The sequence below is a fragment of the Callorhinchus milii genome, unplaced genomic scaffold (genome assembly GCF_018977255.1).
Source record: "Callorhinchus milii isolate IMCB2004 unplaced genomic scaffold, IMCB_Cmil_1.0 Scaffold9, whole genome shotgun sequence".
Classification (NCBI taxonomy): Eukaryota; Metazoa; Chordata; class Chondrichthyes; order Chimaeriformes; family Callorhinchidae; genus Callorhinchus; species Callorhinchus milii.
The window spans coordinates 12,135,281-12,192,608 of NW_024704750.1; the positions used below are offsets into that span (position 1 = coordinate 12,135,281).

Consider the following 57,328-nt stretch of genomic DNA (forward strand, 5'->3'; position numbering starts at 1 on the left):
CCGATTTCAGTTGTCAGTAAAGGTCCATCAACTTCCAACAGCGAGAAAGGTCAAAATAGAAGCAAGAGTTACCCACAACCATTGTCTTGAAGCTTCAAGCACAGAATGCCTCCAGTTACCCTGCCAGCAGTGCACGTGTTTGCTCTCCTGAGTGCAGGCAAGTATGGGTGAAGGTCCATTTTAGGGAAATACTTCCTTTACTCTCTTTACACAGAAAATAATCATCTGCTAGAATGGGTGATTGGGAAAGGTTCTGGAAGCCAGGAGACTGGACTGGAAATAGTTTGATCCTGTCATGGAAAGGTAACAAGATTTATATTCTGGAAGAATTAGATCAAATGGGCAAAAGGGTCTTCTTCATCAAAAACCTCTTTTGTGATTATCCAGATTGTTTAGAACATAGGATTTGGTGCAATCAAAAAAAGTACACTTAGCAAATCAGCAGAAGTATAGAACAAGATCAAGCCAATGTGTTTACAATTGTTGCAAACCCTCTGAAATATTACACCAGTCATCTCACTTGCTAAAGGGCATTATGGGTTTTACTTTGAAGATGATTCACAAATGTTTTGACTGCATTTGAAGGAATTCCAGTTTGATCACATTACTACTTTCTTTACTCAAATGTCCTTCAATTGCTTTCGGTGGATGAATTATTTGCATCTTTGCACCACTCATTAACATTCAATTTTCTTAGTTGCAAAGCTAAAACTGCGTATCATGGGCTTAATGAAATGTGCAAATGAATATCAAAAGTGTCGTTGCTATAGTTGTAAAGCAGGGTAAATTTTAAACGCTTTGATCCATCTTATGCAGGTTAAATTTTGTAATGCTTTAATGCATCTTCTCATTAAAATTAGACTTGTAGGATGGAGACTTCAAACGTGGCCCATCAGTTAGGATTTGTCAAACAGGTCCTCTCAGTTTCAATAAACTACATTTAATTGTTGAACAACCTTTTTTTATCTCAATCTTGCTCTTAAAAAATTTAATTTTTTCCCCCTTTCACCTGATTCATGCTTGCGTACGTGGGCAGCAGTAGTCATATGATCAATCACTTAATTCTCAATAAGTTATTCAACCTTGTAACCATCATAGCCAAATCCTATCTGTTGCTCACCCAACAAATTCTCCCTGCAAGGGACAGCAGTGAGGAATGAACAGGAACACTGGCCTCTTCTTCCCTAACCCAAAGTCACTGAGGTTTTCAGCACAGACCACTGATGGAAACTGGGACTGGCGTGGTCTGTTTGTGGCTCAGTTTCATGTCACTTGATACATTAAACAACAGAGCTAACAACTCTCTGCCTCTTCCATTGATATTGATTAATTTTATTCCATCTTCAATAAGATGGCCGAAGCAGAGCAAACTGAAGTTTATTAAATTCGCATCAGCCACACACAGATTAATAAACAATACAAAATCAATAAACAGTTAAAACAAAAACAAGTTCGCCGGCATTTAAATGTGCATTTTAATGTATAAACACGACTTCATAACTTCAATGAAAGACTAGAATAGAATGAAATCCTAAGTGCCCTTTATTCAATTAATTGACAGCATGAGGATAGTTGCTGTAATTCAATTTTAATATATTGGTTTAACACAAGATTTGAATAAAGTGTCTTATCGGGTCCATACATTTTAAATTGCTTCGTACAATGAAGCTTGTTGCGTAGGCAAACAAATCTAAATATATAAAAACAGATAAAGGACCATTCAGCTTCCCAGACGATAATGGCTTGCTCACAACTGTAACTCTGAGGAACAAATGTCAAAAGGCTTGGTGAATGTGCCTCAACCTGGAATCAGCTTGTAACCCTGTCCACAACTCTGTCCCAAAATAGCTATCGTTCAAAGAACAGGAAAATGAACTGCAGTATCTTTGTCTGTAAGGACATGTTCCTGTTTGATCAATTCAGACCAGTGCACACGAAAACACTATTCTGAGCGCCATGATTAATTTCAATCATTGTGTTTTACAGGTATACAACAGGCTCTCTGTTTAACTCATCTGTCTTTATACAAAACACACCAACTCCAATAACAGGACCATTCATATAAGTGCACAAAATGATTTTTCAAATAAAACTTGAAATAAAAATAAAACACCAGCTGCGTTCCTTCAGACCAATGCACATAGGAAAAATAGTTAATTTAAATTTTTGAAAACTGAAACATTAAATGACCACACCACTCAACCAATCTTGGGATCCAATTTTTTTCCCCCTCTCTTATTAGGGTCCTTCCCAACACATCATTCTTCAGCTGAGATGGCAAGTAGGGATTGTTCTAAACCAACCAATGTTGATCTCCATGTAAAGTGACAGACAGACCCATTAGTCTGGGCTGATTTTAAACCAATACAGGAGGGGAAGAATCATCTTCTAATCCTTTGGGTTTACACCTACCCAGGTCTCAACAGAAAAACATTTGCCTAATATTCTGCATGTTCGGGAGGAGTGAAAATACAACGTGAAATAAGAAATCTGCAGATTTACCAGTAACTTATCTGCAACACATTAGGCACTGTTCTAGCACATGACATTTTCAAAAAAGTTTATGGTGTGGTTACAGACTTAAATATTCATCCTAATAGACCAGGCGTCATCAAACCTACAATGTCTGGAACTATTAAAAAAACAGAACTACCTATGCTTCAGAAAGTTATTGAACTTAAAGTAAATTGTGGCTCCCTGTAAATGAAACCATATATAGCCAGAGGAAATACAATAACTGACAGACTGTGCTGGACTGCTGGCATTATTTAGTTAATTGAGTCATGTTTGATCTAGGAAATATACTGAAAATTGAAATTCTCCTGAGATTGCATTTTAAACTCAGTTATCATTAAATATAACATTTTGGGGTCACAGATTTAAATTTAAAATTTAAAAATCTGTCTTTTCAAGTCTATCAATTGCAACATTTTCTAGTTGAGGTGCAAAATAAAAATATTCCCTCTACCGGTCTCTGCTCAACGCTCCACTGTGCTCTGCCATTCTCTGCACTGTGTTCTGCCAAGTGGAAAGGGGGAAACGAGAGGTGAAAATAGGAAAATAATTCCATTCCCAATTATGGTGATCTTTTGAAAAACATAGGAGTTCCTCTTCTGACTGGAGGATAAATGATTGTAAGTGGGTAGCTCTATGTGCTAATACCTTCAACCTTGGCTTAATCACATTGTGAACGTTCACAAAGGAAAGCAGTTAGTTATTCCTATCAATCAACTTCTGCAATGATGTTATTGATGACATCATCTTGAACAATGGCCATTTGGATGAGATATTCGTGTCCATAAAACCCCATCTCATGAATACAAATAAATCAAATGCCTTCAGGAGGGATGAGAAACAGATTAAAAATAGTGTAGGAAAAGGTACAGTGCACCAACGTGAGGAATCCTAATCCTATCAACCTGCAAAATGCAGCATTCCAAACTTGTTAATATAGTAAAAAAGCATAGGGTTAAGGGCAGACATCCCCTGGATCTGCCCACTTTGGTGTTTCAATAACTCCCAGGTGTGTGCGCGTGTATGAGAGACTCACACACATAGTAAGTGCATGGGGACAACAATCAAAATAGGAGGAAAACAAAATAGGAAAAGTGAAAGAATAAAATGAGCAAATTAGCTTTATTTCTCAGTAAAATTACAAAAAAAAATGTTAGCAATTATGCATATTTGGTTATTCTGTACAATTTACAATTGTGTTATATACACAACATGTAATTCATCTATGAGTAATTCAGTATTTCTGACCGCCATAAAGCTAAAGCACTGGAATCAATCATTTGGCAGCTAGCAGATAGTTTTTTGTAACAACATTTTTTGGATTTAGATTTTCAGTATTAAGAATACTGAGCTGTGAACACTATACACACACAATACTTGTACTGCAGTTAACACTGGCATATTAGGGTTTGGCTGGCACTAACAGCCAGACCCATTATGCAGTTAAATTCTTTGTTATTTTACGATTCATGGTTACAAATGCATTCTGCTGAAGGTTTTACTTTTATGTACAGACCACAGTTTTAATATTGCATCACCTAAGTAATCCTTTTCATTTAAAAAAATAGTACTGTAGTGCAATTGTCTTTATAAGAAGTTAGTATCTGCTGGTTGCATTTTATGGTATGGAATATTCAACCCTACCCATCATAGTAGACATTCTATGAATTCCAGCATTAAGATAGCAATATTTTAAGTTAAAAAATCATATAAAATTCCCTTTAGCATTATTAATCATATTTGTTTACTTGAAGGTTAAGCACTGTATAACAAGCCATACCAAATCTATAAGATCTAATGTCTGAACATGTTTTTCCAAGTGTTATTTGGGCAGGTCACCAAATAAAGAGCGAACAGTGCAACAAATGGTAAAAAATTTATGACTTAAAAACAATGCTAGTTGTAAACAAGTGGAATATTGAACACTTTTTAAAATGTTTCCCTGTAACATACACACAAGTTTACAGTTTTAATCTAAGTAAACAAACGAGGTTAATGTCTGTTATGAATGGCTGGATTATGCTTGGTAAGGTTTCGTAGATAAGTTCCTGTAATTTTAATGAAATAAACTCTGCATGCTTTTACGTGATTTCGTTTGGTATGACTTATTTTCTTTTATTAATTGATTCATAGCTCCTGTTAGAAATTTGAGAAATTAGTCTTGAGTTGAATGCTGGGAGAACTTTTTCCAGGGCACTTCGGCTGGCCAGCGGCTGTCTTGGCTTTCAGACTCTCCTGGTTACCTTTAACAGCTGCTTCAAGCCTGGCTTTCATAGCTGGTGAAGTGCCCATCATCTTTTGAAAGACGGATGGATACTGAGGGCCTATTCGCATCAGCTTCTGCAGAGCAAATTCATGCAAACTCTTGGCTGGGTTTAGTGCCGACATCAGAGCATTCTCATCCAAAAGGAAGGATATAAGGATTGGTAGGAGCAAAGCTACCAAATGGACTCCTGAATATTCAGAAAATTCATTAAAACATTCGCACTACAACAGAATCCGTACAAAGGCATTTAACAACAGTCAAGCTTACTAACAAAATGTGAAAATGTACTAAAATCCAATCTCCAATAGGAAGGGAAGATAGCTTTGGAATTTATTTAACAGAAGGGAGTTTCTCCTGGACAACAACCCCAACCCTTCCATACAACTGGTCATTTACTTTAAGGCCATTTATAGGACATTACTGTGTGCAAGTTCTCTGCCGCATTATTGTAACATTGCATTCTAAATCAAAGAACAAATATTATGTTGTTACACTTGAATTTAGAATTTAAATGATAAGTTATAACATAGATGTAAATCAACATTATCCTACTTTTCAAGACATAGAAGCTCCTGTCGCCAATACCTTTAAAAGAGATGTAAAATGCTTATTGTGGTCAATTTAACATTCGGTGGGATTTTTTGAAAATTAAAATGGGCATCCTGAGGACTGGGGGGCAGAGTGCTGGAGAAGTTAGAATCCAACAGTGGGAGTCACCATGAGTAGAGCAGGTCATTAATCCAAAAATCCTCCAGATTAAAATTGGTCATTCAGCTCATGCAATTTATAGGAATTGCCATGTGGAAAATGACTGCCAAAGTAGTCTACATAATCAGTCACTATCCTTGACAATTACTACAAAGTGCTTTGAGATATTTAGATGGAATAAGGAGAGCCACAAAAATACAAGTTCTTTCTTTCCAATCTGGCTACTGCAGTTGGTACACGATCATTTCACTTTAACCATACTGCAGTGGCCCTAATAAGGTAATATAACACCGTATATATATTGGGACGTCCTCCTGATGTGAAAGGCACTATACAAATGTAATTTTGTGTTATAACAATAATAATCCTTGCATCTTATATAGTGCCATATCACATTATTGAGATGTCTCAAAGAGCATGACAAAATATACTGTAAAAAATATACTATGTATTGTGTGGGTGACACGCAGCAGCCAATTGCATACAGCAGTATCCCACAAACAGTTGTGAGTGACAAAATTATTTTATTTATTTATTTTTGGGGGGGAGAATGGTGCTCCACCTTCCTACAGAGGGAGGAAATTAGATCCTACCCAGCAACTAGCCAGAAGGGAGCACTGCAGAGGTCTGAGAACTTTTTTTTCCACTCAGCAGATTTAAAAGTCCGAGCAGCGTGAAGGAAATCGAAAGGTGGCTAAATAACAAATGGAACAGGTTGTAATATTACAACATCAAATAGGATAGACTGAATTTGAATATTGATGTATATATCAAGGGCAAATGGAGTTAGTCAGGTTTGAAGAGAGACTTACGGTTTTGCTCATCTGCCATGCTGACCAGAGTCTCCAGAGTTCTCATGCCTTCCTGCACCGCTTGCAGCTCTGGGTATGAGCTTGGCTTTCTTTTCTCCACTTCTTGAAGTCTACGTAAAATTAAAGCAGCCAGGGAATGGATATATGGTACAGATACAGCCCTGTTAGGATGCTGGAATATTGAAAGCAGCAACTTGTAGCACTTCATTTGTACCTTAAAAGGAAATAGAGCCAGATATTAAGACATTAAACTGGGGTGTTGTATGCCTGTTCAGGTGGATGGATGTTAAAGATCCCATTGAACTTCTTGAGAAAAAAANGTGTCCTTCCGGTGTCCTGGCCACCAATCTCCTAGATACAATTGGTTATTCACTCGGTGCGTTTCCCTCTCCTTTTTTTGCAACTAGAACAAGTTGCATTTATATAGCATTCCTCACCTAGGCAGAGTCCCAGAGCACTTCACTTTTGTCCTGAAGGTAGGTACTGATTCACAGGCAACAATCTGCATTTTGCCCATGTGTTCATTGCTTATTCCAGAGTGAAAGCCAGCAGGCGATGCAAACAATGGCACATCAGAACCAAGCCTGATCCTATCCTCACCAATGTCTACTCATGTGCTTATACCAAGATCCAGCAAACATGGCTAGCATCAACAGTAGGAAATCAGTTTGAATATGATCATTTTTTTTTCTCTCTTGCTCAGAGGATTGAGTCCAATTGAAGTGCCTTATTGCTGACTAAGCATAGAACACGTATTGAGGCTGGAACCTATTGACTGACTCAGTTAACAAATCAGGCAGAAGCTTTAGCATAGAGTCCCATGAGGGAGAGCCACTGGTCATATTTCACCATCTTGAAGCATTTAATTCTCAAAATAAGCTTTAGTTCATGCAAGTGGCAATGCTGAGGCTGACTCTGAAAATAACACCTTTCAAATTGGAAATCATAGATTGATTTTCATTTGCATTGCTATGTAGATAAAGAAACAAGTGATTTGATAATGCAACTTAAATGACAGCAGTTATAACAAAGTCAGCTGGAGTCCTGTAGCTCAGTGGATAGAGCACTCGCTTTGCAAGCGAGAGACCCGAGTTCAATTCCAGGCAGGGCGAAACCTTGGGCAAGTTTCCTTACTCCACACACCTAATAATAATCCCTCCAAAACCAAAAAAACAATAATAAATTGGTCATTTTCAATCCACGACTGTTTGTGGGACATTGCTGTGTGCAATTAGTTGCCGTGTTCGCCCACAAATATACAGTCAATTCACTTTACAGTGTGTTCTGTGAAGCGCTTTGGGACGTCCTTCCGACGTGAAAAGCGCTATATCAAATGCAAGGATTATTATTATTATAAGTTCAGCTATGGCAGACATTGAGGCATTTACTCCTCAACTAAGTTTGAAATAAATGTGGAAGGATACTTACTGCTGGATCTTTAGAACAGAGGATTACTTTAAACCTCTCAATACATGGTTTCTCAAGGCACTGGACGCAAACGACTTCTGGATTTGCTGACATCAAGAAAACACTAATTGCGATGAGCATGGTCACTTCATCCAGTTCTGACCGCATCTCTTCTGCTTAAAGACAAAAATCACATACGGAAGGTGAGGAATTTCATAACTAAAGATGCTTTTTTTGGTGGAGGAGAAATATTTTACACATTGGCACAATCTTTCATCTCAATAAACACGTGATTTCAGAGTTGGAGTACTAGTGATTCTAAAGGAGGACTACAATGGAAGTGGGTAGAGACTCATGTGGTGCATAATAAATTGGTCACTCAACCCACGACTATTTGTGGGAGACTGCTGTGTGCAATTGGCTGCTGCATTTCGCCCACAAAATATACAGTCAATTCGTTTTACAGTATATTTTGTGAAGCATTTTGAGACGTATCGAAGACGTGATAAGGCGCTATATCAATTGCAACGATTATTAATCTTATGATCAACTCAACTGCAACAAATTGACATTTATATAGTGCGTTTCACGTCAGGAGGTCGTCCCAAAGTGCTGGACTCGGATGGAGAAGTCAAACAGTTGCTCTGCCTAGAAAGATGCATCTATCTCACTGTTGCAACAATATAGTGATTAGGGGAAAGCAGAAAATACAGGATATTATAACATGATATTAATGTATTTTGTAAACAACAACAAGATTACATTTGTATAACGCCTTTCACGTCCGGAGGACAACCCAACGTCCCAACAGAATGGAAAGTGTTTCAATATCTCAACACCCTGTTCTGAGAACAGTTTGTGTGGGTAAAGAGGACAATAAATAGGTGGTGGAAATGAAAAAGTGCGATCTGTAGGAAACAACTGCTCAGTATACAACAAGATTACATTTGTATAGCGCCTTTTGCATCGGGAGGACGTCCCAAGGCGCTGGACAGAGTACAGCATTTCAGACATTACAGGAGAGACATGAAAAACTTCCCAGCCAGTGCCCAACAACAGCATCAGCACTCACTGTTTTAATATTCCAATAAATATCCCGGGAATTTCCATGTATAGGATGGAATGCATGGAACTCTGTTTGGTTTGGCTGACCAAAGAAACTAGCAGCTGCATTTTTTGTTAAGAGTAAGTGGTGATATTTCCTTGTACAGCTGTATTTTAAATCACAGTGAGTTAGACGTCCTGTTACCTGGATTCCAAAACTCCAGAACTGTTGCCAAAGCGCTGCGGAGGAGTTTGGTCCACGCGGCACGGCTCTTCTCTGCTTGGGCCATGGGAGACAATACAACGGCCCTCAACGCCTGCAGAGCTGCACCAACTGTTAAAGACATGTGACCATCGGACATCTTCACCGCAGTCTCTGTGAGGACTCCTATGATAAGATAAAGGAGTGTGGGAAGAATCGATACGCTTCCTGTAAAACAAAGAAAATATTAAAAACCATAATATATCAAATGACAAATTATATGTCTAATGTTGAAAGGTATTTTGTACCACTTTATACATTTGGAGGGAGTTAGTTTGGAGCCCCACCATCCCAACACGCTTTTCATATTTATGCTCCTTCTTAGCTCTCTTTGTAATTCCAAAACAAGGGGGCATAAACAACAACAACTTGCAGTTATCCAGAGGCCTTCACGCAGGGTAGCGTCCCGGAGCGCTGGACAGTGGCGGAGTCTGATACCAAGCCAGGGGGAGACGGATATGGGAGGTGACCATAAGCACGATCAAACAGGAAGATCTTAAGGCTGGATTTGAAAGTGGGGAGAGGGGGCAAGGTGGAGGGAGAGAGTAAATCTAAAATATCTAGGTGCAGATCTAAAAGGGATGAATGAAGCGCAGACCTTCTTCACACAGAGGGTTATGAGAATATGGAACTCACTGCCAGAAGATGTGTTGAACAAAGAGCATCAACATACTTAAGAGGAAATCTAATGCATACTTGAGGGAGAAGGGAATACAGAGGGGTAAATGAGAAGGAAATAGGAGAGGGGTGGACACTTGTGTTGAGTATAACACACACAAACACAAACTGGATGGGCCAAGTAGCATATCATTCTATTTAATTCTATGTAAAAAATTTGCACACAAAATATAATCTTATCAAAATTGAAATGCGTAAACTTGGTTTGATCGACGCATAAATTTACCTGCGGGTGAGCACACTGAAGGGAGGTCAGCGAGAATTCCCAGGGCAGCTGCCACTAACTTAGTGCCATCCTTAGTCAACTGCTGGGTTTTCCCAGCATTACCAACAGGAGCTCCCACCAGTTTTGGGTTTAGCTGTGGGAGCTGGCGAACAAGGACAGAGAGGGACAACTCCAAAGCTGCAAAGACTAGGGATTTCCCTGGTACCAGCCCGCCAGTATCTCGGCCCTCTCCAAATTCTGGCAATGTCTCTTTCTCAGCAGCACCATCATCCACTGCACACAGACAGGTAAGGTAAATTAGAAACAAAATAAGGCTGTTATCAAGCCCAGTTTTCTCATCACAATTTTTTCACATAATACTAGGAAGAACACAGAGTTTACTAGCTCAGCAGTTAACCAATTAGTAGGACAATGAGCCATTGAGACCAAGAAAATTCCTAGTTCAATCCCTATGTCAACTGATCTATTCGGAAAAAAAAGTTTCTCCTGGTGTCCTGGTCAACAATTTCTCAACTAAAATTAGCCATTCAGTTCATGGCTGTTCATGGAGCATTGAAGTGTGCAAATTGGCTGCTGCATTCCCTCTCCACAAAAAAAGTTACTCCATTTTGTAGTGTATCCTGTGAGGTGCTTTGAGATGTCTCCTAGACATGAAAGGTGCAACATAAAGAAATATTATTATTATCTCAGTTAGAGTAGATCTAATTGTCCGCAAACTCAGGAGGAGGGACCCCAAGCCAAGGAGAGCAAAGTAAAAAAACAGAGTTGCTGCTCCTTGTTGCTATCCCTTGATCCATGCTAGAAACTCATAAGAATAGGAGTGACCTCTGCCTAGTCTAGACTTCCACTGCTAGTCACTGCTTATAAACAGCTATTCAGAACAAAATGAATTGCTGCAGCAGTTCATAGTTTCTAACACCCACCTTCTGCACTCCTCCGTTTCTCTTTCACGTGCTCCTGGGCTGCATGTATTATCTGTCCAACAACATCAATTACAGCCAGCTGGATGAAGGGAGACTCTCGTGTGAGGATCAATCTGTGCAACACATTCAGTAATTCCACTCCAAGCTCCTGCATTTGGGAGAAAGAGTATATGCAATACAGGTTAAATCGATCAACACAAAAACCATATCTCTTGTTCTTACGAAAGAATGGCTGGGATATGGAAATGATTCAAAAAGTGGGGAACATCAGATGCACAGCAATTATTTAAGCTTTTGACTTTTAGAAAACATAGCAAAATGTAAATCAACCCAAGGATTTTTTTTTCTCAATGAGAACCAAATGCAGAGTTGAAGCGTCACTGCTAAAAGGTCTCAGGAAAGTGCTTTCTCTTCCAAAGAAAAGCAAAGCAAGCTGAAGTCATTCAAATTTTAATTATGAATAAAATCATTTTCATTCAATAAAGACAATGTTTTTTGTTCTCCAGTTCACGGTCTTCTCCTGGTAGTTGATGGGAAAACATTATAAACTGTATTTCCAGCAGAATATCAATATTTAAGGCACTTCCCACTCCTATTGCCCTGTGTTGCATGAAACAATACTGTGCTAAATTAGCAGGGCAATCTCAAACAATAATTGAGACCATCAAACCTCAATTATTTATTTAAATCGGTTACAAATCTTTATCTGACTTGAATTTCCCATTTTAGCAAACAGCACACGATTGGCTTAAACGTCTTTCTGATGGTAAATTGTCCACACCCATATTCACATATTTAGCTGCAAAACCAAAGTAAAAAATGACAGTCTTGCGAGAATCCAGTTAATCTTTATCTAGAATAACCCGATATACCTTCCTCAAATATACCCTCCCTTCTTAATGTCATTGCAGAAATTTAATACGTTCTACACAAGTAGCATTTAGATCACTATCTGTGCCAAACAAGGGAAAATGTAAGAGAAGAAAGATGAAAGAAAAGGACTTTATCCCAGGAGAGATGAACAATTCTCTGTTGCAATGCCATGTTAATGGCCCAACTGAGCTACTAGATAGGCATTTGGGACGTTTCTGCTCAGTACTACTAAGCCATTGAACTGTCGGGATTGCGAGAGAGGTGATTTCATTTATTGACCTAATGACCAAAATATTCAACAAACTGTGTTACCTGCCTGGGTAACAAGGATGAGGAGAAATGACCAGAAAATGAGTTGTTATGCAATACCTGATCACTTCCCATTCTGCAACGTGGCCAAGGAACGTCCAGCAATGCCTGCAGAGCACGTAAACAAGCTGTGATGCTCTCCATTGGTGCATCTGGTCGTGGCGAGCAGAGAAACTCTATACTGATTCCTGTAATAGATGCAGCACAACAGCATGTAACATTTCTTCTAAACTCCATTTTATTTATCTTTCTTTCAGGCAAATTAATTTAAGAGCGATCTGTCTATTTTAAAATGTAATCGCCTTTGACTTATCTGGATGATTAAGTCAAGATGTGATTTTTTTTGTTTTCATAATGTGCAATTGGATACACTGGACACAAGCTCAAATTTAGAAACACACATTCCTTTTGTGTAAGTTTCATTATCCAAGAAATTAAGAAGAAAGAGATTTTATTTTATGGTAACAAAATGTTGAATTTTATAAGGTGAGTTGGCTTATACAGTAATCACTTTCTCCTTGTTCTTTTCTGACTCCTAATCAGACCATTTTATGCTGGTCTCAAATTACAACATGAAGTGAAATGGAGAGCTATATTTAATTCAGACCACTGGAGAAAAGCTCCACAGCACCATTTGCTGCACATTAGAAAAGAAGACATAGAGCTACTTTCCCCCCACAATAATTCTCCACTTTTATTACTAAGTCATACATGCCAAGGAGGTCCCAGGTTCAACCTCTGGTCTGTTCATTTGGTTGATTTTAGCCAAAGTCATTATAATTTGTTGGTGATGTGAATTTGTTTTGGCTAAACAGACTGTTGAGATAAGCATTACTCGTGTGTATTATTCAATTCAGTCCCAAAGCCACCCACAGCTCACTATTTGGGAATCACATAACAGTAAAAACCTAAGAGAGACCATTTGCAGGAACATAACATTTGGCTGATATCTGAATGGAATTCAGTGTCCTTTTGCGTAGCAAGATTATGGCACTCACCACTGAAAAATTAAAAAATGTACCACTGAAAAATGGAATCTTGCTACAGTTCTGTGAATTTCGTAGTAACATTGCAGATTATTTAGTTGTACAACATGGAAGGATTCCCAAATGTTAGTACAAATCCTGTTACTGACAAGGCAGGCTTTTTCCTAATGAAACCACTCACTTATTGTGTGTTATTCAACAAGAATGCAACACAATGTAGTATAATTACATCTTGTTCAATTCCACAACATATTGTCAATGCAGAAGGATGGTTCAAAGTTTTCACAGAGTTGCAGTATTCCTGTCTATCTACAATGACGCAGATGTTTCAATTGTATTTGATTATTATTTAAATTTCACATCTGGTATATTTACATTTCCACACTGTGAATTCAAAACACAGGAAATTAAGTCTCAATGAGGGGTTGACTAAAGTGTTGTTTCGGGTTTGTGTTGGATTACAAATGGATCAATTTAAAATAACCCTGTAAATTGTATACATTTATTTAATTCCTGAATTACTACATAAATCAGAATATGTATTAAGAGGCATTAAATAAACCTGTGATGTGGAGATTTTTGCCATATGGATATTTTTTAAAAAATGTTGCACACCCACACATGAAATTAAAGAACTATTCAAGTTCTTCAGATCTATTTAAACATTCCTTTACTGACCCAGAATGAGGTGGAATCGATCAGTGTTGATATCCTCTGGCGACTTTACTGCATTTGCAGAAGTGGATTCATGGCCCAACATTGTTGGCGTTACAGGTCTGGATAGATGTGAGGAGTCCTCATCTGTGTCAACCACTACAAAACCTGTGCTGTTCAGCCACAATGCCGTGGCGTGGAGGATAGGAGCCCATGCATTGTAATAATGAAGCCTTGCACCCTCTATCGTTTCTGATGTATAGAATGCACCCCCTGTTCAGACAAAACAAACCTGCTACAAATATATTCTACAACAATAAGGTTTTTATGTACACTTTATAAAGAATACAGCTTCCTAGCATTACTGGTTAGTTATTAATTTATTACAATAAAAACCTTATTAATCTAATATATCCATAGTAAAAAGCACTCCAAATTAGGAATAAAATTGTATGATGTGAGAAAAAAGTCATTTTTAAGCTTCCCCGAATGGCTCAGTTGATAAATGCATCATCTGGTGTGACACTCAGCCATATAAGCCAAGGGGGTCACAGGTTTGATTCTGAGTGAGCTCTGCTGAAGGCTGATATTAGACTGAACATCTCTAGATTAAGGTGAGAAACGAACAGATTTCCTACTTTCAAATATTTTCGAACAACATTTTTAATGGATAAACAAAATAACAAGAAACTCCTGAAAAATAAAATGAAAAATAATAAAAAGATAAAAAGATTTTCACAGGGCTCTACCATAAGTATTCCAAACTCACGGTATTAAGCCTGGAAGTTAAATGGGCAGCAATACACTTTTACTGATAACCAGATTGCCAAGAAACCCCATTGGATTAGAATTCAATTTTCCTTTCTTCTGTCAAAGAAACCATTCAAGAAGTATATTCAGATTTTAATGTGCTATACAGATACTTGAAACAACAATTTGCTGTATTCAAAAGACATGTGTTCGTTTATTTGGAAGAAAAGAGTTGAGAGGGAACACATCATATTGTCTCAGTTTAACTCTATTTGGCTACTTGCTCTAATGTTTTTCGACTTTGGTTTTATTAGAATATCTGTTGGGATAGGAAACCGTATCATTGTTCATTGTCTCAGACAACAACTCAATTTATTGTGTGACAGGAAACAAAGTACTGAGACGCTCATTATCACGAGCAAAGTGAGTCAGAACAGCTTCAAATGAATGACAATGGGAGTGGAGTAAGACACTTGCAAAACAAGTTCATGACAGACCCAAATTGATTCTTACACATTTAAACACAATATAAACCAAGCATTCAATATCGCTAACACTCAATTAAACGTGATTTGAAAGGAAGTGACGGGCGCTGGCAATCAAACATAGTACACTAAATTAGTAGTTAGTGAGCGAATAATGTCCTTTGCTACTGTTTTTAAAAAATTAGCATTCATTCAATTCCCATTTAAAAAATCATACAAATTCTAATAACTTAATTGGTAAGCCCAGTCTAAAACAGCCATAAAGACCAGGAAGGGCTCCATAAATTCTGTGTTGAGTTTTCTGATCTCAGCACCTACGCTGTAAGGGATAATAGAAGGCCTCATTGAGGGGAGGGGGAGGGGGGAGAGAGGAATAAGACTAGTTTCTTGGTCCCATGTCGTATCCACTGACTCTTTAGCCAAAGTGCAAGAATGTGTACGTCTTGGTGAGCGAGTCAGGTGTGGCGTGACTTTGTGTCTGGATTCTCTCCTTGCCTAGAGATTCTGGTCTGAGCCACACAGCTTTTGCACTGAGCAGCCAACAGGCAATTCACAGTAATGTACTGTGAAATGAGGAAACATGTATGGCACATTAAAATTTGAATACACTTCTTGAATCTCTCAGCTGGAGCTCATGCATCGAAAAAAATATTCAAATACTAGACTTCCTCATCCAAATGTAATTTGCCCAGCTCAAAATGTTTACCTGCATCAGGAAGTTGACTAGCATATTCCGAAGATAATGTGAGAAGTGCATAGTCCTGCAGCACTGCCAGCCAGAGTTTACTCAGGACTCCCAGTTCAGACTGAACCAGATTAAGAAGACTGTCCCCTGAAGGATTCGAATCGCCCGAGGAATCGGCAGCGGAGACGATAGCCTTGCACTTCTCCTTCTGTCTTACTTCACACATTGTTTGCCTTTCAACCGTTACTATGTAAACCTGACAGGAAAGAGCAAAACATTCAGCAAATGGAGATATTTTATGAATTTCACAAGTAAGCCTGCCTGTGGTTCACTCAATACATTTTAAGATTTAATGATGTTGACCATAGAGACACACGGTTCCACATAAATTTCAACATCATATAATATTTAGCTCTATTACTGAAAAGGATACATGCAGTGCGGGTTCTCATTTTAAGGATAGTAACCCTCACTCTGTATGTTACCTCTCTTACACTTTAACCTACTCCCCTTCCTCGTGCCCACATAACTACAACAAACTGTTAGGATATTGTGCTTATGCACTGCGCTAGTGAAACCAAGTTAATATCCAGCCAGGACCAAGTTAATATCCACAACCAGCAAAAACACCCAGCTCTATTAAAGTAAATGGAACTGAGGTTCCCCCAATGGCTCAGCGAATTTATGCAGCAAGTAACTGAGCTATTATCTGGGAAAGTGCCAAGTTTAATGCACAGTCTGTAAACTTGTTTACAGAGGACAGGGTTGCTACACCTCAGCATTCTGAGTTAGGAAAGAAAAATATCAGGATGCAAGCAGCTTCTCTTTTCAGTGGAGCAGCTTTGCAAAGCAGAGCAAAGTCTTCCTGAAGATTTCTCATAAAAATCTAAAATATTTTTATTTCATTTTCCAATGTAATTAAAGGAAGATTGTTCTTAGATTAGCTTTCCCCTTTAACAGAATAAAGAAAATGTACGCGAGTCTACACGTTTAAAAAATAGTGCCCCAATGCATTTTATCCAACATGTTCAAATCCCTTCACTCTCTAGCCCTCCCTACCTCTCCGACCTCCTCATTCCCCAACCCACCACCCGGTACCTCCGCTCAACTGGCACTGGCCTCCTGCTCATCCCTCTGCCCCACCATCAGAGGTTGTGCTTTTAGCCACTATGCCATGAAACTCTGGAACACTCTCCCTCAACCCCTCTGCGTTGCCCCCTCTCTCCCACTTTTCAAGTCCTGCCCGAAAACCTTCCTCTTCGACGGTGCTTATGACCACCAACACTCCCCAGCTCGGAGTCAGGCTCTGCCACTGTTAAGCACTCTGAGACGCTACCCTGTGTGGAGCGTACTATAAGTGCAAGTTATTGTTGTTATTGTTGTTGACAGGCTCTCGAAGCTGTACTAAACTGAATAGTTCTGACACCAGAGAATTCTGTATCCATCCATTGACAAACAGCAGCAGTGATACATGTGTTAAGCTTGTGTTAAGGTCACCTACCTCTGCCCAGGCCTTGAGAACTGCTAAAGTCTCCATAGTTGAAGTGCTCTCATTGTAAAGCTGGCTCAGGGCTTCCTTACCAGCCTGTACTTTGCTCAAGGATGTTGCCAGCAACTGATGAACTCTTCGAAGATCATTTAGGTCACTCACTACTCCACTTCCAATCCAGGCACTGCAAACCTGAAATGATACTTCTGTTAAGTTTTTAAATCCATTACATTTAAAATAATTTAAATCACTGAATATTTAAAAACGATCGTCAGATGGGAGGAAGGATATCCTCCTCCAAGATACACTCAGCACACGGTGGTGATCAGTCAGCCAGGAAGCATGGGAACTTGCTTGACTGGGAGAGAAAAAAGCTGCTACGAGGTTCATCAATACATTGCAAATTATTGAAACATTTCCAAATGGATGCTGCCCCCATGCTGTACTGATGAACCGGATAGATGTGCTGCAGATGTGAGCTGGATAATGAAAGCAGGCTGAGACCCACAGTGCATGGTGCAGCAATGTTTGAATGTAATCCTTTCCAGATTAACTCAAGGACAATAACCAGCACCTTATAAAATGATGTGCACAAATACAACATAATATTTCTATGTCAAAACACCGCTGCTGAGAACTTAAAACATACAAAGATTTCTTTGATCAGGAACCCAGGTCGATTATTAAAAACAAGTAGAGGAGAACAGCAGATCGATCACGATTGGAGGAAAATATGCTTTGCTAAGCGGCACTTACTTGACACGCCTTAGCTGTAACATCGGGTGGAGTGTCAGGCGAGAAGGCAGGCCGAAGAGCTGCTCCAACCTGAAACCCAATCATCAAGACAATTACAGTTCTGCTACATAGCTTAATTCCTGAAATTAAGGTGTGTCCCCCCATCACTAGTTAAGTTGTTTGGCTTACATTTGCTTGGTATTGTTCCAGGATCACATGACCAGGAAACTCTGGTTCAGGGACACTTGCAAACTTCCTGATGATCACGAGCAGCGTTTCCAGCCCAGAGAGCCTCAGAGCATCACTGTGGTCAGTGGCTGCCATGAATGCCATTCGGATCAAATCTGCCAAGTGCAGCACCAAGAAATCATCTGGAAAGATGCAAATGCATAGTTACAAATCAAAAGAGCGGGTGAAATCCATTTACCATGAAATCCATCCACTTGGAACATTGTGAGAGAGTAACATGCAAACAAACCAGCCACCAACTGGCCCGCCCAGGAACAGAGAACCCAGCTGCAGGATTCCCCACCACAGCACAATTTGAGATGAATTTGCTTCACATTTTTAAAATCCTCACAGTCAACTCACTTTTACTGTCCTTCAGTTTTCGCTCCTGAGCTATGACCATGTCAAAATGAGCAGTATCTGTACCGTCACTCTGTGTAATAATTCGACAGACACATTGAGCAGCAAATACTCTTGTGGGCCAGCGGGGTGTGATAATCGGCTGGAATTGATCTTTTTTTGAGGTAAAAATTGAATCACCATCTCCCTTGTCCTCCTCCTCATCCTGAGTAGTGTCCACAAGTGCAGTTGTGGTGAAATCTGGAGTAGAAACAAGCACGCTAAAGCATGTCCACATACAGTTCAAACAAATCAGCTTGGAGACCAATATCACAATCTGAGCAAAAGATCCTCATCAGAGGATCACACTAAGTACTGCATCCTATTGTCATTACAGTTTGAGCTCTGAGGTACTGCACTATTAGATTCATTAATGATTCCCCAAAGAGTGAGCTTCCAAGAAGCTTGGGAGCAGGTCACAAATCTATCTTTTCAGGCAGGTCAACAGTAAGATGAGACGAAAAATACAAATTGTGTGAAATAAACCAAATGTCCCTTGCTTATGAAGGAAGGCAACAAATGGATTTCAAATGCAAACCTACCAGCTGAGGCGGATAAAACATCTTTGCATAACCTTAACCAATGAGAAAGCTTTTCGACTGCTGTGGATGTTAATATGTGACTCAGAGTTTCCCGGATATCTTGGCAAAGTCGTTGATCAGACTCTCTGTCCAGCAAGCTGAAAAGGGCTCCCTCTAGGCCGGTTTCACTAATATTAATATCTGAAAATAGAGATAAGGTTACTGTTCTAGTTCAGTTTTCTGGCTAAACATTAAACACATTAAGTTGCTAGAATATCACCGTATCAGGTGCCTCAAAGTCTGAGATCCTCTGCTTAAATCCCATGTTTACTCTTTTTGGGGAAAAAAGGCCACTGAGTAAATCCTGGCACGAGAACTGAATACAGTACTGAAAAACACATTTTATTTCAGATTAGCCAAAGAGTGCAGGTAATGGTACACTGTACCAGCTTTTTCATTCCACGTGCAGTGGGGCAGGGAGTTAGACAGTACTATAACACAGAGGACATGAGGAGAGAATGGCCCGGTAACCCACAAGTTGCAAGGCTATACCTTGCCATTTCATGATATAGTCAAAAAATTGGGTAATGCTGGCAAATGGATTTTATGGAGTCCCATAAATTTTTATTAAGCAAAACTGTCCTTTAGACAGGGATGTGGTGATGTATTGGGTCAGAAAAGGCAGTTACAGTCGCAATCCATCTGGCTACTCCCAAAGTAAACAAAAGAATCCTACTCAATTCTAACTCTCATACCCTTCAAACCATTTATTCACCAAATAGCTGTTGAATTCCCCCTTGAATTTGCTGACACACTTTACCTTCACTGCCTCCTTGGGTAGTCCATTACACATGCACACCACATTCCGTGTTGCCATGAAATCTGAACTGTCTGTTAACCTAATCTCTTCAAGTAGCATCCCTTTGTCCAAGAGTTATTGAGCGAGCGTGTTAAGCACATCATCCTTTGCATAATTAAAAAAGACTTTCAGCACAGTGAAACAAATTAATTTCAGCCTGGGCAGTGATGGAGATCTTGCAACTGGTAATAATCCAGCTGAAGGTTCAACACCTTTACCTAAAAATGAACAATAGTCAATCTTTGTTCCCTTAAGACATAATTTCGAGCAATTCGCCGAAATTGCTTTAAACAAATACAATCCAAAACACTTATTCAAATGATGTAAGATAAAACATTTTACGTTTGCTCTCATCTTTAGGGAACTTGATACTGTACAGAATGAATCCTAAACTGCTGCATCATATATCAGTGAAAATAATGGTTACTGATCTTATCAGAAATAAGAGTTGATCTGGATAGATTGGTCTGAAAATGACAAGGTCTACAGATGCAAGTCTAACAGCTTACCAAGCTTACAGCTGCCTCTGTTCGATTCCTTGGCAAGAGCCATGGCATGTTCCAGTACCTCAGCAGCTTCCCTCTGTGCGAGCTGACGTAGGCAGGCGATCACAGCACGTCTCAGCAGGAGATGTGAACTGCAGAGGTTTACCTAAAAGATAGAAATGCTTCACAGTGAGTAAATGGTAAACCTCTAGTACAAATACACAATAAGTTCTTCTCCCCTTCCTATTCAAACGCTTTCAGCAGATTTGGACATGCACAACATCTGTGATAATTAGCAGGTTATATTGAAGCAGGATCAATCCCATCCTGTACATAAGCTATAAGCCACATAAATATCCATTATATCTCACATGTGCTTCTCCTAATGCAGAACCTGACACAATCTATATAACTGGCTGGAATTTATCAGTACTCTGGCCTCCATTTATAAAGCTCCAGAATAATTTCCCATTTACCTAATGATTTACTGGAATGGACAGTATGAGGGGAGAGATAGAGTGTGACTGACAATCATTAAAAACGTGACATATTTGAATAAATGGGAGTGGTGTTTATTTGTAAGTGTGATGTGCATAAAATAGGCTCCATCCTTAAACACAAATGATTGATTCATTCAATACAAGACATGCGGCAGGCCTGAATAACTACATATTTACGTATTTTGGCCCTTGTATTGTTACAACAGTTAAAAAAAATGGGAAAGCCAATTAAAGAACATATTCACACCTATCACCTTAATAATAATCCTTGCATTTGATATCGCGCCTTATCATATCAGAATGCCTTAAAGCACTTCACAGTAATTTTGAGTGAAAGTTATTTTCATTGCTAAATGTCTTTTTTTCACCTACGGTTGTGCTATACTATTGTTCTTTGATTTGATTTTGTAATTTGATGTTAACACATAGCATAACAGTTAGTCATGTAAAAATATAAGACCAAATAATTAACCTCAAACATAAAAACACATGTTTTTCGAAACATATAAATCTTTACAAACTGAGTGCAGATGAAGTGTACTCACCTGCGAAGACAAAGAAATGTTGACAATCACTACCAAGCACAAAGGAGCAGGCAAATACATCAACAGAAAGGTAAACAGCAGTACTGTCCTCTGAAGTTACTGAAGCACTATTGTTTACCCGTCGCAAGTTAATTTGTGGCAAACAGCAGCACATCTTGCATTATAGAAGTGTACATTAATTAACCAATTGGTTACACGGCTCATAAAATTGTACACGAGTAACAAACAGTGGAAATCTGCAAACCACTATCAGAATGCACAAGTCTGTCATCACAGCCTTGAGGCTCTGCAGAGATCCTGCATGAATGAACAGCAAGCAAATCAAACACAAGCCAAACCATTTGCAGGGTTACTCCGTGCTGGTTACAGGGGGGTTTCTGTAGTCTGCAAGGGCAATCAATATTCAAGACAATGGTGCATTAGACAATTAAGTTATGTGTATCTTATAGCCAAGGGTCTTTTCGGTGGGGAGGATACACCACACAGCTTTTTCTTTGCATGCTCAGCCACGTTAATGTTAATTGATTAATATAAAGGCAGAGCAAAACCAAACAAAAAGAAAAATAATCAAACACATCAAACCAACAACTGTTTTGGTAGGTCGGGGGAGGAGAGGAGGGAAAATGGTGGAATGAGGGAGCGCACCTACCCAAACAGAATTATCCAACAAGATTTCCTGCACAGAAGCACAAATGACAGGCCAGTCACAGCAACACACTGGTGATATAACATTTGTTCAATAAATCGAAATTTATGGAACCATAAGTAACATCTCGATCAGTAACTCAATCTGACAAACAGAATCAGGGTTCCACACTCGTTTCAACAGTGGTACTCTGTACAGTGCTCACCACTAATAAAATTACCTTTACACAATGCAGTCACGTTAATAAAAGACACTATTTAAAACTACATTAAAGCAGCATATCTAAGCTGCCATAAGGCCTCAGTTATAAGAAAGGGTACAATTGCAACATATTATGGATGTCATGCTCTTAAAAAATGAAAGTTGAAGATATGAAAGTTCAAAGCTGATAAAAAAACGCTCCTCTATACTTACACACAGGCTGGGGACAAGGGTCGAAAGGTTCACATGACGTGGTGCAAACATGTGTAACTGCTGCAGGCAGGAGATAGCCTGTGCCTGCACAAGACAGTCAGGATTATCCTGCATTACTGCACATCCAACCAGAAAGGAAGTTCTTAACGAGGAGACAGGCAGGCTGTTGCCTAGGATTTAATAATAATAATAATAGTAATCCTTGCATTTGATATAGCGGCTCTCACGTCAGAACATCTCAAAGCACGTCACAGGATTTACTGTCAAGTATAGTGACTGTATTTTGTAGGCAAATGCAGCAGCCAATCTGAACATAACAATATCCCAACAACAGATATGAATTGAATGACCAAACTTATTTGGCCAGGACAGTGGGAGATACTCCCTTTTCTTTTCGAGTGGTGCCGTGGAATGTTTGACGTTCACCATAGCAGACAGTGGAAAGATTTTTGAGCATGGTTTTCAAACTTGTAATGAAGACCGGTTTAATTTTTTTAAAAAATTGAGTTTGATACCTTGCAATTCTGGCCCCAATGTTGTAATGAGTGCATTTAAGCAGCGACCCAAACTGTGATGAACTTCAGCATGGGCTGGAGGCACAGTCAACAGCAGTAACAAGACAAGAGAAAGGCTCGATTCCACGTGGACATTATACACTGGACCACTGGAATCTATTAACAGTGACAGGGAATGCAGTGCCCAAGTCTAGAAGAGAGGACAGTAAGAATACAGGTAACAATAACTCTGAAGGACACTTCTTTACAGTATAGAGTACAATTCAGCTGCATTGACTGTAGAAAATTATTTCATCAAATCCATGGTATGATTTAGAAGCCAGCAACCATCACACAGAAAATACAAATCTTGTAGCAGGCAAACGTGTAAGGGTTTGGGATTTGAAAAGATTAGATTAAGAAATGCATGTCAGGTATAGTGACTGTAGTTTGATAAATATGCAGCAAGTTCTTTCTGACATTACCATTTGGGGAATACTGCTTTGCCTGATGTTTCAGCATGATTACATTAAACAGTTTATCTGCACAGTTTCTCTTGTCAGGAGTATAATGATCTTCAGACGGTTGCTAGGAGATGAGCTTTTCCTCTTCTCTGTGAGGAAGCACCTGGTCTTCCCCCAGTAATGTGGCAGGACTGTAATTACTGACTGATTACTGATGGACTGTCAGATCAGATTCCAACACTTGTCACTCAAATCTGCATTTCTCAATATGAAGTCCTTGCCTCCATTGTTTTACAAAAAGGTTCAGCCCAATGCAAAAGGAAATACATTTCCAAATGGGAAGACAGAGCTTAAGCCCAGGGCTGTGAACTCAAAATCGTTGAGCAATCATGCAGCAATTGCTAAAAAATCTTTTGCTTACATAGTTATAATGGGGAATTCAACTCTGAAGATGCAACAAATATGGGTTTGTATTGACTTGTGCTATGGAAGACTGGCTCAATTGTCGTCTAATGGCCCTGACTATTGATGGGAGTATTCTATATGAATTCTGGCAGTGGAGTGAGATTTATTTTTACCTTGAACTTTTGAAATTGAAAATCATAGTGAAATGTTAGAAAAGGACCAAAAGATAAATCACATATCTTATACCTGTCTATCACGTTTATCAGTGTATTGTATATCTCAAAGTTACATTAACTGATGCCATCAAATGCCAAATATGTCAAGTGTTGAAGATCAATTTTCAAACAAAACATAACTCTTTTGTCTTTTAGAGAAAGGAATAGAAATGATTATGTAGTTAGAGGTCATTCAAGTCAAAATCCTTCAACTCTAATCCCTTGCTCTTTCCCTGTACCTTTTTATATTCTCTTTCTTCAAATGTTTATCCAACTCTTAAATGCTAAAATTGTTACATATTCATTTATTTTGTTTTGACAAAATAAACTCTCTTGTTTAGATATCAAGTTGTTGATTACCTGAACCTCTGGTGAGGTGCTGTCCTGAGATAGAGTGTACAGAATACTGACACAGGCACTCAGATGATGGCTTGAACTTATTCCTCCCAGGTACCTGTAGAGGGAACCCAGGGCCATTGAGTGGCCTGTGCGTGAAACCACATCCCTCGCAGACTTTAACCTGGAGCAATCAACAACCAAACAGTCAGAAATAAAATAAAATTTATCTTTATAATTGTCAAACTGTAGAAAAACTAATTTGGAGATGGTTTGTTGCTTAGATTTGGTACTTTGTCAAACGTACATAGTTCAGTGAGCGGTTAAAATAGCAGGCTCTTCATGCAGAATCAGTCAGCTGTTACAATACAATTGATGAAGAAACTGCTGTCTGTGACATGCAGCCAAAAGGCCCTGACTGCACATTCGCTTACAGTCTCAGGCAGAGGCAGAGCCAAACAATTCAATTCTCAATGACTGTCCAACAATAATAATAATAATAATAATAATAATAATAATAATAATCCTTGCATTTGATATAGCGCTTTTCACGTCGGGTGGACGTCCCAAAGCGCTTCACAGAATAGACTGTAAAGTGAATTGACTGTATATTTGTGGGCGAACGCGGCAGCCAATTGCGCACAGCAATGTCCCACAAACAGTCAGGGATTGAAAATGACCAATTTATTATTGTTTTGTTTTGGAGGGATTATCAACAATAACCTTGTAGTGGGTCTGCAACCAAGTCAGCAACAGACACTGAACAATTCATTTTCCTAACAGCTTAGAGATGCAGAATCAGTTGATCAGAAGAAAATCCCAGAATTTTTACTGCTCAGTGATAGAACGTTTCAACCAATGATGAAGATGTGAAGAAATGACATTTCCTCACTGTTGAGTTGCGATTTGAGTAAAAATTCAGGATATTATCAGACTAAATGCCAAAATAACTGATTTTGCACTTGTGGTGTTATTAGCAACATCAATATACCTGAAATTCCGAGTTGACAGGTTAAACACAGAAGGGAAGGGAACAAAATGTAAATTTTAAAACATGGATTTGTGATTACACTGGACTAATTCTTTTTCTTGAAAACCCTTCAGATATTTGTGTGAGAGTGGAGAGAAGGAAATAACAAAAACAGGGAGTAAAGGAAGTAAAGCAAGGAGATCTCCAAGGTGGAGATAAAGGTATGGGTGTGGAAAAGAATAGGGACTTAACCTGAGTCCTCCTTGCTCTGTGCGACAGTAGCTTTGTGACATTCACCTTCTCAGAGAATAGGGTTTCCCTATGAGTAGCAAAGTTAATACAATGTATACTGTAGTTCACTCACTTCTCAAAGCTAGCCTGTGCCAGCTTGGCAGTGAAGGTACCATCTGCTACAACCTGTGCCAGTCTGGCTAGTGTCTCTGCCGCAGCACATCTCAACAAAAGGTTGGTACTTTCCAAGGCACCCAGGACGAGAGTCAGAGCAGGTCTTCTTACCTCTTCTGGACCTAAACTGCATTTGTTACAAGCCAATCTCTGGGGGAAAAACACAAAATATTACACCACTCCTTCAGGTTTCTTGCAATGCTCCTCAGCAATTAAATTCCCCAGATCAATGTACAGATGTCAGAGGAATAAAATGAGTCCTTTATCTTAAAGCTGCCAAGCATCAAATGTGTCTAATGCTGAACTACGTGTACCTACACACATCTTCCCAATCAGTGTGCATCTATTTGTGGTATTGGGTGCATTAAATTATGAACTTAGGTTTGGAATTGCCATCCTTCCTCTACGATGGGTACAACTAAAATGTAGTGCAGCACAAAGCTGTATTAAAACACAAACACTCATTATGTGGTGAATTTGGGGCAATTTGGGGCTCATGTACCCATGAGCAGCTGCTGAGATTCACAAACCCATTCCAGCAGTACGGATTGTATTCGAGGAGTAAAAAGAACAAGGCACAAACCTAGTTTCTCCATTTCCTGCCATTTCATGCAATTAAATTAGCATCCTTTACAGCTGGTATTTTACTGGCTTATTTACCTTTAATCCACAACAGAAAGCAGCAAAAACATTTAGTTGCACAGTTTGCTGCCTGGATCCTTTAGCTTGCTTTATGGACTCTGTAAACTGATCCAGTATCTGTGCCCTTGAGAAAAAAACAGGAAGCAGTAACTTTTATTTAAACTGTATAACAGAATTTCAGTATTTTTTAAAATTTACATTGAACAGAAAGCATTTAACTCAAATTCAAACAATCCAAGTATTCGTGTCCAGTTGACAATGATGAATGCAATGTTCTTAAAGTGTTTTCCTGACTTTTCCGAAGAGAGATACGATTTTATAATTGAGAGTTTTGGGAACCACTGCATATAAAAATGTATGTTATGTTGAAAGCTACCAAGAAGAGACAAAAAACTACACACGCAACCAAATAAACTGAAGATGCCATCAATGACCTGCTTCACTTCTTTTGAAAAACTAAGGGATTTTAGAAGATAACATACTTCATTACAAATATCCATTGAAGATACCTGGGGAATAGATATATTAAAAGGTGTGGCAAAGGGCAGGACATCAAGAGTAAAAAAATCAGTCATGATTTAATAAACTAGTAGAACAAGTTTGGTGAGCTGAATTGGAATTGTGTTCAAAACCTCCAGGTCTGTCACGATGTAAGAGGAACTACCAAGGAAGGGGGAATCATTTAAGATCTTAAACAAGTTTTTTTTATTTTTAATTTGGCAATACTTATAATATATTGCTATTAAAATATATGAACATGAAAATGAGGAAGCAGCTGCAAAAAGATAAAATGCTAGAGATCCTTACCTGTGATTAACATCAATACAAGGGAATATCACTCCAAACAAGTCGACTGCTGCTCTGACCATAGACAATACTGGAGGAAGAGGAACTGGAATAAGTTCTCCGTCCACTAGTCTCTCGAAGATAGAAAAGGGATCATGTTCCAGGCTTCCTCCTCCCAAGATACCACCAAACTTTAACTGATAGGGGAAACAAAGCCAATTTTTATACAGAAATCCTTTTCAGATATAACCAAAACAGTGTAGCATTTTGTGACAGTTTCAAGTAATGTGGATATTCTATAAGTATTCAAATATAACTGGGTGGCTCAGTCCTTGATCCCATAGAAATAAGCGTTCAAAATATATTCATAGACTAACAATGGTGGAGATGAATTGGAAACTGACATGGGATCTCTAATTGGTTTTAGTACAGTATATACAGAGTGCCATTCTTCATGATCAATAAAGTATCCCACATAAAATTAATTCCTAGATATTTGCTACCATTAATATATTAATTTGTCCAGTGTCTTCCCATCTTCTCCAAACCATTACAATAAAGAAGCAAAGACCAAATCAAAGAGGACACCCACCTTCAGTTCTTGTGCAAGAATAAGCAAGTTACCAGGATAATTTTTCCAGGACTATTAACGCAAGTTTTCAAGAGGCAATATTTTAAAGTCAAGGAATCTGTGAACTATACCTGCTCCTCAATAAATCGATGGTCTGTTTCCTGTAACCAGGCTCCAAGCAGAAGAGAATCATCCTGGTGACAGAGGGATGGAAGCAAGAAGGCAGCAGCAAACATTTGATTGTCAGCGAGGGTCAATTCAGCAATCAGCTGCTTCAGAATAGATTTAAAACTCCCTGTAGGTTGAAAAAAACTTTTTCAAAATTCACCTTGCTTCTTTAGAGATCTTGTCATTTTTGCATGTGAATTACATCTTGACAATTATACTTTAAAACATTAATACAACCATTTAATTATTACATTAACTGCATCTTAATCATAAAAATAATAATTATTCCATTTGATATAGTGTCTCATGTCAGGAAGAGTCTCAAAGCACTTCACAGGATTTATTGTAAATTTATACCAGTATACATTAGATAACTGATTAAAAGTCCAAACCCACCTTCATACGTTTTGGGTGGCAGTAAAGACAGAACCTCGTAGAGTCGCTGCCTGAACACCATTGAAAAGTTCTTCAGAGGGGCTCCATAGGCTTTGTTAAGCGATGGCAATCTGGGAAAAAAAAAAGTGCCACAGCACGACAATTATAGGCTGCGAAAAGTTTTACGATATAACAATTCCATGCTCATTTTTGTATCTTATTTTAAAAGGCAAACCTCATGGGCAAGAACTGTGGCAACGAGATGCAGTGCAGCACCGGTATACTTCAGAAACCACTAGTTTCTGACATAGTGTAGCACCCTCATGTGGCTAAGAAGTGGTACTGCATGAACCACCCAACCAGATCTTTTGGGGATTCCAATAACATTTTAATTTTATAAATTGACTGAATTGTTTTTCTTTATTTCTATGAATCTATGGATGTATTTTGTTAAAATTTATACCTTTCCAATCCACCTGCAAAGAGGTGTTTTTCATACCGCGAGAAATTAGTAGGATGTTACATTTCTAATTTTATCGATACCAAGAAATACAGTTCTTGCCCAATACACTTTGTCAAAGATAAATAAGAGAAGTCATTGGTATAAGAACTCCTTGGCGAAACGTTAAATAAAAATTAATTCACTCTTTAATTCATCATTTGTTTTAAAAGTAATACACATTCAAAACACTTTGAAGTTCATTAGATTTTCATAAGTGAGGAGAGACGAATAACCACGCAGAAATGTCTTAGAAAGATTGCTTAAGTTGCCCAACTTACTGTGTTGATAATATCACAGCAGAGGTGAGCGGAGGAAGAAGCCTCTCAATAACATCATCTGTCAGCAGATCTCCACAGTGCAACACAAAGCTCTTCATTGCTGAAAGATGAAAATTAACGTAATCATTTTAGAAGATTAAAACTTGAAACATCTTTATAAAAAGTTAAAGGAGTTACTTCCAATCCGAGTTCCGGGAACTCTATACACACTACAGTGAACAATGCAAATAACTTGAGTGATTTAACACTTTGCACTGAATAAGTCACACAAATGGAAAATTTACTGAGCAAGAAACAGCCATTTTAGCCTCAACTGGGCCACATTTCCTTCACAACACTGGTTCTACTTACTGACATCTTTCATCTCAACCCCAGAAAGAAGAATTACCCTCTGAGCCCTCACAGTAATTTAGATCAGCTATTTCTGCATTGATTTTTTAAAAAAACAGAAAATATAAATCTTTAATAATATTAAAATGTTATAGAACATTTGTTGGCTCATTTTTTTCTGTCACTTTTATTTCCCCCACTCCCTCACCTAAAATGAATTAAGTATACTTTGATATGATGTAAACTACAACATTGGAGTCAGTTCTGAATGCCTTACCACACAGAGCTCCTGCTCGTCCTTCTAGTGTCACCTGCCACGTGAAACAATCGCCACGATTCCTCTCCGTTTCCAAGTCCTTGGGGCACTGCGGGAATACACTTTTCCAAAGCAACAGTATTCTAGGAAGATGGTGCTGAATGACTGCTGGACCTAGAGTTCCCGAAACAAGTAAGTGTTCATTTCAACTTACAAACACATGGAAAGCAGCTCAGTGAGTTCCAACAAATCAGAACAAAAAAAACATTTAGAACAAGTAAAGGTGAAACTGTTACTGCCAATTCTTGCAAAATTTCCACAATTCCAAAATGTCTGAATCCACATCCCATATAGGAATTAGGGTTAAATTAGCATCTGAAGTGTTTCTGAAACATTTATCTTACATGAAAGGCCATGTAAGTTCAAGTTATTGTTAAGATCTTCCCTCTCTTCCTCGGAGAGCATCCCATTGATACCAAGCCATTTCCCCAGTTACAAACATTATTTTTTGTTTAAAAGAAGATTTTGCTTACTGACGAGCAATCTTACCGAGAGTCATGAGGGCAGATATTAGAAGCCAACCAGCCTGTGTACGCTGTACTGACACACGACTACTCTGGGTTGCTGTGCGCAAGAGATCTTCTGCCTGGGTCATAATCATCTGGGATAGATAGATATAGAAAGGAGTCTTAAACTGATAGACAAATACACACCTAACATTCTCATCCAGGAATAAAGATATTAAAACAATGTAGAATAATAGTCGGATAATTGTGGTTTTAGAATTATTAAATATTTCGTTTTAAAAAGCACAAATGGGTCTGTTTTTAATCTTAAAGTGAATCAGCATCTGCATCCATAACTCCAATCCATAAATCCTAAATCCCAGATATTCAACAGGTTAACCTTAATCTCGAGCGTAACTCTGCTTGCAAGTGCTGAAGAAATCATCACCTTTCCCTTTCCGTGAGGAATTCCCAGTGGACAGTCCCGTACTGCTCCCAACAGGGCTGCAATGGCAAAACTGTAGCCAGTTACTGCTTCAGGGGAGGAGCGGAGAGCGCTCAGACGTTCAGTGCAACTATCCAGAAGAGGAGAGACCTGGGACGGCAAGGCTACAGCAACACAGTGTAGAGACCACGCTGCAGCCAGTCTGGCTGAAACACTGGGGTGAAAGAGCACCGAAATGATAATGTCCAGGGCACCTGGCAAGAGAAAGAATGAAATTACGTTGAATACATTGACAATAAGACACTGAGTTTCCATTTGTACATCGCATGTTCCTCTTAAACTCATCTTGAAAGCAAAATATTCAGCTTCCCTCTAGCTGCAAACTTATTTCAAATTAGTACTCCTAACCAAAAAAACTTACGAATTGTTTATTCAATTTCAATATTATTAATTTTCCCAAAAATGTGCTTGGCATCCTTCATAAAGCACCATAGTACACAGTGAAGAGAAGACACAGGGTTTACAGTAGGATTTGCAAGAACTGTGGGAATGTAGCAGCTATTCAGAATTCCAAACCATATGGGATTCTACATCAAGATGTGTTTCGAGACACGAAAATGCAGCTTGAGGGACTCGAATTTCAATATTTTCCTCCCCAAGATTCTGTCCTCCACTTGCTACCTCCTTTGGATACCATGGCAGAGATCAGAGTCTCACCACAAGGGAATAGTAGGTATGAGATGCTTCCTGTGCTTCCTGCATCATACAGTTGATGCATTCATTTTAATATTCCCCAATGTAAGAATGAATTTCCTAAACAACACTCGTGATCTGAAAACACTGGACAGCTCCAACATCAGCTGAGAAGGTTTTGAGCATCAGATTTGCTGCCACACAAGACTGTATCCCCCAAACTGTATTCAAGTATTGTCATATTACCTATGCTGGAATCTTGAAGTAAGGGAGCTGCAGTAGAACCAAGGCTTTGTATAAGACTGCCCAACTCTTGCAGAGCACAGACAAGCACGTGTTGGCTGGCAGACACGTCCATTGTGCCACCCTTTGTCTCCATGTTGCTGTCACTCATCGCAGCATCTAGCAATAAAGGATTTAAACTTCAAGTCAAATTATGGCACTAATAGCTATCTAGGAAATTAAATTGCATTCAAAACGTAAATACGACAATGCAGCAGTTTCTTTGGAAAGAGGGGATGAGTCAGTCAGCTCACAGATTTTATATGAACACATATCTAAAACCTGGCATTGATTCACATTTGTTACCGATAGCCCCACTGCCAGAATTTGACCCTTTAGCCTAAAATCATCACGTTGTGGACTTGGATCACAGCCTAGCATTGACAGTTGTCATAGGCCCTTGCTGATCAAGCAAAACAAACAGCGGGGATATTAATTCGAGGCAAAAAATTCTACACTACATATAATCGTAACCTGGATTTTTGAGATATTTAAGCAGATAGGAAAGGTACATCATTTTATCACGAAACTGTTTGATGTGACAATTAGAGCTTTTTTTCTGGACAATTTGCTTCTCCTTCTTGCTTGTCACCGACTCTTGCCTGGGTGAAGGTCCATTGTGAGTGTCGGGAGGATATTCAAACATGGTGAGTGGGATGTGGGGGGGGGAAAAGCAGCCAAGTCCACATGCAAACTTTGAAGGGGGGAGGTAAGAGACTGTAGCAGTATCATTGGCTGAGATTTCCTCTCCCTAGCCCAGAACATAATGCAAAATGTAGCGCCTCAACTGCTGCGTCAGTTAAGGTCAACTAAAGCAGACCGCAAACTGAATTTATAACAAGGACTAAGTGACTGATTAGTACACTTTTGCTCATTAGAACAACTCAATGGGAGTTTTATCAAATGAAATCTGTTTTGTCACATAAATCTCACCACATTGGGAGATAGTTAATGGGTACATATTCTTATATATTCAATAGAAGAGAGGTACTGTATTAGAGACAGTCAGAATACAAAGCTGGAATTGTAATTCCTAAGTGGTCATTGTCCTCAGCACAATCATAATTAGAATTATACACACATAAGCATACATACTGATCTTTAACATAGGATATGTGCTGTTCTACATGATATTGACTCCAAAATTGTTCTGAGTCACATACCTACAGCTTTCTTCTGTTTCCCCACTGCCTGACAGATCTCTTTCGCTGCTGCAATCTGAGCCTTTTCCCCTAGCAGGCTTCCCACTGTGGCTCGGAGGATGAAAGAAATACAACGGCGACAGCAAACAGCATCAATTTGAGTCTGGGTGGCTTTGGGATGAGATACTACCTCCAAAATATGTGCAAGTAAGGTGGAAAAATTCAGCTCCAGCCAATGTCCACCCAGTGTAGAAACAAAAGCAACATAGGCCTGCAGCAGAGATAAACCATAAGGAAACTTAATTCATAACCCATAGGAAATCTCCAGCTATTTTACCATAGGATGTTACTTTTCTAAAAACAGATTAAACGATTTTCCAGCAACTTATGATTATGATGTGTGGCCTTAAGAGACTAATGGATGCACTTACACCAGACTACACACAGGAGAAATACTGAGTCAATTCAATGAATCAACTGTTTTGAGAGCTCCATAAGATTGAAAGCTTATAACCCTAAACTACCCTGAGTCCTAATTCTTCTCTGCTTGTGCTGAGCCAATCTGATTTTGCGGCTGAATGCAGCAATTCAGCCACTTACCATCTAACACAGAGGAAAATCAGACTTGTCCTGCTCCCATGGAACAGCACGTCAACATTCGATTTATAAGGGAAGACCTGATAAGGCACTATAACAAGTTATTATTACTTATAGTTAACAATACTTTGATACACGCACTCTTCTAAACAAATGTACTGAAACCACTTTTTAGGGAAAAAAGTTCTCTAATCTGTTAATTTCTCTGGAGTTTCTGTTTGTCATTACTACAGCTCAGCACAGGAATTGTGCACTTTGCACCGTCCTACCCATTAGGCTTTGACTTTCAGGGTTGGGCTTTTGGGCCTAACACCTCCACAGTCTCATTTGATTCCTTGAAGCAAAGGTATTAAGTTAGATGAATGTAAATTAGTCACATGATAATGATTATGCAGAGAAATCAAGCAGTAAATCTATCAATCAAACAGCAGTCACAGAAACTATCCAACTACAACTGTGCTGGAGATAATATACTGCAAGTAGCTTTAGTTATGAAAATGTTTCACATTGAAATGTAGTTAAAATATCACTGAAATTAGAGATTTCTGAGTTAAAATATCACTAAAAATAATGTTCAAAAGATAAGCAGATGTTATTGCTAACCTGAGTGACTCCTACTCTCACATCTCTGCTCACTGAGCTGCCTCCTTTCAGCATCTCTCCACTGACACGGAGGAAACCACTGCCTCCTCGCAAGAAGCCAGAAGCAAGCAGGTCCATCGCTTCCTCCAGGGAGGTTTTACGAACAACGTGCCTCGATCCTGAGGGAAATGAAAATGAACAATTCGATTGAGTCAGTCGTAGTTTGCACAAAAGCATGCCTAACACACATCTGTAGTACACTATTGAAGCCTGGTTTTAATTTAATACATGGCTGCCTATGTCGCCTCCAATTCAGAGAGATGCATTTTCTCTGCCTTCTACAAAATGAATGCTGCAAGACGACAGAACTGGAATGAAACAATCAGTGAGAAACAAAGAAGATTTCAATTTCACAGGATACTTAACATAAACATGCAGCTATCGATAAATTATCACCCAACTATTCATTTTGTGTTGAAACCTTACTTCAGACGCTGACTTCAGCTGTTTTGATGGGTTAAATTCCTTAAGGAATGTGTTCAGGTTGAGCTCTTACCTGTTCCTTGCTTGGGCACCACAGCTGTAGCTAGAATAACTCCCAGCAGTTTTGAAACTGCTACACGTACATCATAATTAGAGCCTTCAAAAGCTTTAAAGCATAGTGTAGAGACATTCTCTAGTTCTGTTGTCCACATAAACACAGCTTCATTTTGAAGTTCCAAAAGGCACTGAAAAGCATAAATATTAATAAACACAAAATGGCCTGAGGCAACTGTGTACTAATCCCACTGACAGACTACTCCAATAAACCATTAAATGTCATATTTAAATGTATCTCGCACAATCTCTTTAACATATCACAACAACTACTTGTTTTTATATAATCGCTTTCACATAAAAGAACATATCAAAGTGCTTGATATAGTGGTACAGTGGTATAAGATATATAGCAGTAAATTATCCATTAGAAATTTGTCTTTTGCCCTTGTGCAGGTTGAAGCATAAAGGTAGAAATAATATAAAAGCAGAAATTAAGAAGAGTATCGCAGCACATCTATAAAAGCTGGAGAAATAGATACCTTTGCTGCAGCACAGCGAACAGCCATTGATCGATCGATCAGGCACGAGCGGGCAGCCTTGTAGATATCTCTGTGACATGGTGCAGCTGCAACTCCCAGACCACAAACTACCTGCTGCAAACTCAGCATAATCTCATAGCGCCCCTGGGACTAATGACAAATCATACCAGAGATGCAGGTTAAACGTTTAATTTATATCAGCCTTTACACTCTTATAGCGTTGTGGCAATTTTCAACAGCTACAACAAGCTTGCCAACTTGTATTCAGGCTTAGTATATACTCCAGCAACATTGAGAGCAACAATCAATTTTCGAAGCTTGTGAGTACCAGTGTAAAAAAGTGTTGTGCACATTTCGAAACAATTTATGTTATTTTTACTGGCTCAAGCTGTTTTAGAGATTCTCCTGTGTGTGTCAGAGATTCTAGCTAAAGACTATTTCTTACCTCAGCACTTTTCATAGCTTTCAGCAAGTTCCCCACCGTATCTGTAAACGTATTCCCCAACATTCTGCCCAGTTGCTCATACAAGGCTCCCAAACACGCAACTGCAGCCCTGTAGAGCAAGAGCAACGCATTAAAATAACAGAACAAATTTAAACTATATGTTCGATCAAAACTAAACCAATTGGCACTTATCTTCCATTCAATTGATGTTGTAAGCAGCAATCTTTATCTCTGCCCATCATTCCTATTATCGAAAGGTCAATATGGAGCACCTGGTTAGCATAGTGGGTTAGAATTTCACCTCTAGGATTTGGGATCATCACCAATCCAGACTAAAGGAATTAAAATTCTGTTTGCTGCAAAGAAAATGCTGTTACCACGCTTGAGAGGATGGAGCTTCTCAGTTTGGAGCTGTGACGTTGTTGGTATAGAACAGTGGGAACACAACTCCTCATGTAACCAAACTTCACTCCACCTAGAAATGCTTCATGATGGCACTTTGCACCATTTCCCACTGCTAACATCCCTCACCTTCACATGCATGACATTTGTGGAGAGACAAAGTCTGCTCCATTTGCATTATATTAGCATAATATATTCTGAATATAGAACGATTAATGAAGGTTGATTGAGAAATGGCAGTAAGTGTACTGACACTTCTCCAAATTGCATTTAGGATTATTTCACAATCAAGTTCCTCTTTGTGTAAAGCAATGAAGATTCATTTTAGCTTCATTTGTGCTCATTGTGCGATTTATCCACTCCAACCTTCACTGATGCCACTGTGTAATCTTTGCTAATGAAAGCGCAATTTTCATCAATATGAATTTTAATTTTATTAGGATTAATTTATTTGATATATTTGTACTAATTAGTGTTAGTTTAAATGCAACATTCTTGGCATTTGTACAGGAATCTCAAATACTCCCACTCACAGTTTAGTGGGTAGATGACTTGGTGAATCATCCTTGCTCTTGATGATTTCATTGCACTTGTCGACTGTTTGATACACAGTGAATGTATCTCCAACACAGTAGAGCAGGGCCAGGTTCTTAGCGATCAGTCTACGGATGGGTGGCCCCGGTGAGCTGTCTAACAAGGCTGTCAGTTGTTCTACCAGCTTCCTTTGCTTCTCTTTAATATCAGCCTGTCAAGACACATTAAGCATTTGCACAATAAACCAACAGCTCTTCATATCGACTGGAAGATTGCCTTTTAAAAAATGACTTTCTCCAAACACCCCATTTTCCTTGGTCACTTCCTCACTCCTCCCGGGCTCCGCCACTGTCAAAAGCTCTGGCCCGCCATCCTGCGTGAGGGGCGCTATATAAATGCAAGTTGTTCTTGTTGTTCTATATTTGTCGCCTTTTCTATTCACTGTGTACCCCCAAGACATAATATATGGCTGCAATACAATATAAGGTTATTTACTGACAGGTCTACAATGGCTACAATTCTTTGGATGATTACAAATTCAGTTGCAATTTGTTGACAGTATATTTAAAAAAGAGACCTGCAAGCATCATAGCGTGTCTTTCCACTCCACATTCTTTCCCAACCAAGACGAGCTGAATCTTTCAACCCAGGACCTTCTGACAAACTATGACAATGATGCCAACAAATATCAATCACGCTTAACTGAACATAGCACTTCAAGAGCAGCACAATGAAAATTCAGTGTTTTAGAGGACACTGGTTTTATATTCACAACAAATACAACTGTACATTCTCACAGCTCTTCCTTTATCTAAATTTAAGGGATTAACTACCTTTTGATAATAGTGGAACTGTCAGTATAGTTGTTTATGCACAACATGTTATCAAACACTTTACCCAGATCTATGCAACAAACCAGAGTGTTATACAGCATTGCAGGTATAAATGGAATGCATTGTGCAATCGTTGATAAGAGTTTCATCTTAGATAAGTTAATGCTCATTTTATGCTGCTGAAAGATGAACAGAAGAAATTTACCTTGTGGGCTCCTCTGTACGGAGGGCAACTCACTATTTAGGCCATGTTTTCACAGCCTGCTTATTTTTCTACATTCAAACTGATGGTATCCCAAATCTCACAATAAATAAGGACAAAATAGGCCGATCTATTATCTACCCATAATAGCGAGTTTCCACTCTATTGCCAGAAGCAAAGTCATATCAAAAGCAGGCAGCCCAATTTATACTTACAGCAGTAGCGCACTATTATTAATACAACATCTGAATACTACTGTAGTATACTTGAGGGGGCTCATGCCATTGGAGGAATGAATTGCTGTGAAATGTGCTGTGAAATATATCAATTGGGCTGAGAGTACTTTGAGGAGGTAGTTTCAGCAGCAATTTGATTCATCAATATAAGCGCAATGGTCCCTTGAAAGCTCTTGGAATTTAGGACCATTTTTTCATGGCTGTTAGTAGAATATGGCTGTGTGCAGGTTAGATGCCATATTTGCCTGCAGACTACACAGAAACTACACTTTACAGTATATCCTGTGAAATGCTTTGTGATGCCCGCCATATATGAAAGCCATCAAATCAAACACAAAGATTATTATAATATTAAATGTTAAAGATTCATCTGTGTGATCGGGCCTTTAAAAATATTTTAAAAATTGCATGTATCGATATCTGAAATTACTGTTAGTTCTAAAAATAGCCCGATTAATGCGTACAGGAGAAGGAAGTATAAAATCAGTCTTCCGGCTCCACATCAATTTACTGCTGGATGCAAAATTCCTTCATTCCCACAGTATGAATTAACATTAGATGCTGCTCAATTCCCCACATCGTGATTTCATGACCACAATTTTATCTAAATGGGAGTGAAAGTAACTTGGGACTGAAGAGGAGGAAAATAAATAAATGCTAGTCACACATTGCTTTTACTGGAACAATTTTAGCACCATTCAGGTCCAATGACATTACACAAATACTTCTTGTCTGCCTCTAAATTTTGAGAAAACTGTATGTAAATGTTTGCATCATATTTACCTTATTTGCAGCCACTAAGAGTTTCTGCAAAAATCTAAGCCATTCAAAAACAAACTCTGGTTTCTTGCAGTCACTGAGTTGACTGTAAAGTTCTTCATTTAACAAAAAGCCATGAGCTTGCTCCATGTTTCAACTGCAGCCTTGTTCCAAAACTCGTGGAAACTTCACAAACCACAGCAAAGGGAAACAGAAAATGTCTACATCTCTTCAGCTCCTAAAAAAACAAACAGGAAAATGATTTACTGACAGCTCAAAATAGGAACTAAGAACTATGACTGGATCAATATTAAAATACTTTACCGCGGAAAGAAATCGGATGAAATTCTTTATTTCGAGAGATTCTCCTAACGCTATTTAAAACATACAAATTGAAGAAAATGCCAACCTGAAATCATTTAAAATACAGAACACATCTCATACCTCACTCCCAGTAAAATCTAATTGTATCATTTCACCTTCATTATTAAAATCAAGTCTCACAACTTGCTGCTGTCTGGAATGTACACAAGAACTCACTGTATTTTGAGATTTATTTTCCAATTGAACTCAATATTCAGGAATCCCATCTTAAATAACTGAGCCAAAAACCATATGCTTATTAATCAGGAGGTGTGAATTATTAAAAAAGGTTAAGAACTCAAAGTCAAAGAATTTAATACTCCAAAAGGTTTGAAATGGCAAATTAACTGTAACATTTAAGAGGGAGCTTGATGAGTATTTGTTTTGCTGTGGTATCAAGTGATATGGTGAAAGAGCAAGGAAATGGTATTAAGTTACAGATCAGCCATGATGCAATAAAACAGTGAAGCAGACATGACAGGCTGAATGGCCGACTCTTGTTCCTATGTGCTTTCGAGTTTATGTCATCGGAAAACATTGGATAATAAAGCAAAAACACCAGGACTGCAGCAATGAGGATACTCTACTTAAGGCACAACAGAAGCTTCAACACAGAAACAGCATTAAAGGAATTCAGTGAAGGATTTTTATCTGCGCAATGCATCAAGGTATTTCATTACTTGCCTCGCAAGCGAGAGACCTGGGTTTGATTCCCGGTAGGGCAAAACCTTGGGCAAGTTTCTTTACTCCGCACGCCTGATAATAATCCCTCAAGAAAAAAAAATAAAAAATTGGTCGCTTCAATCCAAGACTGTTTGTGGGACACTGCTTTGCGCAATTGGCTGCCGCGTTTCGTCACAAATATACAGTCAATTCACTTTACAGTATATTGTGTGAAGCACTTTGAGACGTCGAGAAGACATGAAAAGCGCTATATCAAATTCAAGGATTATTATTTATTATCATTAAAAATCACTAAAGTTGCGCTGTATTTCACATATTTCATTCATCTTTTCAGCAAATATACGCCTTACTGTATTGTTAGCAACATCCAGCTTATTGAAGGAGCTAATTGGCTGCCGCGTTTCGCCCACAAAATGTATGATCACTAAAGTTACAGTATATTCTGTGAAGTGCTTTGAGATGTCTCGAAGACGTGATAAGGCCAATGCAAATAAAGACCAATATCAAATGCAAGGATTATTATTATATCAGCAAACCGATTTCAAAAGGCTGCCTGTCACTAGTTCTCTCCAGGTCAGACTTTTTCTTCTTCATCTTCCTATCCCATTAAAAAAAATCATTAAAAACAATTCCCGAATACTTTTAATATCTCGGGAATAATAAGAATTTTATGCACAGTCACCATCTTCTTCAATTAATCATGTAAGCCTTAAGGTAATGTTAAAATTCCCTTAAACAACTTCATTCTAAATGAGTCACAAATTGAACATTACAATGTTTCCTTTCTGCAAAAGACCACTAATGTCAATGGGTATTAAAAATATAATAAGTATGTCAATTAGTAAATGTCTAAAGGGAGGAAGCAGAAGCTTATTGTAAAGGGAACAAAGTCAAATGGGGATGCTCCAAGTATAAATACCCCCAGATTATCCTTAGTGCAAGATACTTACATTTTCAGGTATAGCAGTGTCTCGTGCTACAGGGAATTGTGAATTGCCTATATAGAATGTATACAATAAAATAAGAAATCAAGCACAGAAACACTTAATGATTCCCTTGCAAGCAGCAGTGCCAGAAAAACATGGAAGAATTATTGCAAGACCTCCTTCCTTCTCAATTTCAATGGCTGAAAGAGAATGCAATCTTTTAATAAGATTTCAGGCTCTGAGCATGGCCATTTTTCATGCGACATGTGCAGGCAGTGCACATCAGCAGACCATTAGATGGGGAGAAAAGGGGGGAGGATAAAATCACACCAAAATGACAGTTGCCTTTTAATAAAATTATCATGATAGCAAAATATAGATTTGACAGATTTGAGTACATTAGAAAACAATCTTCAGGAATCAACCTCCACATTACTAACTCAACATAATCATACACAGAGACTGAAGGCACTTTTAATTTCAAACTCACTGCTCCAGAATTCCACTTATTTTAAGATTGCATCCCTGTTATAGTCATTTCTCAGTTCCATGTGCGATTTCCCGAGAGATATTCAGATCTAGAAGATGTACTAACCAGGCATCCATTTTTCTTGTTAATAAAGAAGATTCAAAGAAAATTATCGTTTTGATAGAAAAACGGGTGCAGGAAATATTGAGTGGAAAAAGATTAAAAAAAAGAATTTTTTTTAATGCATTGCTAAGCAGACTTGTTGCTGTTTTTGAAGGCTGATATTGCATGTTGATTGGTTTGATGTCTGCAGTAATACGGGGCTGCTCTGAACCCACAAAACCTATCTGTATGCCAATCAAACTCCACAAAAAAATCATAAAATGGGCAAGGAATAAAAAGCAAGTCAACATTTTTGCAGATGTGTCCTAAATGATTCCTCAAATTCAGAATCTGTAATTTATTAAAACCAATAGCTAAATAAATAAACTAATAGTAATGTTTCCCTAATCCTAGGACATATACCAACTGCATTAAAGATCACCTCATCCAACATTAGTTCCATCCTTAGCAGTCTCTATGGAAATCTTTCTCTTCATTCAGTGTCATTTGTGATGGTTCCATTTTTGTCAACCGCACTGCCTAATGATTTAAACAAGATTAACACTTATCTCAGACTACAAATAAACTCACTAATCTATTTAGAAAGCTGCAGTCTCAACTACCCGAGTGCTTAGAAAAATATCCAAATGATAAACAAAATTGGACAATTTTCAACAAATATATGCAGCCCCTAAGTAAAAACTTCTAGATTTCAAGGTACATTCTCTGGATTATTCTTGTGACATGATGCTATATTCACAGCAGTGTAAGTAACAATGGTGTGGACAGAAAGATGTATCCTTCACTGGATAATGGTGCCTTGAAAAACCAATGACAATAAGTGCTAAATACAATATAGAAATAAATGAGAAAGTATTTTAAACTAAAATCAGTTGCAGCATCATTTGTTATACACCGTCAAGCCTGCTCTTCATTAAAATAAATCCAGGGGAACATTTACTCTAATTATGTAACAATTCAAATGCCAGTTTCTGAAGGCAATAATATTCTTTATAAATGCTCATCACACTGCAAATAATCAGCTATTCCTTGAGGCATGGAATTTCTTCCTCAATGTAGCAGTCAAGCACTCTTAAAATTTTCAAGTCAAAACATTCAGTTCTGTGCTCAAAGCTTCCTGTGCTAAACTAGTGATATCTGCTGGCAGGGACCAATGTTTATAACATAAATCTGTACAATTATAAGAAATAGGATAGGAGAGAGAAGTGAGTGTCTTTCCCACTCACTCAGTTTCAACAACAACAAAATTACATTTGTAAAGTTTCAGTCATAATGTCAGGCTTCAGATGAATGAATACGAGCGACATGGTCCACAAAACAGCTGCACTGTCTGTGATTTAGAAGGAACGGCTCTACTGGAGGTTTGAAAAGTAAATGTCTGGAGGTCACCGGACAACCCCAAAATACATACATATTACACCCACTGGTCTAAAATGGCACAGAACTGTTCCCCCAAAGCAGTTCATTCCATTGTCTTCATACATTGAATCTGAACTCTGGTTCTCTGCTGTAGTATGAAGGGAAGGTGGAAAGAACAGGTAAAACTAACTTAACTAACTGTATACTCCAATGCTACAATGGAGCATCAAAATACATTCCAAAGCTATTTAATTTATTTATTCATCCCTTACTTGATTGAATTCAGAAATTAATTTGATTTCCTTCTCCCAGTAGTCAGAAGATCATCAGTCAAAAGCTGGTTATCTGGCCGACATTCCCCTGAGCATTACGAGACTGATCTGCTCTGAAAGATGCCAGGGTGTGTGTGTTTGTGTGAGTAACTGTCAAGGGTTTTCATCCTTCTCCAGATGATAGGAAGAGACTGGCGCCACTTCCACTTTGGACTAAGGTTTGAGATTCATTTCTTCAACATTCAGAATATAAATTCCAACCAAAATTGTTTTGTTGTTAGATCAAAATGGCAGCATCATACACAAATCATACATATATCAAATGCAAGGATAATAAAAAAAAATTGTGGACCAGCAACCTGTGAAACAAATATAATTCTAGTGGCTAATCCTGGGTTCCAACAAATTACAAATTTAGGAGCCCAAATTTAAAACAAATATTGTTAATCAAATATCCTAGTGATACAGTGGCTAAAAAGTGGCCATATTGAAGCCACAAAATCATGTGTTTCTGCAATGAACTCAGTCACTGAGCTATGCTGTCCCTCCTTTGTTTATGTTCATTAAGAAAGCAAGAGCTGCAAAAAATACCTGGTCAAAAGTAAATACAGTCTGTAGAAAATGAAGCACGGTGCAACTCTAAATTTAGAGAGCATGGGAAATTTCTGAAAGCTTTTAACATTAAAAAGCAACAACCCTTTTGGTTCACTTCAGTCACAGGAGCTGAAGAAATGTGCTTGACCTATTCTTATGGACTAGGAAACATAACCACTTGGAGAAGGGAACATGCAGAGGTCAGATTTATAAAATACTATGCTGGGGACATACACATGTATTCTTCATAAGTCAAATTACAATCTGAATTCAAACTCGCCAAAAATAGGAGCATAACTATATCAGTGGCAGTGGCACACCTTTGACACAAAGCAGTAATTGTGCTATGAAGCTCGTGGGTGTGAGGGTGTCAGCATACCAGATATCCATTTCAAGCACACATGAACAGGTCCTATTTCACTAAAATAAATATTTTACAAGAACCTGTCCAAAAATCAAATGCATTCTTTCCAAACTGTTCTCCTCCTGATCATATATTCACATACGTATCTGCAAACCATATCCTGTTGTTGTAATAAGAAACTAGATGAGGAGGCATCAACTCTTGTTAGTGAATCTTTCAAGCTGCACTTTCCCCAAATGCTACTTGGCGAAAAGGTTCAACACGAGATCAAATGACTACATGGAAGAAACAAGAAGAAACCTTTCTGCACAGATCTGGGAATCTGATTGTTTGTGCTTACAGGCCACATCTTCTCTATGCCCAAATACGACGGTTCAAAAATAAAGCAGTTTACCATTATTCTTATCATTGCCACAGCTTGTATCTAAACACAAGGAGTTGCAATAATGTAGTGGTTCATTTCCTCCTCCACCCAAAAAATAAATCGACGGAATATCTGTCCACATTGGGGAGCTGTGAGGGAATCCCAAATTACATTAGGATTAGTGAACTCTCCAGCATTGTTGCTGCAGGATTTCCTTTTGAATTTTTTTCCTCTCTGGGAAAACCACCTGTTGCAGCACATTAAGAAACCTTATTTCACACAGGAAATTGCCCTTTAGAGCAGTGAAGTGCTAGTTTCACAAGATGAATAAAACACTGCAATCAGAATGGCACCTTTCCATTCTTAGAAAGCTGCCACTGGAGCCGAGGCTTTTTTTTGGTTCGACTCATGAGAAATTTATTCAACTCCTTCACCCCTTAGTGCGCTGATAAAGTGTAATTCAATTCATTGTCGATTAAAAGATTACTCTGTGTGTCTTGTGCACCAGATTTGGAAGTGCAGACAGGTCCTCGGCTTTCCAAGTCATAATAATAATAATCCTTGCATTTGATATAGCGCTTTTCACGTCGGGAGGACGTCCCAAAGCGCTTCACAGAACACACTGTAAAGTGAATTGACTGTATATTTGTGGGCGAACGCGGCAGCCAATTGCGCACAGCAATGTCCCACAGTCGTGGATTGAAAATTTATTATTGTTTGGGGTTTTTGGAGGGATTATTATGGTAAGGTGGTTCTGATCCCACTATGTTACGAGAGTGAAACCAAAAGGCTTCCTCGCTACACTTGATCTGCGAATCATTTAATCCAGTTAACACACTTTTGCATTGAAAAACCAAGACGGCTCCGAATCTGAATCAAGGCATCTTCTCCAGATTCCCACGTCCACGGCATCCGACGGATTACCATTTACCACAGTTCAAAAAGTTACTGAATATCAGAGGTAACAACAATCATCATCGTCACCATCACTGACAACGTCTCAAAGCCCTTCAAGGCTCCCCCACCCGTGTATTTTGCAAACGGATTTCCAGTACGTCAATATCATATGGAATATCGCGACCCCCCCCCCCCCACACACACACACCCACACACACACACACCCCCACCCCACACACCCCTCCCCCACACACCCACCCCCACACACCCACCCCCACACACCCACCCCACACACAACCCCCCTACACACACACACCCCCCACCCCACACACACACCCCCACCCCCACACACACACACCCACACACACACACACCCCCCACACACCCCACCCCCCCCCACCACCCCCCCCACACCCACACACACCCCCCCCACACACACACACACCCCCCACCCACACCCCCCACTGGACACTAACCTGTGAGCAAGTAAGTGCGTTTGATCAGTTAAACCCAACCCCGTTACAATCTGTAAAACCTTCTCGGAAGACGAATGAGGTGCCATTGCCGACCTTTCATACGTTGCGACGACGCGAAAACTGCCAACCAGGAGAGAGGCTAAACCCTGAGCAGCGGTCGGGGGTCGAAGGATCGGGACCCGAGAGCGCTAAACCCACCCGAGATCTCCCTCTCCCTCTCCCACGAGCTGATCGACCTCTGACGGTGTCGATTTCATTTTCCGCGTTTCTTTTTCTTACGGGTGAACGATGGAGGGAGGGGGGGGGGGTCTCGGTGGTTTGTATCGGCGGACGGGGATCCCACCGGAAATCTCTCTAATCGCGCAGCGCAATCTAATGTGTGTGAGTGTGGGGGTGTGGGGTGAGTGTGGGGGGGGGGAGTGTGGGGGGGAGTGTGAGTGTGGGGGGTGTGGGGGAGTGGGGGGGGGGGGGAGTGTGAGTGTGGGGGGGGAGTGTGTGGGGGGAGTGTGAGTGTGGGGGGGGAGTGTGTGGGGGGGGGGGAGTGTGGGGGGGGGGGGGGTGAGTGTGGGGGGTGGGGAGTACCCCTCACCAGCCCTGACCACCTCCCCAGCAGCCGCTGCCAATGCTCTCTCTCACACACACACACACACACAGAGAGAGCAGAGCGATCAACGGGGCCGATTGAACGTCTGGGGAAGTGCACGGCCTCTCCCCCCCCACTCCACCCCCCCCCCCCCCCCGGGATTACATTCCTCCAGTTACCGGGGATTAATTGATTATAAAGACCCCCCACTCTCACACACACACACACACTCACTCACTCTCACACACACACTACTTTTCTCTTCCCCTTTGGGCCACAATCCTGTTTAAAACCCCTGAGTTTTGTTGGCTGGGAAAGGCTGTTCTTCCGCCGGCGTGAGGGACGGGACAGGGCGAGGCCCCGACCCCGGCCCCGGCCTCAGGGTGGCTCCGTGTCCGAGTACCGAGGGGGCGACACCCCTCCCACACACACCACACACACACACACAGAGGTCTCGGCCATGGTCTCACTCCGACTCCCGCAGCCACCGCTTCCTTACCTGCAGAGAAGCGCAGTCTCTCTCTCTCCCCCGACCCGCCCCGGGTGTTGAAGCAAAGAGCAGCCGCCGACACGCACAGCCTCCCAGCAGCTGCCCCCCTCCCCTCCCCTGTCACTGCCCCGTAACCAAGGGCCCGAGCGCCGAGCAACCGAGCGCCGGCCGCGGCGGCGCAGCAGAGCGCTGAGCAACCGAGCAGCCAGAGCAGGGCACCAGCCAAACAATAACACAAGGGGATCGATAATAATAGCCGAACAATAACACAAGACGATCAACAATAATAGTCAAACAATAACTCAAAGGGGTCAACAATAATAGCCAAACAATAACACAAGACAATCAACAATAATAGCCAAACAATAACACAAGGGGATCAATAATAATAGTCAAACAATAACACAAAGGGGATCAACAATAATAGTCCCAATAATAATGCGAGCCAAACAATATTACAGTCAAGCAATAAAACAGAAAACCAAACAAAACACAGAAAAACAAACACAGAAAGCCAAGCAATAACAGAACACCAATCACACAGAGCCAAATCATTTATTAATGCCTAGAACTAAAACATTAACACAGAAAGTCATAATAGATAATACGGTTGCAAAAGTTGTCTCAATTGATATTATCATCAGGAAGTTAAATACCGTCAACTACCAGAAGATCTATTGATATGTAGATGTTTTTGTACATGATTTCCTGTGATGCAACATGATTGTGGGATTCTCATTCTTATGTCTATGCATCTCAAACAACCCTTCTGCAGCAAAAACCTGTGCCGGTACTTTCTTGCTTTACTACGTGATTACAGAGGATAATTCCATCAATTGTACCACTGCATATTCTAACATTGTTTTGGGAATAATCAAAACTATTGTTCTGCTTTGCTGATTAGGTATCAAAATTCTGTTCATTATTTGGACTGTAATTCATTACTAAATGTGGGGCAAGCACTCTTGCTTTAATTCGTTTTCCCTACAAATTAAGCACACATCATGAAACTCTATCAAGATCTGTCTTTTGGCATATTCATGATGAACAAATGAACAGTTAATTTACTTGTTATTGTGAAACTATGGAAATGCTGTATTGAGGTTTCAACTGTAAGTTCCTTGTAGACTGAAGGTCAATATGGTCCAATATCCTGCTGTGTCTCACAACACATTTGTTCAGGGTACTCTCCGCTTACTCTATTTTTACATTTTAAAATTGGAGCATAGAGATGGTTTCCATACAAATATGTTGAAAGCACAGCCCTGAAGCAGTATAGATATAACCAGTCCTTTCAATGAACCTTGAAAAACATTTTCAACTTTCTCTTCCACTCACATCCTCAGCATCATAAAAGCCTCAAATTTCTTTAAAAATTCCAGCTTTGTTACTATTCATTATCCAGTATTGAAGAGCATGCCCTATTATTATTTACCAAGCAATTGCTTCAGGCTTCTTGCAAAAATGGTTCACCCTGAACAAATTTGGCTCTGCTCGCAAATGTTGCATTACTTAAATAATGCACCAAATGTTAGTTCAGATTTCATTTGTACGTATTGGTTTTCAGTTTGTTCTTGCTTCAAGCTGGATGTTGCTCTTTCTGTATCATGATGGTATTTAGTTCTGGGTCCACCAATTTGAATATAAGATTTCTGAGCAACCAGACAAATTCATTCAAGCAATCATGATTGAATTAATTTTTAAGTTTTATTTTGACTGATGAATTACATTTGCAATTTTTTAAATTCCATATTTTACTGATCCATTTTCCTATGGCCTTTTGTCTTATGCACCTGAAGTGATACTTGGGAATCATTTAAATTGCTCTTGTTTGAAAGTCTTTATGCACACATAAAATAATAATCCTTGCATTTTCCAAAGAAAAGGACAACTTCCTCAAACTGCAATCTTTGGTCATCATTCTTATGCTCTAAAACCTTGCTGATTCCTAAACTTAGATAGCATCTTTAGAAACCATTTGTTTCTTTAAGATTGTAAAAAAATGACAACTGCAGTTCAGTTAGATTGACACTAAATGTTTCGAATTGATACTAAATGCATAACACTGCATGTCTGCAAAGTGAAACAGCAAACTAATCCATGCACAATTTGTTAAAGTTCTAATATTATAACCTGTGTTAACCAAAATCATTGCTAATATTTTATTTTCATCTCTGACAGTTACCTTAATTGACAATAAAAAAAAACACTGGCAGTCCATATCTTTAAAATGCAATTCATTTCAAGTCACACTTCACAAACATTGCTTGCAGAAGTTTCAGATAAGACAAAATTTAAATAGTAATTGCACACTGAAAAATAATTGATTTTTTTAAAAATTGCTTTTATTATCTCATTTTCTTCCCCGCAGTCCGCCCCATTCTCAGCTGTGTTTCACATTCTCTCTCATTGTGCTGCGTCAGTGAAAAAAAATTACATTACATTTTGTCATTTCAAGGCAATTTTTCCAATATTGGAAAAAACACTGTTAAAGGAAGTGTATTTACACATCATTATGATTGTTAAAATTCAATCAAGTGTGTATATGGTCCATTAGTGTCCATTTTTAACACTTGTCTGTTCCCATAGGTTCCATGTCTGACCACAACTCCAGCTTCAGTACAGTTACTGTTCACGGCCAGGGCTTTTTCACATTGATCCACAAATTGAGCATAAAGCACTTTTCCTTCCTCTTTTCCAATGTTGTTATGGTACTGCATGCTGCGTCCTTTGGATTTGCCACCCAGGGTAGCCTGAGGAATGATCAGCAGATTCGCAGGGAGATCCAGTACTGATACATAATTGCCTTCATTGGTCTCACACAGATTCACATTCAATAATGATGTAACTGAAGCAGGAGTAAAGATAACAGCCTAGGGCAGTTATGTCTCATTCATCTCATAGGAACATGCTACAATACAATACTAAAGTATAAATTTATTAAAACACCAAAACATTTCCATTCACATATATTTATTTATACATATATTTATACTTATATATTTATTTAGCCTACAAAATACGTAGTTAATTCACTTTGCAATGCATTTATTTCAATTAACAATTCAAAAACTAGTTATGACTGAGTGAGAATAAAATGTGAATTATATCCTTCTGCATGCTTATTTTGTGTTTGCAATTTTTTAAAGAGAGAACATTGTTATATTTTCTTGCAGTAGCATTGTTATATCGTTACTGTGTTAATGTTTTGAATTTTGCAAAGCAGTTTACATAAATAAAGTGTAAAGAGATAATAGCTGCATGCTAGCTCATTGTTTAGGTAAATCAGTTCTGAATATTTACAAGCACATGGCTTTGGTATACATACTTACTTATTTTGGGAATTACTTCAGAAGTAGCACCTTTATAAAAGCAAATATATATCACCATTCCTCTTTGAATCTGTAAAACAGCACTGCAAATATTACACCTTAATATTATTCAACTCTAATATCAAATCTGTTCCATCATGGAAAAATAAAACCTGGGACTTTGTGCCATAATGAGTTGGGATATTGCCCTTTCACATTTAGGTATCTGATTTGAAAATCATAATTCAAACTTTAACTATTCTAATACACTGGTGTAAACCAGTTGCACTTTGACTGCCCAATAAAGGTTATAGCATGCTCCATAGAAGAACATAAAGGTTGCATTGTGCAATAATAAAAATATAATAATCCATGCATTTGACATAGCGCCTTATCACGACTTCGAGACGTCTCAAAGCGCTTCACAGCACATACTCCGCACCTCGGGCGCTGGCAGCATCAGCCTCCATGGCTGCACACTCAACCTCACTAAGCCAGTCAGGAACCTGGGTGTCTTGTTTGACCCTGAACTGTCCTTTCTCCCCCACATTCGCACCATGACCGGCACTGCCTACCACCACCTCCATGCAATTGCCACTCTGCCACTGCCTCACCCCTCAGGCTGCTGAAACCCTCACCCACACATTCGTCACATCAAGGCTCGATTATGGAAACTCCCTCCTCAACGGCCTTCCCAACTCTTCCCTTCATAAGCTGCAGATCATCTAAAATTCTGCAGCTGTGTACTCTCGCTCACCAGGCTCCATGATCCCATCACTCCCACCCTCGCCCGACTCCACTGGCTCCCCATCCCTCAGAGGATCGAATTCAAGATCCTCGTCCTTACTTTCAAGGCCATCCATGGCCTTGCTCCCTCCTACCTCTCTGACCTGCTGACTCCCTACCAACCTGCCCGCTCCCTATGTTCAGCGGGCTCCGGTCTGCTCCACGACTCCCGCTCGACCCGCCCTACCATCACTGGCCAGGCTTTCAGCCTCTCTGCCCCCCCGCACTCTGGAACTCCATCCCACAGTCCCTTCGCCTCGCTTCCTCCCTTGCCTCCTTCAAGGCCAGTCTCAAGACCCTCCTCTTCGATCGTGCCTTCAGTCACCCTCCCACCTCTCTGCTTTTCCCTCACTCCTACCCCACCCCTCCCCCATACTAAGGTCCTGACCCCTGACTATCCAGCCCTTGGGATGTCCTCCCGACGTGAAAGGCGCTCTGTAAATGTAATTTTGTTGTTGTTGTATTGTAAAGTGAATTCTGTGGGAAAAACTATATTTTTAATGTATCTTACAATAACTTCCAAGGAAAAGAACAGAACAAAGCATAGCATCGCCCTCGTTGAAGCGCAACTTGACAAGTACAGGAAAATGTGTAATTACATTTTGAAAACCTCATTTATCTTCCACGAGTGATGGTTCATGTAAATGCAAGCTGTCGTTGTTATCCAATAATGTATATTATTATTATTATAATAATGTATACCATTCCAAGCCTTACAAGGAAAGCAGAATGTACTGTGCCGAAAGGAAGCATATAATGTGGAGTCCTGAAGCTCAGTGGTTAGAGCACTCGCTTTGCAAGCGAAAGACCTGAGTTCAATTCCAGGCAGAGAGCGAACCCTTGGGCAAGTTTCCTTACTCCACACACCTAATAATAATCCCTCCAAAACAAAAAACAACAATAAATTGGTCATTTTCAATCCACGACTGTTTGTGGGACATTGCTGTGCGCAATTGGCTGCCGCGTTCGCCCACAAATATAGTCAATTCACTTTACAGTGTGTTCTGTGAAGCGCTTTGGGACGTCGAGAAGACGTGAAAAGCGCTATATCAAATGCAAGGATTATTATTATCATTATTATCATTATTATAATAATCGGAGGCCGAAAAAGTTTGAACCAAACATGGGTTTAAGGTTGTAGGAACCAATCTCAGCGAACAGCACCTTCGCTCCAGAATGAGCAAAGACCCTCCCACCGACCCACCGGTCTGATCCTCGGATCAGGAGAGCGGCCAAACCTGTCACCTCACGGTTGAGGGGGAATAAGAAACCTCACGTCTCACAGAAACCCTCAGGTCTCGGGGGAGATGTCGCCGTGTTTTTTTACCGCGTGGCTCGTGAGGCCACGTGGTACGCACAGCACGGCCGCCGAAGTCTTGGTGCTCGTTACCTGGACCCGCTGAGCGGCCGCGCTATCCGCCGCCGCCGCCGCCGCCTCGGCTTTCACCTGCAGTTCAGCCGAAAGACACTGCTGCAGGAGGACTCGGGCCGCCATCGCCGCCCTCCAGCGCCACTTCCGGCGGAAGCGGCCCCTCTGGCCCCATGTGACCCAGGCGGTTGCCGGGCTCGGCCGCTCGAGCTCACCCGGGTCTGTGCGTTGGGAAGGCGGGTTGGCGGGTTGGTGAACCTGAGCACCAACCGCTTCGAGAGATGATGATAATACTACTACTACTAACAACAACAACAATCCTTGCATTTTGATATGGTGGAGTCCTGTAGCTCAGTGGTTACAGCACTCGCTTTGCAAGCGAGAGGCCCGAGTTCCATTCCCGGCAGAGGGCGAAACCTTGGGCAAGTTTCCTGACTCCACACAGAGCCTATTAATAATAATCCCTCCAAAAACAATAATAAATTGGTCATTTTCAATCCACCACTGTTCGTGCGACATTGCTGTGCGCAATTGGCTGCCGCGTTCGCCCACAAATATACAGTCAATTCACTTTACAGTGTGTTCTGTGAAGCGCTTTGGGACGTCCTCCCGACGTGAAAAGCACTATATCAAATGCAAGGATTATTATTATTATTATTATAGCGCCTTTCACGTCTTCTCGACATCTCAAAGCGCTTCACAGAATATGCTGTAAGGTGAATTGACCGTATATTTGTGGGTGAAACGCGGCAGCCAATTGCGCACAGCGGTGTCCCACAAACAGTCGTGGATTGAAATTGACCAATTTTATTATTGTTTTGTTTTTGGAGGGATTATTATTAGGCGTGTGGAGTAAGGAAACTTGCCCAAGGTTTCACCCTGCCTGGAATTGAACCCAGGTCTCGCTTGAAAGGCGAGTGCTCTAACCACTGAGCTACAGGACTCCAGATTGATTTGTATGAAGAAGGTCATAGCCTATTTGATCTCATCCTTCCGCAATACTCACCCAACCGCCCTCCCACCGTAGCATCAAGCATGCTTTGGCATGAGTTGAGTGTCCTGGCCTTTCTAGTAATCTGTTCCATAAAGACATCGCTTCAACCGAGTGAAACGTTGAGCCGTCAAGAAAGATCCTGAAGACACTCTTTTCAATCTGGACCTTTCTTGAAAGTAAAGATCAACCTTAAAGGACACTGAACAATGGACACAAACATCAAATCAATCCTGGGAAGAAGTAGAAATGAGGTCTGCATGACTGAGGTTTTTGTTTCTTGAAAGCAATCATCCCTAAATTTCCTTTTGTAATGTTACAGTTTTAACTGCAGTATTTTCTCCATGAAGCTTTTCTCCACCAGCCTTTTGTGAATTTGGCCTATTTTAATGTCATTCAATTGGGTCACTATGTAACTTTGGATATGCAAACTTCATATTGTCAGTTGTTATTAGTTGGTCAGAGTTAATTAGCACTTAAGAGAATAGCATTTTGCTCAAACAGTATTTGGAAATATCAGGCAATTTTGTTAGTCTGCTGAAAATGTAATTAAACAGGTTGAATCTGTTTCTTAATTGGAAGAGTAATATTGCCCCAAAGTATGTGGCATGTATTAGGTCTGAAATTCCATATCCATGGCAACTAACATTAATCAATATTGTATTAAGATTTCAGACACAAGGGGTATTTCAGTACAATATGGGAGATTTATACTCCAGAAAATACAAAACAAAATTGTCCACAAAGAATCCCCTGGAAGATCAATATGATTCACTCATATTTATTCAAGAGCCGACTGTTGCAATTCAATTGAATCCATTAAGCTATTGCGGCACACACTTGTAGAAACCTTTGTTAAAGTCATTGGATAAAACAATAGATCATTTTATCAGCTTGTCTTGCAAACTGAAAGAATTGTTTGAATAAGTCGATAATACCACTCATTACTTTTCAAGACTGAATGATTCTTTTTATTTCTGAGAAACAAATGCTTTTCATCACACTTTTACAATATTTGAGAGAAACAATATTGTATTAAACACAATGAAATTAAAGCTTGGAAAATATTGCAGAAATGTAAGATATTACACCAGCAACGGGTTATTGCTGTTAATCTTTCACAAAGATCCCAAACTTGTAAGCACCGCACAGCTTCACCCAAGTGGAATGCAGCTGGCAAAACTAGTGTGACATTTTAATTCTGTGGAGGAACTTTCCCATGTGTTCAAAATTATTCTACAGCAGCTTACCGGTGCAGTCAAGTTTTTTAAAAAATTATAATTCTAAACTCCCCTTCCCATGAACTTTAGATCAAAGAAGGGTAAGAGGACATTAAAGCAGCATTCAGAAAGTTGTCAATTTTGAGTTACAATAGTAACAGAAATGATATATAAAGAGGGCTCTTCTGTCAAGAATTCTCATATATCCAGGTACAATTGTGCCACCCTTTTCTACATCTAAGTGGTTAAAAACAACACTTTCCTATCGGCAAGGAGCAGATTCCTGCCCCAACATAACAACAGGTGCTTAATTTATTAAATGAAAATGAGTTTCACAGTATTTTTCCTCAAAAGAGCAATTTGCATCCTAACAACTCCATTTCTATGATCCACAGAGATAACAATAGGACAATGATAAGTATTTTGGTCAGAAAACATGTTTCAAAGAAACTAGGATAAACTTTTGAATACAAAAAACTATTAGAAGAATGGAGACACATCTGCATTTTAGTTTGTCATTAAACATTAGTTATACCGCCATCAATCTCAAAACTCAAATATTTCTTAGTGTGATTTATTAAAATAAAATGCACTGAATAAGGAAGAATACCTTTGCAATTCAAGGATTCCAGACCAAACTGAGGCATACAGACCAAAACGGTGTCACTTTAAATTTCTGTTCTGTGCTGAGTTATAATAATAATCCTTGCATTTGATATAACGCTTTTCACGTCTTCTAGACGTCTCAAAGCGCTTCACAGAATATACTGTAAAGTGAATTGACCGTATATTTGTGGGTGAAACACAGCAGCCAATTGCGCACAGCAGTGTCCCACAAACAGTCGTGGATTGAAAATGACCAATTTATTATTGTTTTGTTTTGGAGGGATTATTATTAGGCGTGTGGAGTAAGGAAACTTGCCCAAGGTTTCTGCCTGGAATTGAACCCAGGTGTCTTGCTTGCAAGGCAAGTGCTTTAACCACTGAGCTACAGGACTCCACGAAGTTAGTCTCAGCCACTCCATATTCTCCTCCATATTCCAAACTGTGAAACAGAAAAAATAAACTAACATTTCTGCAGGCACTCACTGTCTGGTCTCACACAGAGTAGGGTACCCAAGAGCATCCAATTCTCATGGAAATTGAAGCCAGCATGGAGCAGGACTTTTATCTGAGGAAGGGATAATTTAAGGGCGAAATCTGTTCAATTTGTTTTAACGTAGCAGTTGAGAATGGGTGCTATAAAAGGAGGATGTGGGATATTGGGCCACTATAGAAAAGAAAATAAAGGTCAGTTTTTAGGAAAGCATGAAAGGAAGGCACTGCAGAATTTCTAGTCAGAAATTTAGAAAGCTGTGAAAAAAAAAGCAAGTGAACAGCTTAAAATAGATTCACAATACAAAGCCTTGCTTGCTCTGTCCAGCATAACTACAGAGATAATTCTATCTGGTCTTCTTCAATTTATCTAACATCATTTGCCAGTAAGGAGCAATTAGAAGCCATAATTTTATAATGCATGTTATCAGTCGTAATATCTTTTGCAACATTTTGGTCATGTGAAATTGTGAATCACAACTGACTGGACCTTCCTGTTAAATCTCAGGTGATTTGATTCAGGAAGAGTTAGAAATAAATGAAAGTGGATCAAAACTTGGAAAGTAAAGAGGTAAGAAATGTCTGAAATTCGAGGTGTAGTTCAGGACACAACTCATATAATGTAAGGCACAAACCTGCTAGGGCTTGGTTAACGCATTTTAAATACCCTACCTTCACCTCCAGAACTGGTGTATCAAAATAAAGAAAACCTCTGTTCGAAATACATAAGCAGCTCCTCAGCCAAAAAGAAAGTCACAGTCAGTTCTGTGGACATTGTATTCAGTGAAAATTAAAGAATACATAGATGAAGTGTGTACTATCAACTCAATAGGAAAGCTGGAGTTACATTAGAACCAAATGCATTATCTCAAATTGAGAAGGGAAATGCAAAAAAATGATACAATTTACAAGAGAACCTATTGATTGGAATTAATTTAGTGAAGTGCATTCAGAGTATGTCTAACAAGATCAATTCCTTATAAATTCTGTATGCCACAATCTATTACAATTATTCTCCCTCTGTTAAGATCTTAATAAATTATTTGAGTTTTGGGCTCAATATTGACCAAAGCTGTAAACATAATTCTCTTTTCGCCATATTTTGTAACACACATTTGGATTAATTTCAGTGCTCAAATGTGATCAAAAAAATGATTTCTTATGTAATGCCGCTCTAATTCAGTGCAATCTCAATCCAACTGGAATGACTTGATTCTGTGGGTCATACATTTTTTTCCTTACTAAATCCAATCAGAGCACCAATGGCAGATACCTGAGTCTGTATCCCTCCAGTCTGAATTTTCTGCAGTACAGAATGAACAACAACAAATTATAGTTGTATCGCACTGTTCACATCGGGAGGATGTCCCAAGGCATTGGATAGTCAGGGATTTGGACCCGAGCAAGGGGTTGGGATCAGGGGATGGAGGACAGGGAGGGTAGGAAGGTGCCCGAAGGCATGGGGGTCGACGAGGAAGGTTTTGAGATGCGCCTTGAAGGAGACAAGGGAGGATGTTCAAAAGGGTGGGGACAGAGAGGCTGAAGGCCCGACGGCCGATGGTGGGGTGGGCTGGGAGGGGGATGTAGAACCTGCCGAGCAAAGAGAGCGGACAGGTTGATATGGAGTTAGCAGGTCACAGAGGTAGGAAGGAGCAAGGTCATGGAAGGTCTTCAAGGCGAGGATTGCAGAGTGTAGTGCAGAATGAAACCAATAAATGTAATGAATAATCTAACATACAAGGGAAAAGCAAAAGGAGTAGAAAAATGTTGACGTGAAAGATCCCAGATCTCTTCTTCAGTGCAAGAGCTTTGAATGTTTGCTTTCACAAATCCTTAATACTTTCCATCTCCCAAATACTGTACAACTAACTCCCTGTCCTTTTAAAGAGTAGGTTTAACTCAGATGCCGGGTAGAACTAGAAAGAACGCATTTATTTCTTCCCATTGGTTGAACCTATTTGATTACAATTCAGCATGTGCACAATCTCTACATTCTGAAGATGGACATAGAGATCACGCTGTGAAACCAAATTTCAACATTAAGTTTTTTATTTTACTTCAGTAACAGTCATTTCTACAGTATAAAATTGTAAAAATATTTCACAGTGAAAGAACAACTATTACTATCCCACTCTGGAAAGAGCAAGCTTGTTCAAAGCTTGTTTGATGGACCGCATAATTCAGTTGTTCAGAGCTTAGCTGAGTGGTGCACTGAATCCACTGTTAAGAGCAAGCATGTTTTCCCAGAATTGGAT

The 57,328-nt window shown here is 39.4% G+C and overlaps 2 protein-coding genes across 2 annotated transcripts; both read right to left on the reverse strand.

Moving 5' to 3' along the window:
• Positions 1–3,619: 3,619 nt before the first annotated feature.
• On the reverse strand, positions 3,620–46,417 carry heatr5a (HEAT repeat containing 5a). The gene is made up of 37 exons (XM_042338003.1): positions 46,311–46,417; positions 38,362–38,575; positions 36,307–36,518; positions 35,372–35,480; positions 34,927–35,076; positions 34,404–34,575; positions 33,869–34,026; positions 32,690–32,939; positions 31,491–31,646; positions 30,555–30,805; positions 30,150–30,261; positions 29,622–29,774; positions 29,015–29,114; positions 28,256–28,365; positions 27,823–27,986; positions 27,142–27,317; positions 26,353–26,458; positions 25,652–25,842; positions 24,342–24,501; positions 22,919–23,108; positions 22,404–22,573; positions 21,993–22,019; positions 20,323–20,464; positions 18,976–19,155; positions 18,398–18,634; positions 17,996–18,177; positions 17,828–17,896; positions 17,084–17,263; positions 15,604–15,838; positions 13,687–13,935; positions 12,083–12,210; positions 10,841–10,988; positions 9,918–10,190; positions 8,957–9,181; positions 7,729–7,880; positions 6,301–6,514; positions 3,620–4,967 (listed from the first exon to the last, which is right to left on the reverse strand). Exons 2-37 carry the CDS (start codon positions 38,485–38,487, stop codon positions 4,654–4,656), a joined length of 6,171 nt encoding a protein of 2,056 aa, XP_042193937.1. The 5' UTR covers positions 38,488–38,575; positions 46,311–46,417; the 3' UTR covers positions 3,620–4,653.
• Positions 46,418–48,624: 2,207 nt separating this feature from the next.
• Positions 48,625–51,936, reverse strand: dtd2 (D-aminoacyl-tRNA deacylase 2). The gene is made up of 3 exons (XM_007893393.2): positions 51,789–51,936; positions 49,634–49,703; positions 48,625–49,149 (listed from the first exon to the last, which is right to left on the reverse strand). Exons 1-3 carry the CDS (start codon positions 51,891–51,893, stop codon positions 48,824–48,826), a joined length of 501 nt encoding a protein of 166 aa, XP_007891584.2. The 5' UTR covers positions 51,894–51,936; the 3' UTR covers positions 48,625–48,823.
• Between the last annotated feature and the right edge of the window lie 5,392 nt (positions 51,937–57,328).

Bases quoted from the DNA above. Each gene is read 5' to 3' on its own strand.
- heatr5a (XM_042338003.1), bottom strand. From the start codon at position 38,487: ATGGAGCAAGCTCATGGCTTTTTGTTAAATGAAGAACTTTACAGTCAA. The intron at 26,459-27,141 runs GTAAGGATCTCT...TTTTTTCTCAAG, and splicing joins TGTATTGATGTTAATCACAG to GGCACAGATACTGGATCAGT. The intron at 18,178-18,397 runs GTGAGTTGACTG...GCATCTTTCCAG, and splicing joins AAAACTGAAGGACAGTAAAA to ATGATTTCTTGGTGCTGCAC.
- dtd2 (XM_007893393.2), bottom strand. From the start codon at position 51,893: ATGGCGGCCCGAGTCCTCCTGCAGCAGTGTCTTTCGGCTGAACTGCAG. The intron at 49,704-51,788 runs GTAACGAGCACC...GCTGTTTTACAG, and splicing joins CGGCCGCTCAGCGGGTCCAG to ATTCAAAGAGGAATGGTGAT. The intron at 49,150-49,633 runs GTAAGTATGTAT...CTCCTGCTTCAG, and splicing joins TGAAGTAATTCCCAAAATAA to TTACATCATTATTGAATGTG.